Source organism: Vigna umbellata, chromosome 11, assembly GCF_029865625.1.
Source record: "Vigna umbellata cultivar VRB3 chromosome 11, Vumbellata_1.0, whole genome shotgun sequence".
Lineage (NCBI taxonomy): Eukaryota > Viridiplantae > Streptophyta > Magnoliopsida > Fabales > Fabaceae > Vigna > Vigna umbellata.
In genome coordinates this window covers 20,565,279-20,637,367 of record NC_142175.1, presented here as the reverse complement: position 1 = coordinate 20,637,367, position 72,089 = coordinate 20,565,279, and the positions used below count along the sequence as shown (strand labels likewise).

Sequence of the window (72,089 nt, the reverse complement as noted above, 5' to 3'; positions counted from 1 at the left end):
AAATTTGTTATGCTTTGGTTTAATTTTTAAAATCTCTGTTATCAAAATTTAAAGAAATTTTACTCTTTATTTACTTTATTTTACAGATTGCTAGGGTGTTACATCTCTTCTACAGGTTGGTTGTGCAGCCGAATACAGCTAGAGCTCACTCATTTGCAAAAGCATTCCTAGCATGTGGAGGGATAGAAACTCTTCTTGTTCTTCTCCAAAGGGAAGTTAAAGCTGGAGAAAGTGATGCTCTTGAATCGGCACCAAAGAATCCTGAATTTAAAAAAAATGAAAATGATGGTAGCAGTGAAATCACAGAAACATATCAGGATGATGAAGGTTCTCAATCTGCTGATAGTTGCAGTAATATTGGTCCTAGTTCTCCTGATGTGTATATTGAAGGGATGACACGTACCTCAGAAACTCCATCTGTCAAGAATTTGGGAGGCATAAGTCTATCCATCAGTGCTGACAGTGCTAGGAAAAATGTTTATAATGCTGATAAAAGTGATGGCATTGTTGTTGGGATTGTTGGTCTCTTGGGTGCTTTAATAGTTTCTGGGCATCTGGGGCATGGTTCCCGCTCTGGTCTTGATACAGCAAGCAACCTTTTGGGTGTTGGACTGCAAGATGGTGGAAGTACAATGTTTGAAGATAAGGTTTCTTTTCTTTTTTACGCCTTACAAAAGGCATTCCAGGCAGCACCGTGTAGGCTGTTGACAAACAATGTCTATACAACTTTATTGACTGCCTCGGTATGACATACTCTCTCTACCTTATCCCCAGTCCCTAGTCCCTAGTCCATGCCAATTGTAGGATACTATTTTGCCAGTATAAAAATGGAAAATATTGTGTTTATTGAAATGGACATGCTTTATTTAGTATAAGCTTATTTTCTTTGGCCATTTTCATCTTATAGGTTTTTCTTTCTTTCTAAGAGTGTAAATGTATGTTTTTTCTTTCAATATGAGAAAAAATTATAATTCTTCCAACTCAATTCTATATGATATAGTTCTTACATTCTTTGCTTTGTATGTGTACTATCCATGTTATTTGCATTGTATGTCACTTTGAGATAAAATTTGCAAAATATATTTAAGATTTTGTTGAAAGAGAGATAGATGCAAGAGATGTTGAAACTGTGTATATGTTACATGATTGCAAGAAATACATATTAATTGCGACTAAGGCAGATAATTATAGGAAATTTTTTATGAATATACATGATGTGATATGTTTTATTCAGATTCCTATAAATTGATTCTAATTAGACATATCTATAATGATGGTAAAATTGTGACTGTTATTTTTTTGTTCAACTTTCGTAAAACTGCAGTGTTGGGTGTATGTTCCTAGCTTGAGTGTTATAGGATAGTACTTTTCCTATATAAATGCATGTTTGTATATATAATATACATCAACTGAGCACAATAAACGACTGCTTTTATTATCACATCTTAATTCAAGTTGGTATCAAGAGACCCCAACTTAAAGCTATATTTGTGAGGTTAGGTTAAGCTTAAAATTCACATTTTGAGATGGTATGAGAGCTAATCTTAGAAAGGTTTGTTGGGTCTATTTTGTTACTTGCTTTTGGATCACTATAAGACTACCCACAAATATTTATTTCCTTGCTTGAGATGTCCAGTCCTTGATGAGAGCACATTGATTAGAGATTTGATCAAATTATAATTTGTAAATAGGTGTAAACTTCAACTTACTAACTTGTTTTGTGAGAGTGAGTTAGACTCATGAAATAATTTTTAACAATTGGTATTTAATGGAGAAATGAAATGCAAATAAAAGGAAATAAGTCTCATGAAAAAAAGGAAACAAATCTCCATAACTAAAGACTCTAAATTTGAAACAAATCTACGAAATAGACTCCTAATCCCGATCCCTTAAGTTTAGGACTTTCTTGCAAACAAATATATATTTATTATTCAACAATTTTGTAGTTATTGTATAGTAAATGCCCAAATTAACCTTCAAGTCGTCTAAGATAATTTTTAGTCATAATAACTCAGCCCTTGTGCAGGCCTGAACTCTGATTCAGCCGATGATCTTGCCACCACATCCCCCTTTTTTTTCTCCAGTTCACTAATTTCACACTTAGGAAAGTACAATATTCAGTCATTAATCTTCTATCAACAAGCGAACTTGTACCTTTCAATATACGCAGCAGCCTGACATTTTACTGTGAATATCCATTTGCTGCCAGAAATATTCTTTTCTTTGAGTTTGTCAACAATATCCCTTTGTATTGAAAATAAGTATAGGCAGTTTTGTTGAAATAATTTCTAGCATTGTCAAACCTAAATCTTTTTATGTTGACCTCAAATTGATGCTGAGTCGTTGAATGAAAGATGGAAATAACAATAGTCACGTCATATTTTTGTGAAGCAAATGGATCCAAATAACTCTTGTGCAATCATCAATAAAGACTACAAACCAATGGGACCAAGAGATACTAGTTATAGTAGATTGTTCCCATATATCACTACTGATTAATTGGAAAGGTTGTGAACTTCTATTGTTGCTAATGGGAAAAGATACACGCATGTTTATATAATTCACAAGCCTCGCAGTGCAGTAAACAAATCCTAAACCCTTAATTTAGGGATTTCTTATAAACAAATCTATATTTATTATACAGTAAATGTGCAGTATTTATAGCCATATTTCAACAAGACTTAAAATTCACTTTTTAGGAATAGGCTAAGTTTTGTCTTTTCTCATTATATAGGAAGCATATTAATTGAAATAAGAAGGTAATGCTCAATTATAAATGAAAGATTCCGTCTTATATTGTTAAAACATTAATACACCAAAGCCTTGAAGCCACGTTGGATATCTTTTTAAGATAACTCACGTTTTCCTTTGCCACGTTTTTTATGGTATTTTTTTTTTATTTCAGATAAATGCTTCTTCAACAGAGAATGCGCTGGATTTCAATGATCCTGGCCATCGCTTTGAGCATTCACAACTGCTAATAGCGCTTTTGCATTCCCTTCCATTTGCACCTAGGCCTTTGCTGAGCAGAGCACTACAGGTATTGGCTTAACAATTTTTTTCACAATATGCATGCAATAGTTGTGCATCATATCTTATCTTTGCCTAGGTTTTCTTAGTGTCTTCTTTTCTAATGTTCTTGATTTATGCATTTGATTTTCTTATAGCAATTTACTTATTGAAGTACTTCTTAATTTAGGAATTTAGTTTCTTGTTAGACACTTATTCCTTTTTCTTTTGGGTGTTGTAAGGGAATGTTGCCAATATTTTAAGATCAAAAGGATTGTGGTGTAACATAGAAATAATTTCTTTACTTCCTTAAGAGAGTAGCGAAGCTTGATAATAACTTTAAAACTAATAAAAGGAAAGTGACAGGCTCAATTAGGTTTTGTTTTGTTGGATCTATCAAGGAGGAGGTTTGTGGGGAGATACAAACACCAATGACATATGAGCCCACCATATAAGGGATTGACACCACCCTGTACTCAAAACCTTAAGGCAATAGGTTAATGGGTCTTTCATCTTTATATACTGCTCTACTTTATCATTTATCTAATGTGGGACTTAGACTCACCTTTGGATTCCCAACATGTTTAAACAACAATAGGAATTGAATAAGTCTGATAATAAGTTTAAAACTAATCAAAAGAAATATGCTCAACTGGGTTCTGTTTAAATAACAAGAGGAATTGAATCAAGAGAAACAAAAACAATCTACCTCCTGGAGTTTATTACTGAGTGTATTAACAAGGAGAATACAAGTTTATGATTTCAAAGCACCTTGATAGCATATGGAGAGTTTATGATAGAAAGAGAAGATGGAATGAGGATGTTAGGAGAATAAATGAGGTGTAACTGTAATAACAGTTAGTGGCGGGAAAGGAGGTCTTATAAAGAGCTGGTGTACTCTTTTAATAGTTTTAGTTTTGAATATTCATTCTTTGTATAGACAGGAAACATTTATCCTGTGGAGGGGGAACTTGGCTCACTTGGAGGCTTTGGGTGTACAAATTGGAGGAATAATAACAGATTTACTCGGTTTTACTATCTTTTCTTCCCATGTGGTGTGTGTTAGTGAAGTGTCTAGATAGATTTCCTTCCAAGAAACCTATCACACCTTTTCTCTACTACAAAAAAGAAACAGGGTAATTTACCCCCTGTTTACATTGTTTAGTAACTAATTCTGTAACGTAACCCTATTTCCTTTTTTTCTAAATAAGTGTCTGTCACCTCAAGAAGATGTCTATATTTTCTTTTAGCAATGCATTTTGTTGTGGTGTATTCACACAAGTAAATTCATGAATAACACCATTTTCAGAAAGAAATTTAGACATGTCTTGATTTACATATTCCCACTCATTATCAGAACATGAACTTTTAATTGACTTCCCGAATTATGTTTTTACCATATGGAAGAATTTGTCAAATAAAACTTCATATTTTTCTTTCATGAGAAAAATCCATGTAACATGACATGCTTAAGTAAATAATAGGGATTCCTTAGTGGTGAGAACTTTGTCGCCTAAACTATCCCAAACAAACTGAACTAACCCCTCTACTGTAGTATAAGAATCAAGTCAGGTCAGTCCAAGGAGAACTACTGCGGTGAGTTCATTGACTTGTTGAAAGACAGATTTTTAGGGGGTTTCAAAAGTAATAACAGAAAGCAGTAACAACTAAAGACTAGAATAATTAAACAGCACTTAACACCATGAAATACAGGCTGTGAAACTCGAAAACAAAAATTCTACTAAGCCAGAACTGTGAGATGAGATGTGTAACAGGGAGAGGAAGGTGCAATGGAAATTGAAAATAAAACAGTTAAGAGATAAAAACGAGTACTATGCAGTCAACTTAATGAAATCATAGTTGCAAAACAGAATTTAACCAAAAAGAGAAATGTGTAATAGAGAATAAAATAGGTACTACTTTCGCTAAAACAGAGAAAATGAAATTGCAAGATTGGAATGTAAAGTGCAACACATATTACATGAAATGCATGATTAAACTAAATAGTAAAAGTAGATATCAAAAGAAAAGCATCAATAAAATAGTAGGTGCTCCAACTCAGGGCTCAAAAAGATGAAAAAGGCAACAAATAGCATAGTAAAACAATGCATAACCAATGACTGAAATAGTAGTTCAGAAAATCAGAGAAGTTCATTGTGCAAAATCAACCATTCATCTCAGCACTAAGATAAACACATACAAAACTGGAATGTAGCATTAAAAATGGACAAATGCCCGAGAAATACTAATATCACCTTAATCACTAAAATTAGGTGGAAGAGCAATAAAATAAAAGGAAATGGAATAATGAAAAGAAGAACATAAAACATATGGAATAAAAAACTAACCACAAATCAAGACTACAACATTGTTAAACTGGTAAATGAAAAAATGTGACCATAGATGTAGCGGTGGTTGATTGCAAACGGGGTGCTGTAGCGGTGACAAAACCACAAGTTGGGTGGCAACCTTAATATTTGAAGGAAATGGGTACACTTCAACCAATTCTAAAAGGAACCATAAATAAGAGGGTAAAGAATAAATGCCAAAGTAGGGCTCCCAAGATCAGGAGCTTTATATCTAACTTGAAAATATTAATATAAAATAAAGAAGGTCAATGTAGTTAGAATCTATTCAAATTGATTCATTTGAAATCGTAAATTAACCTTTATCTATAGAGAGCTCTAACCCTAAAGTAATAATTACAAAGAGATCTCTTGAATCTTTTAACAACTTCTATCAACTTCTAGTAATACATTTTATTGAATATAGTGAAGAACATTAGGAGAAATCTCCCTTATGTGTTTAGCATACACATAGGGTAGTTTATTTATAATGTAAGATAAGGGTTGAACCCTAAATACAGAATGGGCTAAGCCCAATTAACAGAAACACACAACTTAACATCTAACACTCCCCCTCAAGCTGAAGCATATAAATCATATGTTCCAAGCTTGTTACAAATATAGTCAATTCTAGGTCCTCGTAAGCACTTGGTGAATATGTCTGCCAACTGGTTGCTTGAGTTAACGAACTCAATCTTGATATCTCCTGATATGATTTTTTCTCTAATAAAATGACAATCAACTTCAATGTGCTTGGTTCTCTCATGGAAGACAGGGGTTAGCGCTAATATGAAGAGCAACTTGATTATCACATATAAGTGTCATGTGAGTGGCATCTCCAAATTTCAATTCATTAAGTAATTGTTTAAGCCACACAAGCTTGCAAGTAGCAGATGTCATAGCTCTATATTCTGCTTCTGCGCTGGACCTTGCCACAACACTTTGCTTCTTACTTTTCCAAGATATCAGGTTGCCACCAATAGAGACACGATATACAGAAGTAGACCTCCTATCATAAGGGGAACCAGCCCAATCAGCATCTGAATAGCAAACGATTTTTGTATCATTGTTAGGGCCATATAGCAAACCTTTTCCAGGTGATCCTTTAATATACTTCAGTATGCGAACAACTGCATCCCAATGGTCTTCACATGGGAAGTTTAGAAACTGACTCACCACACTAACTGCGAAGGAAATGTCAGGACGCGTAACAGTAAGATAGTTTAATTTACCAACTAATCTTCTATACCGTTCAGGATCTGAGAAAGGCTCCCCCTGATTTGGTAAGAGTTTGATGTTAGGGTCCATAGGTGTCTCAACAGATTTACAGTTCATTAACCCTGTTTCCTCCAAGATGTCTAACGCATACTTCCTCTGAGATATGACAATACCATCATTGTATTGTGCTACTTCAATACCCAAAAAGTACCGGAGTTTGCCAAGATCTTTGGTTTGAAAATGATGACAAAGGTGTTGTTTCATCTGAGAGATGCCGAGATAGTCACTTCCTGTGAGAACAATATCATCAACATACACTATTAAGTAAATACATCCAGCACTTGAGTGGCGATAGAACACTGAATGATTCGCTTCACTGCGAGACATACCAAATTGTTGAACAACACAGCTGAATTTACCAAACCAGGCCTGAGGAGATTAATTGAATATAGTGAAGAAGATTAGGAGAAATCTCCCTTATGTGTTTAGCATACACATAGGGTAGTTTATTTATAATGTAAGATAAGGGTTAAACCCTAAATACAGAATGGGCTAAGCCCAATTAACAGAAACACACAACTTAACATCTAACACTCCCCCTCAAGCTGGAGCATATAAATCATATGTTCCAAGCTTGTTACAAAGATAGTCAATTCTAGGTCCTCGTAAGCACTTGGTGAATATGTCTGCCAACTGGTTGCTAGAGTTAACGAACTCAGTCTTGATATCTCCGGATATGATTTTTTCTCTAATAAAATGACAATCAACTTCAATGTGCTTGGTTCTCTCATGGAAGACAGGGTTAGAGCTAATATGAAGAGCAGCTTGATTATCACATATAAGTGTCATGTGAGTGGCATCTCCAAATTTCAATTCATTAAGTAATTGTTTAAGCCACACAAGCTCGCAGGTAGCAGATGCCATAGCTCTATATTCTGCTTCTGCGCTAGACCTTGCCACAACACTTTGCTTCTTACTTTTCCAAGATATCAGGTTGCCACCAATAGAGACACCATATCCATAAGTAGACCTCCTATCAGAAGGGAAACCAGCCCAATCAGCATCTGAATAGCAAACGATTTTTGTATCATTGTTAGGGCCATATAGCAAACCTTTTCCAGGTGATCCTTTAATATACTTCAGTATGCGAACAACTGCATCCCAATGGTCTTCACATGGGGAGTTTAGAAACTGACTCACCACACTAACTGCGAAGAAAATGTCAGGACGCGTAACAGTAAGATAGTTTAATTTACCAACTAATCTTCTGTACCGTTCAGGATCTGAGAAAGGCTCCCCCTGATTTGGTAAGAGTTTGATGTTAGGGTCCATAGGTGTCTCAACAGATTTACAGTTCATTAACCCTGTTTCCTCCAAGATGTCTAACGCATACTTCCTCTGAGATATGACAATACCATCATTGTATTGTGCTACTTCAATACCCAAAAAGTACCGGAGTTTGCCAAGATCTTTGGTTTGAAAATGATGACAAAGGTGTTGTTTCATCTGAGAGATGCCGAGATAGTCACTTCCTGTGAGAACAATATCATCAACATACACTATTAAGTAAATACATCCAGCACTTGAGTGGCGATAGAACACTGAATGATCCGCTTCACTGCGAGACATACCAAATTGTTGAACAACACAGCTGAATTTACCAAACCAGGCCCGAGGAGATTGTTTTAGGCCATATAAGGATTTGCGAAGACGACATACTAATCTAGATGACTCCCCCTGAGCAACAAAGCCAGGCGGTTGCTCCATATAAATTTCTTCATGCAAATCACCATTTAGGAAAGCATTTTTGACATCAAGTTGGTAAAGAGGCCATTGTCGAAGAGCGGCCATGGCAATGAATAGCCGAACAGAGGTCACTTTTGCCACTGGAGAAAAAGTATCACCATAATCCAAACCAAAAATCTGTGTGTAGCCTTTGGCAACCAGTCGATCTTTCAGACGATCAATTGTACCATCAGGGCCAACCTTGATAGCATACACCCACCTGCAACCAACAACAGACTTTCCAGATGGTAATTGGACAAGCTCCCAAGTTCCACTTTTCTGTAAAGCACTTAATTCATCCAGCATAGCTTGACGCCAGCCAGGATGAGTTAAGGCATCACCCACAGATTTAGGAATTGACACAGAAGAAATGGATGAGAGACAAGTGTAAAAAGATGGAGATAATCTGTGGTAACTAAGAACAGTATAATGGGGGGAAGGGTTACGGGTAGAGCGTATACCTTTACGGAGGGCAATAGGCAAGTCAGACTCATTTGCTGGAGCCGGAGGAGACACAGGAGGTGGCACTGGAAATGAGTCATGAGGGAGACAATTGCGGCGACTATAAACCTGAAGGGGTGGTGGTGAAGGACGATCATGTGGTGAATGAGAGTCTAAAGAAGGAGGAGACAAAATGGGTGGAGCATCACCAGGAGGATCACAGATAAGAGGAATATCAACAGTAACAGGGAGAGGTACAGAACTAGAAGATAAATGTGTAAAGTAAAAAGAAGATTCATCAAAAGTGACATCAGCAGAGATAAAATGACGATTGAGGGAAGGGGAAAAACACTTATACCCCTTTTGTGACCGTGGAAATCCTAAGAAGACACATTTGTGAGACCTAGGAGATAACTTATCAAGACCAGGACTAAAATCATGAACAAAACATGTAGACCCAAAAACTCTAAGAGGTAATGGATGTAGAGGGTCTTGAGGAAATAAGATAGAATGAGGGATTTTGTTCGCTAGGACGGAAGATGGCATGTGGTTGATAAGATAACATGTCGTGAGAACAGCATCACCCCAAAAACGTGAGGGTACTTGACCATGAATGAGAAGGGTACGAGTTGTTTTAATAAGGTGTCTATTCTTGCGCTCAGCCACCGAGGGGTATAAGCACATGAGGTTTGGTGAAGAATGCCATGAGAAGCCATAAAATGTTTAAACTGTTGAGAAAGGTATTCACGGCCATTATCACTACGTAAAGTGCGAATAGAAACCCCAAATTGAGTTTTTATTTCATTGAAAAAAGTTTGAAAAATAGAAAACAACTCAGAACGATTCTTCATGAGAAACAACCAAGTACATCTGGAATAGTCATCAATAAAGGTAACAAAATACTGAAATCCTAAAGTTGACTTAACACGACTAGGTCCCCAAATATCAGAATGAACCAATGAAAAGGGGGATGACGCTCGTTGTGAAGCACTACGAGGAAAGGAACTACGAGTATGTTTACCTAACTGACAAGACTCACACGACAAACTTGATAATTTGGACAGACTCAGAACAAGTTTCTGCAGTTTGGCAAGACTGGGATGACCTAACTGAGCATGAAGAAGGGATGGTGACTCCATGATTACGCCAGCATGTGGAGAAGGGCTGAGATGATATAGGCCATGAGACTCACATCCTGTGCCAATCATGTGTTTCGAACTCCGGTCCTGCAACCAAACATAATCTTTGGTAAATGAAATAACACAATTAAGGGAACGAGTTAGACGACTTACGGACAATAAGTTAAAAGGAGACCCAGGGACATAAAGTACATTATCAATGGATATGGACGGAAAAATATGAACAGTACCAATACCATGAGATGAGACTCTAGACCCATCAGTCATCGTTACCGAGGGTAAATTAACCCGGACATGACAAGGAAGAAAACAAGGACTTGTTACCAGTGATATGATCGGTGGCACCTGAGTCAAGGACCCAAGATCCGAGAGAGTGAGTCAGACCAACAAAAGGAGTACCTGTGCGTATAACAGAAGCAGATGTAGTGGAACTAGAGTGCTGACGGTCCTCATACCATCTGAGAAATTCCTGAAAGAGTAAAGGGTTATTTATGGTATTTGATGAAGTAGGATGGTCTGCAGACGGTGATCGGTGAGGTGGATCAGAATTAGCCATTACTATAGGTCGAGGAGGACGTCCATGAAGTGCATAACATCTATCAATTTTGTGGCCTAGCTTGCCACAGTGGTCACATTTTGGACGTCCTTTACCTGGTTGGCGAGACTGACTCCGATCATCAAGTTGGGCAGCCATGGAGAGGGAGAAACCCTAAAAATTCAAAGTGCTCCGATTGACGCAACGACCACAGATCCAGAAAGAGGGCGAGGAGGCGATCACAGCGGTGCTGATCGGCGGCGGAAAGCTCCGGCGACGCGTCGGCACGTGCGGCGGCAGCGGTGACTCTTGTGGCGGCGCGTGGGTGGTCCGTTCGCCGCGATCTTCGTACCACGGTGGTCGCCCGGTCGAGACGATTCCAATGGTGTGGTCGCCGGTCGATTCTGGAACTCTGGCGACGGTGGCGGCGGCGACAACAACGGCGACGGCGGCGGCGGCGGTGACGGCAGCGGCGGCGACTGCAACGACAGCGGCAGTGATGAGTGCCGGAGACCGTGGAGTTGACTGGAACTATTCCTGTGTTCTAGATACCATATTGAATATAGTGAAGAAGATTAGGAGAAATCTCCCTTATGTGTTTAGCATACACATAGGGTAGTTTATTTATAATGTAAGATAAGGGTTAAACCCTAAATACAGAATGGGCTAAGCCCAATTAACAGAAACATACAACTTAACATCTAACACATTTAATATTCTACCTACAACTTTCAGTAATGCATTGAATATCCTACTAACAACAAATTCTAAGGAAAAAAACCATTGTAATTATAGGATTGTTTTTAAATACAAAATCCTAGTTTTAAAAGCAAGATACACATGTAATAAATATTAAAAATATAGAAGGATAAAACATAGAACTTCCTAACATACATAATGAGTAGCGTGATTTTGAAAGTTATCAAACATTGTTTTAAGGCTTCCATTCCTGCCTGATAATTTCCAATTACAATTATATGATCTGAATAGACAGTATAACCCCTTGAAGTGAAAGGCTTAATAAATAGTATATGGTCACCTAGGCTTTGCTTGTATCCCATGGTCTTCATTACAGTAGGAGACTGTTTCAATTCATAGAGCTTGAAATCATGCTCTATGAGACTTCCTTAGTTTTCAATCCATAGGTTATTGAAAAAATAGATAAAAAGATTTAAGCTATGTTGGTTATATGTCACATTTAGTTCTATAGTCTCTCCATTTCTTTCTTTATGAGCAATGTTTTGCTTTTCGGCAAGTATTGGCTTTAAGTACATAGTTAAGTATTGCAGTGCATGCAAATGCCGCTGCCATACAGAAAGTCTGTTTATGGAATTGAGTCCGATGGAAAGTTCCAGCAGTGCATGTACTTCCCAATTGAGAACTTGTTTCTCATCCTCTAGTTTTAAGCTCCCTGTTTGTGTATGATTTCAGGATCTTCTATTTTTGGCTTGCAGTCATCCAGAAAATAAAGGGATTCTGACAAATATGGAGGAATGGCCTGAATGGATTCTCGAGGTCCTAATATCAAACTATGAGGTAAAAATTTATGAAGCTCTTATCTTTGCCCTTTTTTACTATCCTTCATTTTTCTTCAATAAAATTTAACAGACACTTATGTCTCCGCTTCAAAACTTCAAGAAAAAAGTCTTAACTTATGATGGATTATTGCAAGGTCATGACTGATTATCACAACATTGTGGCTCAAAAACAATGTCTGAAGCAAATAATTCACAAGGGTATTTATGAATCACTGTAGTATTAATAAATTTGATTTTAAATGGTTTAAGTCTCAAAACTTTTTCTTAGAGTAGAAAAACCTGATTTAATTTATAAATTTTGAAAAATATTATCATGTTGTTTTCGAAACCTTATATATGATCCTAATCCAGGATTGAGATTTTACCTTTTGGATTGTTTTCATTGAAAGTTATCTACCTTGGAAGAAAGAGGAACATCTAAGAGAGAGAGGAAGAGAGAAAATTTCTGATTTTAGATAGAGAATACAAGATCATGGAACTCTATAGAGCTTGAACCCTATAGAGTATGTGCATATGACACGTGTCTGTCAGTTAAAACAGAAATAATATAACAACTAAAAATGCTACAGCTACTGAAAAACACAGCATAATGAACTGCACTAGGTTTATACTACACTAATACAACAAGGGTGCAAGAGGGCTATTTTCAAAGTATTGTGGTTTGAAAATAAATTGATTTGTGTGAATACATGTAAACTTCTTGTGTAATGTTATTATTTATGCAGCATGCTTTTTTCTTTTTGCTTGAACAGTTGGGTCCAGGCAAATCATCTGATTCGACAAGCCTTGGGGACATAGAGGACATAATATATAAATTCCTTGTTATAATGCTAGAACGTTCAATGCGCCAAAAGGACGGATGGAAGGTTCATTTGCATTATATTCGGCTACTGTCTGATCTTGCCATAGTTTATTTTTTAATATTTTTATATTAATTCTTTTTTTATTTGGTGGATCGCTTTATATTTGTAGGATATTGAAGCAACAATTCATTGTGCAGAATGGCTTTCAATTATTGGTGGATCTAGCACAGGAGAGCAGCGAATTAGGTAAGTTTGTATCCATTTGGAGCTCGTTATTATTACTATTCAGCTCCATCATTGTAGTATGTTCCTTTTGCTACTTGATATTGTTCGACATTGGCTATATTTTGAAAAGGTAGCTAAAAAGCTAATTAGCTCATTGGATTTTAAAGTGTTTGATATAATTATCTGTTGACACAAATGATCAATATGGAAATGTTTGATACTTTTGTATAAATTTTATTTTTATTTTATTGGCAGAATATATTTTGAGGTAATTATAGTTTTAGTTTTTATTAATTATAAACTCTTATAAGTGTTTATTTGTAGAGATATTATTTTAATTGTATTTTTTAGTTTCAATTACTTTTTTTTTTGACATATTATGATTTTTACTATTAATTTTATAATATATCTTCATATTTTTCCAACCAAATTTAAAATAAAATCAAGTAGCATACACTTAAGTAGATGACCTACCCTTGTTATGTTGATTAATGTGATAGTTATAATATCTTGAAATACAATACTAAAATATCGTGATAAATACAAAGGGATCACAGGCCTTGGGAGTGACTGCTTTTCTATAAATATTCCGGGCAGAATTTTCGATGCTATTAAATTATCCTATTTCACTGTTTTTAGTGAAATAAAAATTATATTTTCTTGAAGCCTCGATTTGGAATTGAAACACAACATATCATTGCTATATATGTGCCAGGTTGTGAAGCTAGTCCCAAGGTTAACTGAATTAAAGATACTCTCGATCTTTTAAAAATTGTAAGTTTCACTGAAGTTTAAATATTTAATAAAATTCGCAGTCACTCCCAGATATACTCCACATTGATTGACAGGGAACTCAATGAGGAACAAATGATGTCTGAAAGACAGGCATGAATAATAGATTAGTGGCATTCTTGGTAATGGATGAGCAGTTCTTTGATAACACTGATCTATGCTATTATTCTGCTGATATTACTCTATTTTTTTCTTTTCTTACATTTTCCTTCTCTGAATTCAATGCCATAATCCTAGTCTAGCTTTGTGGAAAATTATTAGGAGAATTTTAGGCATATCTTTCACAGGCTCTTTCTATACTGTCATATAATTCCCTTGTCTTGATAAAAAGTTTACACTGAAGAGATGTTCTTTTTACCTTGGTATAATGGTTTATGCGACAATTCTTCCTTGGTTCATGTATTGAAGGCGTGAAGAGTCATTACCTACATTTAAGAGAGGCTCTTTGGTGGCTTGCTGGACTTCGCTTCTAGTGAGTTGCAGATCCAGGTACATATTGTTTCCAACCTTGTTGATTTTTCCTAATGAACAGTTTCATTTTCCCATTACAAGATAATTTGTCCTTTTCATCTTTTGACGTTTTTTCCCTACTTGTTAATTTTGGTTATTAATGTATATGCTCATCTAGAAAACAATTTCTCAACTACTCACATAAATGTGTGAATGTATAAGAACACGGACTATTGGAATTATATATATTCCTTTTGTTGAAAAGAGTAGAAGAAAAACAGAAATAACGTCTACATTCAGACTTTCCTTACTGCAGACTCAAATTATTGCCATGGCTGCTGCTGGTGTTGCTTCTGAGGGCTTGTCTCCAGATGCTGCCAAGGCAGAGGCTGAGAACGCTACTCACCTGTCTGTGGCTTTAGTAGAGAATGTTATTGTGATACTAATGCTTGTTGAGGATCATATAAGGTCTCAATGCAAGCAGTCATCTTCTTCACGTGCTGCAGATGGCTCTCCATCTCCCCTATCTCTCTTTTATCCAGTGCATTATAACTTAACATCATCATTCACAAGCTCAGAATCAACAGATGTTAGGGGTGATCGCACATCAGCATCTAGCAACTCTGGGGGAGTCTCTCTTGACGTATGCATACAGTAATTTAAAAGTAGATGTGCATGCATGCTATGTGTCATAAATACAATAATTTGCATTATCTCTCCACTGTTCTTCGTGTCATTCCTTCAAAATTCATACAATGGTTGCATATCATCCTGTTTTTCTATAAGCCTTTTCTAAAAAAATAATTTGATACATTGCTTATTAAAGTTTCAATTTCTGTTTTATTTTTTTGCAATGCTGTATCTGTTTTCTCCATAAATATCCATCTTTTGTCATAGAGAATTTGAACAGAGAAAAGATAGGGAAAAACTAAACAAGAACAGAATATTTTCATTAATACTATGTATAAGAAGTATTTATAGAGACAGATGGCTTCTGGCTATTATAAACTGACAGCTGTACAATGAAAATGAACACATACAATGAAAGAAACCTACAAGTGTACAAGTTTGACTCTTTATACAAGTTGACTATAATATGTACACTTAACATTTGGCAGGGTCCTTAGGATCAAGTTTTTTCTAGTTTTCCGTTCCCTTCTCTTCCCTACTTCCATTTTATTTGCAGTCTTGTTGATTCAATTTTTATAACCCCCTTCTCTCTCTCTCTCTCACACACACACAGACACACACACTCACTTATGGTCATGCATGTGTTTGTTTTTATAATGGTGTGACTTGTTTTCTCAATTTTTTAGGTACTTTCGTCAATGGCTGATGCAAATGGTCAGATATCTGCTGCAGTTATTGAAAAGCTTGCCGCAGCAGCTGCAGCTGATCCGTATGAGTCTGTTTCTAGTGCTTTTGTATCATATGGATCTTGTGCCAAGGATTTAGCAATTGGGTGGAAATATAGAAGCCGTTTATGGTACGGTGTTGGCCTTTCATCAAATACAGCTTCATTTGGTGGTGGAGGGAGTGGATGGGAATTTTGGAAGTCCTTACTGGACAAAGATGACAATGGCAATTGGCTTGAACTTCCATTGGTGAAGAAGTCTGTAGCAATGCTGCAAGCATTGTTGCTAGATGAGTCCGGGAAAGGTGGTGGTCTTGGTATAGGTGGAGGGTCAGGTACTGGAATGGGAGCAATGACTGCGTTATACCAGCTGTTAGACAGTGACCAGCCATTCTTGTGCATGCTTCGGATGGTTCTTCTATCGATGAGGGAAGATGATGATGGGATTGACAGTAAGATGAGTGAAGAAAGGAAACTGCAGTCAGCACTTTTGTGGAGGTAAAATAACCTCTGTAATCATATTACTTCTAGCTCACTTATTCATTCTTAAATGACATTTTATCATTACCTGGAAAAGTTCCATTAAGGTTGGTACATTGACATTAGCTTTATTTTCTTCTTGGTCACCCGAATACTTTTTTTTGAAGAAAAAAAAATCATGTTAGACATCAGGACGATGAAGCTTTAGCATTCCACCTAAGTTGGCACCCTAAAACTTCAAACATCATTTGTCATCACACAAACATCCATTAAAGAAGAAAAAAAGAGACGATACAAACAAGCAAAAGGAGGCTAAATCGAACCTGTGCCCAAAAAAGAAAACCGACCCAGAATCCTAACAAAAACTAAATTCTGGAAGCTTAGAACAATTCCTAAAAAAGAATCAGTGTTTACCACGGGGTAAACAATCAAACCAAAAGTAGTCCAATTTATTATCAACCCCTATGTTAGCCATAAGATCACCACATTTATCATCTTCATAGTGTTTAAGACGCGCTGTTTTCATTTCTACTTGGTTATTTTTTGTGAAAATTAGAAAAATTATGGAATTTTCTCCATTTCAAAAACAAACAATAAATTGGTATTTAATGGAAAAATGAAACCCTAATGAAAGGAATTAAATCTCCTTAAATAAAGCAAATAAATCTCCAAACATAAAACCTATAAATCAGGAGCTAATCTAAAAAATAAACTCTTAATCCTAGTCTCTTAATTTCAAGGATTTCTTCCAAACAAATCTGAATTTATTACTCAATTAATCTATATTTATTGTATAGAAAATGTGCAATATTTACTAATAGATTTTAATTTAATAAACATAGGAAACAGTCATGTGGCTGTAAAATAATTGCTTAACATTAAGTTTTGGAAAGATTACAATATAATGCAGTTCTGCCTGACAAAACTTAATAGAGAGAAAGACAAAAGTTATGAGCAGTTATGGGTGGTTACAAACTAGTGTAACCTCCGAAAATTACAAAATAAAGAGAAAATAAAAAAACAGAAATAGGGATAAAACTATATTAGAAAACAAGAAAAAAAAAATAACAATCAAATAACAAACATATAAAATAGGCCCCCTCAAACTTGAGGTGAGGCATTGGGACGGATGAAATCCATCACTTTGAGTTTGAAATGGAGGAACCGAAAACGAGCGAAGAAAGTGGTTTGGTGAGAGCATCAACCCACTGATCAAGACCAAAAATTTGAGAGACCACGAGTTGCTGGGATAACACCTATTCATGAACAAAAAAGACACCAGTCTCTATATGCTTAGTCCTGGAGTGAAAAACAGGTTATGGGCAATAACAATAAAACTCTAGAGAACAGGTGTAACTTCAAGGGCGGGGTATTACTTGGTTCAGTGGTAAAATTTATATTAGGAGAAATAAATAAAGGAGGCGATTATAACCTCCTACAGTTGTAACCTTCTAAAACAGACTATTATATATAGTTTGTGTATAGGCCGTTGATTTTTCAGTTTTGGAGTTTATGAGGAAAAGGGTTTGGAAGAGTTAAGGTCCTCTCGAAAAGCTTGGGTTTTATGAGATTCATTGTTGTTGTACTACTCCCACATTGGCATAACAGTTTTATTCATGATAAAATCATTCAGAACCTATCTTGAATATTTTTGTAACTATGGGTTGTCCTATCATTGTTGAGGCTAAAACAATTGAAGGTAGTCTATTAATTAAATAACATACAGTAAGAACAAGGAACCTTATGTTGAAAAAGAAAAGTTCGAGTTTGGTCAAATAAGTGTTCATTTTTCTATTGTTTTGACACAAGATAATACCCTCCTTACTGCAAAAGGAATTAAGTTCTTGATTAAAACAATCTTTAGCATTATCAAATCAAATCCTAACACTAAACTAATTTTTACCACTGTGAAAAAACATTGAACAAAAGGGCTGACTTTTCCGATTTTTTCTTTTAGAAGGAATACCCATGTAACCCCAGTACTATCATCTATGAAGGTAATGAACCAATGAGCAGTAAATACATTTGGGATATTTGAGGGACCCTAGACATCAATCTCTAATAATTGACTTGTAAGGTGAGAATTTCCAAAAGTTTATGAGCTTTCTTTAAGTCATATCTCTAGTTGATGTGAAACTAAAAACTAATGTTGTGATTACACTTCAGAATTAAACTTTAAAATAATTCTAGAGGGCTTGATTGATCCCTCTCATAATCTTCTATTTACAAGAATAAATTGATACAAGAGTACATGATAATTAGAGTAATCCTAGACACAATATAATCATGATAAATAGGGTAACTCTTGGCACAATATAATGATGATAAATAAGATAAATATCCTAACACTCTCCCTCAAGTTGGAGCATACAAATTGTATGTACCAAGCTTGGAACAAATAAACTCAATCCGAGGACCCCTTAATGACTTGTTCAATACATCTGCGAGTTGATCGTTTGACCCAATAAACTCAGTACATATTTTTTTAGTCAACAACTTTTCAATAACAAAATGACAATCAATTTCTATATGTTTAGTCCTCTCGTGAAACACTGGATTTGATGTAATGTGGAGAGCGGCTTGATTGTCGCAATACATCTTCATAGTATGGATGTCACAAAATTTAAGCTCTTGAAGGAATTAGATCACCCATATAAGTTCACATGTTAGTGATGCCATTGCCCTATACTCGACTTCAGTTGTTGATCGAGCTACTACATTTTGTTTTTTACTTTTCCATGAAATAATGTTTCCTCCCAGAAAAACACAATGTCCTGTAGTAGACCGTCTATCATTAGGCGAAGCTGCCCAATCTACATCACAATACCCAGAGACCTGAATGGTTCCTTTATCTTCATATAACAATCCTTTCCTGGGAGCCTTTTTGACATACCTTAGAATACGAATGAGAGCATTCCAATGGTCAACACATGGAGCCTACATGAACTGACTAACCACTCTAACTGCAAAGGATAGATCTAGCCTTGTAATAGTGAGATAAATCCGTTTTCCAACCAGCTTCCTATACCTCTCTAGATCGAAGAATAATTCACCTTCTTCTATCCTTAATTTCTGGTTTGGGTCCATGGGACTGTCTATAGGTCTGCAATCAATCATGAATGTTTCTTGTAATATATCAAGAGCATACTTCCTTTGGGAGATTACAACTCCATCTTTTGATTGCGCTACTTCAATGCCTAAGAAGTATTTGACACTTCCAAGATCCTTGGTTTGAAAATGTTTACAGGAAGTACTCTTTTAGTTGAGATATTCCAATTAAATCATTTCTTGTAATCACAATATCACAATATATACTGTTAGATATATTATATCTTTTTAGTTAGTTTAGTTATTATTTCTCATTTGTTTTGGGCTTAGCCCATATTTCTTTTATTATAAATAGATAACCCTATGTGTGTATTTAACACAAGGGGATATTCTCTCCCAATCTTCTCTATTTCTCATATGGTATCAGAGCCAGGAATAGTTCCAGTCAACTCCACGGTCTCCGGCACCCATCACTGCCGCTGTCGCTGCCATCGCCGCTGCCGCTGCCGCCGTCGCCGTCGCCGCCGCCGCCGCCGTCGCCGCCGCCGGAGTTCCAGTGGTGTTGTTCAACAATTTGGTATGTCTCGCAGTGAAGCGGATCATTCAGTGTTCTATCGCCACTCGAGTGCTGGATGTATCTACTTAATAGTGTATGTCGATGATATTGTTCTCACAGGAAGCGACTATCTTGGCATCTCTCAGATGAAACAACACCTTTGTCATCATTTTCAAACCAAAGATCTTGGCAAACTCAGGTATTTTTTGGGTATTGAAGTAGCACAATCCAATGATGGTATTGTCATATCTCAGAGGAAGTATGCGTTAGACATCTTGGAAGAAACAGGGTTAATGAATTGTAAATCTGTTGAGACACCTATGGACCCTAACATCAAACTCCTACCAAATCAGGGGGAGCCTTTCTCAGATCCTGAACGGTACAGAAGACTAGTTGGTAAATTAAACTATCTTACTGTTACGCGTCCTGACATTTCCTTCGCAGTTAGTGTGGTGAGTCAATTTCTAAACTCCCCATGTGAAGACCATTGGGATGCAGTTGTTCGCATACTGAAGTATATTAAAAGATCACCTGGAAAAGGTTTGCTATATGGCCCTAACAAAGATACAAAAATTGTTTGTTATTCAGATGCTGATTGGGCTGGTTCCCCTTCTGATAGGAGGTCTACTTCTGGGTATTGTGTCTCTATTGGTAGCAACCTGATATCTTGGAAAAGTAAGAAGCAAAGTGTTGTGGCAAGGTCCAGTGCAGAAGCAGAATATAGAGCTATGGCATCAGCTACTTGCGAGCTTGTGTGGCTTAAACAATTGCTTAGTGAATTGAAATTTGGAGATGTCACTCACATGACACTTATATGTGATAATCAAGCTGCTCTCCATATTAGCTCTAACCCTGTCTTCCATGAGAGAACCAAACACATTGAAGTTGATTGTCATTTCATTCGAGAAAAAATCATATCCGGAGATATCAAGACTGAGTTTGTTAACTCAAGCAACCAGTTGGCAGACATATTCACTAAGTCCTTACGAGGACCTAGAATTGATTATCTTTGTAACAAGCTTGGAACATATGATTTATATGCTCCAGCTTGAGGGGGAGTGTTAGATATATTATATCTTTTAGTTAGTTAGTTATTATTTTCTCATTTGTATTTTGGGCTTAGCCCATATTTCTTTTATTATAAATAGATAACCCTATGTGTGTATTTAACACAAGGGGATATTCTCTCCCAATCTTCTCTATTTCTCATATATACTATTAAGTAAACACATTTCCCAAGAGAAGAATGACAGTAAAAATCTGAATGCTTGAGGCCATATAGAGATCGATGCAGTTTGCATACCATACCAGACTCCCCCGGAGCAACAAACCTTGGAGGTTGCTCCATATAAACTTCTTCCTCAAGATCACCATGTAGGAAGGCATTCTTGATATCCAATTGATGAAGTGGCCAGTGACGAATGACTGCCATGGCAAAGAAGAGGCAAATAGTAGTCATCTTGGCTACAGGAGAGAAAATGTCACAATAATCAAGACCATAAACCTGAGTGTAACCTTTTGCAACAAGTCGGGCTTTGAGCCGATCAATTTCACCATCAAGACCGACTTTAACTGCGTACACCCATCGACAACCAACCGCCTTTTTGCCCGGGAGAAGGGGCACCAGCTTCCAAGTATTACTTTGGTCAAGAGCCCGCATTTCTGCAATCATAGCTTGTCGCTATCCAGGATGATCGAGTGCTTCTTTCACATTCTTGGGTATAACAACAAAAGACACTGAAGGTAAAAGAGAAAAATAGGAGGGCGACAATCGATGATAGCTAAGAAAATTATAAGTGGGATGAGGGTTTCGAGTGGAACGAGTACCTTTTCTGAGGGCAATAGGTCATGCTGAATCATTTTCACCAGGTGGCGTGGGAGGAGGTGACGAGGGAGAAGAATCTGAAGAAGGAGATTCACCATTGTCTTGGGGAGGTGGACTATCCATTAGGGCCCTGTGTGGGATGATCTCAGTATGTGGAGAAATGGGTGCAGGAGGATTGTGATCAAGACTTCGAATGACAGAGACAGTGGAGCTATATGACTCAGCCATTGGAATAGGAAGGACCTGCTGGAGGATAGAAACATCCTGAACAGATGGAGAGAAGTAAGGAGTCTATTCAAAGAATGTGACATTTGGCAGACATGTAATACTTTTTAGTTTCAGGAGAGTAACATTGATATCCTTTTTGAAGTCAAGAATAGCCTAAGAAGACACATTTGAGAGCTTGAGCGAAGAGTTTGTCTAGACCTAGAGACATGTCATGAACAAAACATACACAACAAAACACTCAGGGAGATGTATGAAAGAAAGGATCATTAGGAAACAAAATGGAGAAAGGGACTTTATTATCAAGAGAGGAGGAGGGCATCCTATTAATAAGATAACATGCAGTTAAGATGGCATCCCGCAGTTATGGACAGGAATATGGGCACCAAGCAAAAGGGTACACGCAGTTTCAACCAAGTGTCTATTTTTTCGTTCTGATATAGCATTTTGTTGTGGTGTATGAGGACAATTAGACTAATGTAAGATACCATGGGAACTCAAGATGGCAGAATAGGAGGATGAGAAATACTCTTTTGCATTACCACTTCTTAATATTTTGATTACTTGACCAAATTGATTCTGGATTTCATTCAAAAAGGATGTAAAGATAGCTAACAATTCAGAATGATTTTTCATAAGATAAACCCATGTACATCTTGAATATTCATCAACAAAGGTAACAAAATATCTAAAACCAAAGGAGGAGATACGACTAGGTCCCCATATATCTGGATGATGGAAAAACTAGAATTACATATTGATTGAGACCTTTTAGGAAAGGAAGATCTAACATGTTTTCCTAATTGACATAACTCACATTCTAAGGTTTGGAGACCACTAAGTTCAGGACACATCTTTTTTAATTTCGACAAATGGCCAAATCGATCATGTAGCACTTTAGGATTAGGAGCAACAACACAGGACACCCTTGGACGAGATCCAAAATGGTATAATTCGCCAGCTTCATATCCTTCTCCAATCTGTCTCCCTAAACCATGATCCTGTATAACAAAAGATTTATGATCAAAGGTTATTGAACAATTTAACATTTTGGTCAAATGGCTTAGGGAAATTAAATTAAAAGGACAATTAGGGACAAAAAGGACATAATTGAGATTGAGAGAGGGAGAGAAGGAAACATGACCGACTCCTTTGAAGGAAGTTTTAGATTCATTTGCAACGGTTATGAAATGAGGTTTTTCCCGAAAAGAAATAGATGAGAACAAAGAGATATTACCAGAAATGTGATCAGAAGCACCTGAGTCAACTATCCATGAATTTTGACCTTCCATGGATTGAAAAATGAAGGTTGTTGATGTATTGGGAGATTGAGATGGTTGTGCCAAGCTGTTAGACTTTAACCTTAAATACTCTTGATATTCATCCTCGGTGAACTTAAGAGTACTGTCAGACACCATCTCTGAAGAAGACAAATCGTACCATCGAGAAACAAGAAAACCCTAAGGGTTTAGACAGACATAACTGTGACGGCGGGCGGCGAGCAGCGCCGGACTATGGCGCCGGATAAATGCTACGAGACAGAAACCAAAACGGAATCGACCCGTTCTGGTAGCAACTTCAAAATTAAATTGTAAAATAATTCTAGAGGGCTTGATTGATCCCTCTCATAATCTTCTATTTATAAGAATAAATTGATACAATAATACATGATAATTAGAGTAACCCTAGACACAATATAATCATGATAAATAGGGTAACCCTTGACACAATATAATGATGATAAATAAGATAAATATCCTAACAATTACAATTAAGGCAAGATTTGAAAAGGTCACAACAAATGCAAATGACCGGTTTTTACAAGTGAGGTGGCTTTTCAACACTCTCCTTCTCACCTTAAGCTACTAATTTGGAGCGTGGAAATGTAGATGATGCAAGAGTTCAAGAATAGACAATAACACCATTTTGGAATTTAGGCTTAGGACCAAACTGACTCTTACAAAACTAACTTGGATGTTGATGATTGACCAAAATTTATAAGCCTTATTCAAGTCATATAGCTAGTTAATTGGAGACGATGGGTTTGTTTGGACAAACTTCTCCATAATAACTTCTAAAGTGGAAAAATATGAAGAAAAAAAATGAAAAGAATTTCTTCATAAATTAAAGTTCGCATATGCATAAGCTAATTTATTAAAGCTCTCTCCCATAACTTCTTCAAACTTTAATTTTTTTAATTTGTGCACAAGGTAATTTCAACTTAGGTAAAAAACTCTAGTAATTTTTTCTTTTTCTTCTAGACGTTGTTTTGTTATGTAGAAGTTTGTCTAAGAAAACCCTAAGGCACACCCTCGAGACTACAATTAAGGCAACCCAAAGAGGCCATCACTAACTCAAGCTAGGTGTCACTGCAATTAAGAAAGGTTTAATAATTTTCGAAGTCCCTATTTATGCAGAAGCGTCTCAAATAGGTCCTTCTATTATTTTTTATCTTAATTAGATCCCTATTTGTGTAAAATTGACTCAATTACACCCTTGTCGTTAATTTGAGTGAACGACATTAACATTTGAGTCGTGGCATGCTGAGTTTGCAAATGTTAATCACGTGACACATTGAAGTCGCATTACGTGGTAAAATATGTTTTACCTAGTGGCATTATTTTAAGCTTTACAAAAGTAAAACTTTATTAAAAAAGAGGTCTTATGCTAAATTGGAGATTATTTAGAAAAAATTGTCACACATTATGTTGATTGTGGGAAAGTAGTGAAATTAGGGATTTAGTGGTTTTTGGTTTTCGTTTAAAATTGGGGATCATTCAATCAAAGTAGTTGTCGATCTACAACATTAGGGTTTCATTGTAGATCGAAATTGTTCTTTTGTGACATGGGTGCCTGGGTTGTAAAATCCCTTTCTCACCCAAAAATTAGGGTTTTCGAATTGGGGAAAACTTGATCCTATGCCTTTTCTCTCTTTAGATTGCTAACGCAAATAGGGTTTCACCCCTTTCATCTGCGGCGGCACATGGCAGCGTAATGGTGTTCGTGGTCTGATGATGGCTTTCCCTGTTGCGCAAAATTGGAGGTTCATGGCTCAAAGAAATTACAGGTTCATTCCTGCAAGTTCGACTCGCGGAGAAGAGAACTCGGGAACTGAGTTGTGTTTTCTGATTGCAGGTTTTGAACAACGATTTGGGTGCTTGAAGATGATGGAGGATACAAATCTAGTTTGTGAGACGCAATTAGGGTTCACGGCAATGGCGGTTTGCGTTTGATGTTTCTGGTTGGGGATTTTTTTGGGTTCGTAGGTGAAGACGTAAAGATGACGATTTGTGGTTGGAGGTGTGGTTGCTTGCACAATTCACGCAATTTGATGAAGGTCGGGCGAATCGCAGCGATGCTCTGTGGCAGCATAAGCATGTACGAGACTCAATCAGAGCAAATCGTGTTTCCTTTAATCACGCCGTCAATTTGCTTCCACCAACAAAATCCTAATTTTTTTGATGAACAACTAATTTGATTTAATGAACCACAATTTGGAACCAAAAGAAATAATCCACTCAAACCCTACTTTCGTTACTTGATTTTGTGCAAATAATCCCTAATTTAGCATAACATGTTTTATTTTAATTAAATTTTAGTTTTGTAAAACTTAAAATAACTAAATTCCAGGTAATGCGATCTAACTCTGCCACATGGTTAAGATTTGCAAAGTCAGCATGCCACGTGACTACAATCTTAACGTCGTTTAGTGAAATTATCGTCAATGGTGCAATTGAATCAATTTTACATGAATAGGGACCTAATTAAGATAACGAATAATAGAAGGACTTATTTCAAACTATTCTGCATAAAGAGAGATTTCGAAAATGATTAAACCAATAAGAAAATTTTGCAATTAAGAAAATTTTTCAATAAACAACGATGTTTGGAACTCATGAGGAGCAATAGGAGTATTTAGTTATGCCATTTGGATTAATAAATGCTGTCTCTACTTGCAAATCCTTAATGAAATAAGGAAGTATTCTCTCCAAGAAATTCTAATTATTCCCTACGGTAATACTTATCTTATTCTAATGGATTTTGTCTGATCTTTGGTAAGTTAATTGTTTCCTGGCTTGATTGACTTTGGAGTATAGTATTTAGATTTATTTGTAGTGTAAAAATAAACGTTAGTGAATTGTCCGTTATATCATCACACGGTGTGCCATATTAATGTATTATCCTTCTATTTTGAGTCTATACTATTCTTTGCTCCTTGCTTACCTAAATTCTACAATTTCAACCCGTTAATGCTGTCGTCTTATTTATTTAATTACTTATTCTTATATGACAGTGTTCTCTCACCTATTCTCAACATGCCGATTTCTGATGCTAAGAAACAAAGAGTCTTGGTAGCATGTTGTGTGATTTATTCAGAGGTTAGAATTGACTCCCTTTAACATTTATATTCTTGGTTACTATGTTATCCAAAATATTTATCATTGTCTTTCTTTTGCCTACAATCGTTGTAATCACCATAATATACAATATTTGGGTAGGTATACCATGCTGTTAGCATAGACCGAAAGCTTCTTCGCAAAAAGTATGTTGAGGCTATCATACCACCATTTATTGCTGTCCTAAGGAGATGGCGCCCTCTTTTGGCTGGAATTCATGAACTTGCGGCTGCTGATGGTTTGAACCCTCTTACAGTGGAGGATCATGAACTAGCTGCTTATGCTGAGTCAGTTGAGGTAATTCAATTCACGTAGTTTATATGTGATCAAACTTAAACAGTCACAGATATGTTTGCACTCATTATGCATAAACAATTTTACATGTAAACTACGTTTCTGAAATTATTTTTTAGTATGTAGAGTACAAGTACTAATTTAATCGTATAAATTAACCTATACTTATTGTGGTTAGTAGCTTTAGAATCATTGGTACATGAGCTTTGGAATTTTATTTGGTACTAAGAAGACCAGTAGCAACAGAAATACTTTTTTGAGCTACAAGAGAATGATGTACAATTTAAGAATATATATCAAAGTTGAAGCTCTAGTATCATATAATTTTAGGAGAAGAATTTTTTTTTTCTTCAATCATCAAAATTTTGTAAGAGTTTGTTTACGCAGAAATGGCTAAAAAGATTCCAACCACCTGGATTACAAAATAAATACGAAGATAAGAAGAATAAGAACAAATCAGATTTGAAAGAAGTGCAGCTTTCCGGATTGGTCATTCAGGAACACTTTTCTAAAATGTCCATTCAAGAATTGCCAACTTCAACCAATTGATTCCGCATTTTTAAGGATCTGGAATGTTGTTCGTCCCACTTGTTCTGGGGTTTTCTGGAGTAGTAAATCCAGAGTACTTTCACTGTTCTGGAATGCACTATCCATAAATTGAAAATCACGTTCTGGATCTGGAATATACTATCTTTTTAATTGATTAGGTTAATAATGTAAAATTGAGATTACATTATTAAACTAATCAATTAAAAAGATAATTATTACAGTTATATATTTAAAAATGATTCAATTCATGTCATACCTAATCTTAATCGATTATATTAAGATTAAAATGGGTTTTTAGAATTTCTATCTTGGTCTATAATAATTCAAGAGACAACTCATCCTAAAACCAACTATCAATAGCTTTTTAAAGTCTTTACCATGCTAAGCTTGGACATCATCAAAAACTTAACTTAGGCCAATGGAGCAACACACATCATTGATGCGGAAGAGTGGCTCGCTAACCATATCTTTAAAATGTTGTTTTTAATTTTCTTTTAAATTTGTTATATATATATATATATATATATATATATATATATATATATATATATATATATATATATATATATATATATATATATATATATATATATTAGTTATTCACAACGTAGAGCTTAGATTTGCTATTATTCATTGTCTAACCACAGATCTTTCCATACATATGCAAAACATCCATAATGGTTGGTCTATGTTTCATTGTATTTCTTTGTTGTCACTCCAGTAAAACCTCCTGTACAAATTTCAAGTGATGTATTAATCAAGAACTCTCGCATGGCTCTAGTATTATATTCATCTATACCAATTTTGGTGCATTAACTTAATTATGCATCTGAATTTCTTTCAGGCTTCTCTTGATTTGATATCTCCAGCCTGGGCTGCAGCTTTTGCATCTCCACCTGCTGCATTGGCATTATCTATGATTGCAGCTGGTACTTCGGATAGCGAAAATCACGCTCCTTCAACAAATCCCCAGCTTAGGCGTGAAACCTCATTACTGGAAAGGAAACAAGCTAGGCTTCAAACATTTTCAAGCTTTCAAAAACCTTCAACGATTCCTAACAAAACACCACCCATACCAAAGAACAAAGCAGCAGCAAAAGATGCTGCTTTGGCCGCTGCTCGTGATGTCCAACGTTTTTCAAGAATTGGTTCTGGAAGAGGTCTGAGTGCCGTTGCAATGGCTACATCTACACAGCGAAGGACTGCTGGTGATATGGAGCGGGTTCAGAGGTGGAATATTACTGAAGCAATGGGAGTTGCTTGGATGGAATGTCTGCAGCCAGTTGATACAAAGTCGATATACGAGAAAGATTTCAATGCTCTGTCGTATAAATTTATAGCTGTTCTTGTTGCCAGTTTTGCCCTAGCAAGGAATATGCAACGATCTGAGGTCTGTCTGCTAATTGTTACTATGGTTTTCAGATTACATTGAGATGTATGTGTTAAAGATTTCTTTGTTGCCAGATGGACAGGCATGTCCGTGCATGTATAATATCTCGGCATCGTATCAGCATTGGAATTCATGCATGGCGCAAACTTATTCGACAATTAATCGAGATGAGAAGCCTTTTTGGGCCTTTTGCAGATTATTTGTACAACCCATATCGAGTATGTTATGATACAATGTTCCACGTTGTTGCCACCAACTGGCAGTCTTGGTTGCCACTCATTTTTTTTCTGACCATATATTATCTTTTACAGAGTATATGAAAATCCTTTAGAAAGATCTATATTGCTTGTGTTCTTAGGTCTACCTGCTTAAAAAATAAAATCCTAGAATTCGAAAAGAACTAGTGTGGGGGCTTTGGACTTTAAAAAAGAGCTCGATAGCTCTTTTCAGCTGATGCTCATATTTTTGTGTACGATTTTTTAATGGTTCAGTCACGATGGTGATTATTTTATATTTTTTTCTAGGTTTTCTGGAAGCTAGATTTTATGGAAAGTTCTTCTAGGATGAGAAGATGTATGAGAAGAAACTATCGAGGATCTGATCATTTAGGTTCTGCCGCCAATTATGAGGATTATTCAAGGGAGAATAATGATCCGAGCACTCGAGTTTTATCTGCGGAAGCAATTACAGTAGAAGGTATAAATGAAGAGGAAGAACATATAGAAACTGAAAATTTGGATCTTACAGTTGATGATATAGGAGATGAAATAGAGAATCAGCCGAAATTTTCGAAAGGAGCTGAGAAAACTCTACAAAAGTCTTCAGATTCCAATGGAATTCAACCTGAAAGTGACGAGGGTATTGTTCAGAGTTCTTCAGCCTTTGCACCTGGTTATGTTCCAAGTGAGCTTGATGAAAGAATTGTTATTGAGTTACCCTCAACAATGGTCCAGCCACTTCGGGTTGTACAGGGAACCTTCCAAGTAAGTTTCATGATCTAATTTTAAAGTAATTTTATAACGATCCTGATGATATAGCAGATACGAAAAGATAATTTTGAGAGAACTGTGCCTGTTACATTTTGTAGCCATTTTGAGATTATTTGTGGAATGAAGAGCGGTATCGGTAGATAAGAAGCATATAGTAAAATCTAGAAAAAGAAAATATAGTCGGGAAAAATAACATTAGTATAAAATAAGTTGGTTTTCTTAATTAAGTAAATAAATTCTTGAAAAATTATTTTTCTAAATGGCTGTTGATATTTATTTACATTGATGCGAAAAAAAATCAAGAACCTACAAAGTGGGTTCATGAGTTTTAAACTAGCTTCGTGTGTGCCCAACATATTTTGCAATTGATAGTAGTTACTAATATGGGCGTAAATATTGCGCCTTTACTATACAATAAATATAGATTGATTGAATAATAAATATAGATTTGATTGTAAGAAATCTTTAAAATTAAGGGATTCAAATTCAAAGTTTATTTGGTATTATATTTGTTCCTGAGTTAATGTCTTTATGTCAGGAAACGTATTTTCTTTTATTAGGATTTGTTTTTCCTTTAAATTCCAATATATTGTTTCTTTCTCAAATCAAGAAAAGTAATTCAACAATTATTGCTTACTTCCTACACATTTTTTCACATGGTACCTAGAGGTTTAGGTTTTTCCTGGAGCCTTGGCTTCTCTATGTGCCTTCATTGTCATTTTATCTTGAAGAGGGTAATGCATTCATATTTTAATTTGCCACTTATCCGTGTCCAATACGTATCTATGTCTGATACGTATCTGTCTCCAATACTTTAGAATATATTATATATACTTATCAAATCTATAATGCAGTAATATTTTCCTGATGACAATAATTTGTAATTTTTTATTTTGAAAATGTTTAATACATTTGATTTTAATTTTGATTTAGATAATAGCAATCATATATTTATCATATTTTTAAGAACTTTTGTACACTTTTCAATATGCATATATCATGTATAATTCTTATTATTTTCAAAATAAGCATATTGACATATTAAATATGTTTCTTATCAAATACAAGTGCTTCATAGGGGGTTTTTGTTGTTTTTCCCTTTGTAAAATCACACATTATTGCTGATTTGCATCTCCCTGTTGTCTGATCTAAAATCTCAACAAGACTATATTCTAGTTTTTCACAAAGGACTGGTGATCTCCAAGGCATTAGAGTTTCATACAGATTAAGTGGAAAAACTTTCTCAAGTGGTCCCAACTTGTGCGGACCTATCTCAAGGTAAAGGGGTGCCTTTCTCATATCCTTAAAAAGTGGCAAGTAAGGAGAATCTAACGTTTTCTAAGCATGAAAAATATTCCATGATAATGTCATGGTTTTGGGGTTCCATGGAGCTCAACATTAGTCACACGTGCATGTTTCTGAATACAATGAAGAATATATGGGATTTCATCAATCACATGCATTTGAAGGCAAATGATGCAGCTCAATTGTTTGTCAAAAGACACAAAGTGTGACAATGGGTACCTTGGCTTTTGAGTACATGCTCTAACATCTTTCCTTACTACAGTTGGAAGATCCAAACTTAAATGGCTGCCATATTTTGTTCTTTATTAATGTCAGGTATTTCAAGTATGGGTTCAAATTCATAGACTTGTGGTGATTTTACAATAGACCTTCTCCTTCTTGACTATACTTGCAATGGATAGATAGCACTTTGAGTTTTACAATAGACCTTCTCCTTCGTGGCACAAGAGGAGAATGATTAGGAGAAGGAACTTGACTAGACTTAGTAGATGATCAATTAGTAGGAATTGGTCTAGACTTAGTAGATGGTGAACTATTACATTGAATAGATGGTGGAGTATTATTGTGACTTAATTTTGCAAAAATGAGATTTTTTTGTCAAGAATGAATTGTCCTTATCTTCAATCCATGAGCTTTCCCCCTTAAAGACAAGAATGGAAACATTGTGTATTTTCATCAAATGTGACTGATAGGCACAGAGAGATAGTGATAGGAAATGGAATGTATATGTTAAGAGAAAACTTATTAATAAAAGGTAGTTAGAGGGGCTTTTGTGTCAAGGAGTGAGGCTTTGTGAGAAAGTCTTTTTATATAGGGTGAAGGGTTGTTGTGTAAGGTGGATTTTGAGTTTTGTGTAGTTGACAGGAATTGTTGTCCTATGGGAAGAGAACATTATCCCTTGTAAACAAATACTTTGGTTTCTCTGTTTCTGACTCACTCTGAAGGTAATAACATGAGGAATATTCAGGAAAGATTGGTGTGTGGTCTTGTTTCCTGGATCCCATAATCGAGGAAAGTAAGATTTTGGTCTGACCTCCCAGATCTGTGAAAGGGATTATGGAGAATAGAATGAATGCTATACAGAGATAGGGCAGCAATCAAGAGAAAGCAATGGTGGAGGTAAAGATGAACATAGCTATCATGAAAGATAGTATGCAAGAAATCAGAGAACTGCTGCGACATTCCAAGAAAAATGAGAAAAGGTCGGAAGGGGGTGAAAACACTATTAATGATTAAGGAAGGAGGAAAGAAAGATCTAGACACTATAACAAATCCAACGAGGAAGGGGATGAAGTGCAGACATTCGATGAAACGGGTGGAATTACCTACATTTGAAGGGAGTGATCCATTAGGATACATTTCAAGGGCAGAAAAATTCTGAGGTGCAAAATGTCACGGCAAGAGAAAATTTACGCTTGGCCTTCATCACTATGGAGGAGAATTCATGTCACTGGTTTAAATTTTGGAAACAAAAAACCAAGAACCCATGTTGGGAAGAACTGGCAGTAGGGTTGAATAGGTGTTAGAATCCTTTTATCTATATTATTTCTATTAAAGTCTTTGCTTTTATTAATTATATTTGTTCCTTATTTAGGAGATTATAATTATCAGGTATGATTAGGATATCCTTGAAATATAGGGATTCTTTCTTTAGGAGCTATTATTATACTGCCTAAAATAGTTTTCTAGCATTGTATATATGGATTTGTAATCTCAGCATAATGATATATATGTTTTACCCTAAATTATGAGATGGTGACCTGGCTCAGTCGAGTACATCCCTCCATGTTCAGGTGAAGCTCTGGCAGGTGACAATGGCAGCTAGCCAGATGAATCATGAGAGGTGGAGAGCAAGAGATGCTCAGTGTTGTGACCAAGGAGGTGGAGAACCATAGTCCTTTGTTTGAGGGGAGGATGTTGGTACAAACAAAGTCCCACATCAGATAAAAGAAGAGAAGGACATGGGTTTATATACACATAAGATACCTTCATTGGTAAGAGGCCTTTTGGAGTGCTACCAAAAGCAAATCCATGAGGGTTTGATCCAAAGCAGACAATATCTTACTAGTGTGGAGATTTATGTGTATGTGTGTGTGTCGAACCTCCCTACAAATGGTAGAATCCCCAACCATGGAAAACTCAACCATGGTAGCAACCGGATCGGCCAAAGATGGTTGATCCCCAAAAGGTAGGACTCACCAATATGGAAAAGAAAAATAAAGGAGTGTGGTGTACCTTCTATAAAAAACCTCGCCACACTCGTGATAAATTTTGGAAGCTACATGGAAAGCCTCCTAATCGAGATTGGGGATCCCAAAATCGTGAAAAGGAGTGGGGAAAAAGAGGCGACAACAGTAGAAAGGGCGGACAAGCACACCTAGGTGCTGCAAAACATGAAGAAAACAGCAGCAGACCAATTCCACTTAACCAGGATGAAGTTCAACAGATGCACTCCTTCCTTAACAAGTTGGATAAATCACCATGTAGTTGTTCTCTAGCACATTTGGGTATGTTTGACGAGTTTCCTTCTTTTGGATTTAATGCCTCAGATAAACAACCTAACCGATATTGGATACTAGATTCTGCGGCTACCGACCATATGACACCCTTATCTAACATTTTCTCCTCTTACACCCCTTGTCGTGCAACTCTTTTTTCTCTGATTCAATAAAGACCAGCAGGGAGAAGGTCTTCCTCCATCATTGTCGTCTTGGACATCCTTCTTTTAGGGTCATAAAATTATTATTCCCTTCCCTTTTTAGCAAATTGGATGTGGCAAGTCTCAATTGTGAAGTGTGTGAACTTGCTAAACGCAAACGTGTTTCTTTCCCGGTTAGTAATAATAAGAGCACTTTTCCCTTCTATTTAATTCATATTGATGTATGGGGTCCCTCAAATGTCACAAATGTTTCTGCTGCTCGTTGGTTTATTACCTTTATAGATGATTGCACTCATGTCACATGGGTTTTCTTACTAAAACAGAAATCTGAAGTAAGCTCTGTGGTTCAAAATTTTTTCTCAATGGTAAAAAATCAATTTGGTGTTAGCATTAAGAGGATTAGATCTGATAATGCCAAAGATTACTTCAATCATGGGCTTATTTCTTTTTGTCAAAAGGAAGGTATTATTCACGAGTCCTGTTGTGTCAAAACTCCTCAACAAAATGGGATTGCAGAGAGGAAAAATGGTCACCTTCTTGACCAAACTAGAGCTCTCCGTTGTCAACATAAGGTTCCTAAAAGTTTTTGGGGGGAGGCTGTTCTCATTGCTTGTTATCTAATTAATAGACTACCTTCTAGAACAAAACATTTAGAAATTCATAGACACTTCATTAAGAAAAAATTAGAAGAAGATTTAATTTGCATGCATACATTCCGCCAAAGAAATTGGTGTATGATGTTTCAATAAAAGGACTTGATACCTCAGACTTCCATAATCTCATAACCAACCTGGTAATGGAGGACATTTATCCTTAGCTTTAGAGGGAGTGTTGAAATATGGGTATATGTATTGCACATTAATTGGACAAATCTATATTCTGATTCCACAATTATTGCTTATTGCCTACACATATTTTCACATTCCGATAATTTAGAAGTATGTGGTTCATGTATTACATGCTAAAATAAATTAATGATCATGGGAGTAGTTATGAAGTTGCATTGCTGATTCTAGTCCTAGGAAATAGTCTCCTTAAAATATTCACAAAAAACAAAATATCAAAGAAAGCATAGATGGAGTAGGGTTCCACAATCCTTCAACAATTCTGTTAAGGAAACCGATTAAAAAATCATGCTATATAGACTAAGTAGAAGTCAAATACCTAATCCTACCATTATTTGTACCCAAGTGTTGTGATATACTTTGATACATGAGAATTGCACCAAACCAAATGTACCAAAGTGTAATACAAGACTCATGCCACAAGACTCACGCCACATTTTTTCCTTTTCTACTTCTTTCGAAGGGATGAGAGCTATCTTAAAGATTTGGTCCATGGGTTGAGGACACACTTAACAGCAAAAGGGTTGTAGAAAAGAAGTATCACAATAGTGTAAGGATATTGTAGAATTGATGGTTTTGAGCAGTGCATGGGGAGTGTGGGACACATGATAAGATCACGATGAATGTACTCTGGCCGATGATACTTATCTCTCAGTTACTCTTATTATTATCATTATTCTTGGTTTTGTAGCTTTTGGTTACTTTCTACCATCAAATACATGAAAAATTATAGATGAGTTAGTTAAGATTTGGGCTGCTATTTTCATTGTCAGAAAAATGGATGAAGAATATACAAATTATTCTCTTGCCTTAAATATAGTTCAACTGCATTAGTTTGAAATGCCATTGTCTTGTTGTAGGTTACCAGTAGGAGAATCAATTTTATAGTTGACAATAATGAGATGAGCACTATGATGGATGGTTTGAAATTTGGTTATGAGACACGAGACCAAGAAAAGAATCACAGCTGGTTAATATCTACTCTTCATCAAATTTATAGTCGAAGGTGAATTTATTTTGTTGAATATTTTTATTTTATTGTTCTATTATATGCACTTGCAATCATTTTTATTTTAATATACATACACACACACACACACACACATATATATATATATATATATATATATATATTAAATATTTTAGGATATGAGAAAAACTCTTAGTATGTTAAATGTCATTGTTGTTTTTATCTTAAATGGTGGAACATGGCAAAGCCAAAAACATAACTATGCACTAAATAAAATTGGGGGCAAAGGAAACACTAGAAAGTGTATTTTTATTCAATTGATTCATTTGAAATAGTACATTATCCTCTATATATAGCGAACTCTGACCTGAAGTAATAATTACAAGGATATCTCTATAGTCTTCTAACAACTTGTATTAGCTTCTAGTAATACATTTAATATTCTACCAACTTCTAGTAATGCATTTAATATTCTACTTACAACTCTCCCCCATAAGTTGTGAATGGATATCTATCATTTCCAGCCAGCTTGCATATGAGATCATGAAATCACTAGGTGGGAAGACCTTTTGTAAATGTTAGGATATTTATCCTATTTTATCATCATTATAGTGTGTCAAGGCTTACCCTATTTATCATGATTATATTGTGTCTAGGATTACCCTATTTATCATGATTATATTGTGTCTAGGGTTACTGTATTTATCATGTACTTGTGTATCAATTTATTCTTATAAATAGAAGATTGTGAGAGGGATCAATTAAGCCCTCTAGAATTATTTTATAGTTTCAATCTTAAGTTGGTATCAGAGCAGGTCGATCCCGCTCTGGTTTCTGTCTCATAATATATGTGGGAAATCAAATAGTATTTTAGGAAAGAATAAATTAGGAAATTTGTGTATTTCATAACAAGTATATATTTTATTGTAATCGGTACAGATTTGAATAAATAGGGACAATCCCATAAATCAAGGGATTCTAGAATAGAATATAGTTATTATATTTCCTAAAATAGCTTAGGTCTCCCGTATATATCTTGTATGATCTCTTTGTAATAAACATATCAATTTCCATTTAACCTAATTTCCAAATGGTATCAGAGCTATGGTTAGAGCCTATCCTAGCATTATTGGTTGTTTGTTGGGCATATTGTTCCACCCATTATCGGGTCGCTATTGGACCGCCCATTAATGTCTAATCTCACGCTCGAGATGTATATACCTCGGCGTGAGGGGGGTGTGTTGGAAGTCCCACATCGACTAGAGATAAGGCCAAATTAAAGTATATAAGTGGGTGCAGACCTCACCTTACAAGCCGGTTTTGTGGGGATGAGTTAGGCCTCAAGTCCACTTCTAACATGGTATCAGAGCTTCCGATCTAGGAAGCTCTGTCTGCGCATTGTAAACCCTAAGACGGCAGCCTGCATTGCTGCTGCATTTTTCTTAACCCTAAGACGGCAGCCTGCATTGCTGCTGCATCTCTCTTAACCCTAAGACGGCAGCCTGCATTGCTGCTACATCTTTTCCTATATTCATTACATTTTTTTTCCCTTGCTATTGCAACCTTCTCTATCGCTCAATCTTCTGTTGCTGCTGTCTTCTCTGTGCCTTAATTGCACAGCCTTTCCTTTTTTCCGCTCAGCCATCTTCTTGCTATGATGTCAAGGGAAGAGGAAGTTGTGAACCCAACCCCAGAAACAGGGAATTCCCATTCCCAGCTTCCTGGAGAACTGCAGAATATCCATTCTGCATATCGACTCAATGGAAGAAATTATTTGAAGTGGGCCCAACTTGTTCGTACAGTGCTGAAGGGAAAGGGGAAGTTGAGTCACCTGATGGAGTCTGGACCCAAACAGGAGGATCCCAAGTTTACTACATGGGATGAGGAAGATTCAATGATCATGGCGTGGCTGTGGAATTCAATGATTCCAGAAATCAGCGACACATGCATGTTCCTTAATTCGGCAAAAGAGATTTGGGATGCTGTAGAGCAAACCTACTCTAAAGCCAAAGATGCTGCTCAAGTATATGACGTAAAGGTGAAAACTTTGGCAGCAAAACAAGGGAACAAGACTGTTACAGAATATGCCAATCAGTTGAAATCATTATGGATGGAGCTAGACCATTATAGAGTCATAAAAGCCAAATGTACTGAAGATTCAGCACTTCTCAAGGAATATATCGAACAAGACAGAGTTTATGATTTCCTTGTTGGTTTGAATCCTGAATTTGATCAAGTTAGGATTCAAATATTGGGGAAGCAAAAGGTACCATGCTTCAATGAAGTGGTGGCTATTGTGAAGTGAAGAAAGCAGAAGGGGTCTCATGTTGGAGAGTCCAGCAGTAGTAGAGAACTCAGCAATGGTGGCTGACCATAAAGGAGAACAGACGTTGGCCATGGTAGCCGAACAGAAGAAAGGAGGATCAGCAAATGTGGAGAAAAAAGGTGATGGTCTCTGGTGTACCTACTGCAATAAGCCTCGTCATACCCGAGAGAAGTGCTGGAAGTTGCATGGGAAGCCTTTAAATCGAGATCGAGAAGGGGGACACAGAGGAGGCCCCTCAAGGAAAGGAGGACAAGTTTATGTTGCTGCTGGAACAAATGAAGGAAATAATCCAGAAGCTGCTGCCCATCTTAATCAAGAGGAGATAGAAAGGGTGAGAACCTTTCTTAGTAAGCTGGAAAAACCTACAGGTGTGTGTTCTTTGGCATATTCAGGTAAGTTTCCACTTTCTTTTGGATTAAATGTCTCAGATACACCCTTTAACAATTACTGGATATTGGACTCTGGAGCCACAGACCACATGACACCATTAGCCAAACACTTCTCCACATATTCCCCATGTCCCAGCAACAAGAAAATTGCCACAGCAGATGGAACCCTTATAACTGCAGCTGGTCAAGGAAATATCCAAATCAATTCTTTAATAACCTTAAAAGATGTTCTCCATGTCCCAAAGCTGTCCACCAACCTAGTCTCTATACGAAAACTTATAAAGGATTTGTCATGTAAGGTTGTTTTTTACAACGATCATTGTGTATTTCAGGACAAGGATTCGGGGAGGATGATTGGACATGCTAGAGAATGGAATGGCCTTTATTATCTTGAAGATCCAAATCTGTCCAACAAAAACAGAATCTCTCATTCCTTCATATCTGAATCTTTGATGACCAACAGAGAAAAAATCATGCTTTATCATTGTCGGTTGGGACATCCCTCCTTTGGAGTGATCAAAATTATGTTTCCCTCTCTGTTTACAAAGTTAGATGTTGAGAGTCTTCATTGTGAGGTGTGTGAACTTGCTAAGCACAAGCGTGTATCTTTTCCAATAAGTAATAAAATTAGCAATTTCCCCTTTTATCTTGTTCATACTGATGTATGGGGACCTTCTAATGTTTCAAATGTGTCTGGTGCTCGATGGTTTGTCACCTTTATAGATGATTGTACAAGGGTCACTTGGGTTTTCCTACTTAAACAAAAATCAGAAGTCAGTTCTGTCTTCCTAAACTTCCACTCCCTGATAAAAGGTCAGTTTGGTGTTAATATTAAGAGGCTTAGGTCAGATAATGCCAAAGATTACTTCAATCATGTCCTTAATTCTTTTTGTCAAAAAGAAGGTATAATTCATGAGTCCTCTTGTGTCAAAACACCACAGCAGAATGGGGTCGCAGAAAGAAAAAATGGGCATCTATTAAATCAGACTCGGGCATTGTTGTTCCAAATAGTGTTCCAAAAAATCTCTGGGGGGAAGCTGTTCTTACAGCAACACACCTTATCAATAGACTACCCTCTAGAGTCTTAGGATCAAAAAGCCCTATGGAAGCTTTGTCGTCTTTCTATCCAAACCTATCCACTACAAATAATCTTAAACCAAGAGTTTTTGGGTGCATCTCATATGTCCATATTCATAATACAGACAGGGGGAAACTTGATCCTAGAGCCTTAAAGTGTGTCTTTGTTGGTTACTCACTCACTCAGAAAGGGTATAAATGCTACCACCCCCCATCCAAAAAATTCTTTGTGTCTAGGGATGTTACCTTCAATGAACAAGAGGGCTATTTCCATCAACCTTATCTTCCGGGGGAGAGTTTCAGGGAAGATAAGGAAAGTAGTAATTCTGGTTTTCCCATTCTTCCAGACCTGATATTTGAACCTAAACTAGATCAAATTGAAGCAAGTGTAGGTCAAGTGAAATTAATTGTGAAGCTGATCAAGGAGATGTTGAAGCTGGAAAATTTGGTAAGAAGCTGGTATACTCAAGAAAGACTAAGGCCATTCCAGGATCAAGCAATGTTCAAGAATCCAACTCAAATCCACAAAAAGAGGTAACAATTTTTTCTCCAGCTGTGCAGGCTGAAATTGAAACCCAAAATGATCTTGAAATTGAAACCCAAAATGATCTTGACCTCCCAATTGCCATTAGAAAAGGGCCAAGAAAATGCACCAAACAGCCAATCTACCCTCTCTCAAATTACCTGTCCTTTGAAAATTTCTCTCCTACCCATAAAGCCTTCCTAGTAAACCTAAACACTACACTCCTACCTAATACCCTATCTGAGGCATTGTCTGACAGAAAATGGAGGCAAGCCATGGATGTAGAGATGGAGGCGTTAGAGAAGAACAACACCTGGGAGTTAGTCACCTTACCAATAGGAAAGAGGCCAGTTGGATGTAAGTGGGTTTATACAGTGAAATACAAGGCTGATGGATCAATTGAGAGATATAAGGCAAGACTAGTTGCCAAAGGGTTCACCCAAACCTATGGAGTTGATTATTTGGAGACCTTTGCTCCGGTTGCCAAAATGAACACAGTTAGGGTGATATTGTCTCTTGCTGCCAATTATGGCTGGAACTTGGAACAATTTGATGTTAAGAATGCTTTCCTACATGGAGACCTTGAAGAAGAAATTTATATGGAGATACCTCCGGGATACGGTAGAGACGTTGTACCAACACTGTTTGCAAGCTGAAAAAGGCATTATATGGGCTAAAACAGTCCCCCCGTGCATGGTTTGGCAGGTTTACTAAAGTTATGACAGGTCTAGGTTACAAACAAAGTCAAGGGGACCATACTTTGTTCTTTAAACATTCCAAGTCAGGGGGAGTAACAATATTATTGGTGTATGTGGATGACATAATATTAACTGGAGATGATAAAGAAGAGCAGCGATTGTTGAGCCAATGCTTGGGCAAGGAATTTGAGATCAAGACCTTGGGAAAACTAAAATATTTTTTGGGAATTGAAGTTGCCCACTCCAAGAAGGGATATTTATATCCCAGCAGAAGTATATCACTGATTTGCTCAAGGAAACTGGCAAGGCAGCGTGCAAACCTGCTAGTACCCCATTAGAACCAAACATAAAGCTTGGAAATGCAGAAGAAGACGTTGCTGTTGAAAAAGAGATGTACCAGCGATTAGTGGGCAGACTTATATATTTGTCTCATACCAGGCCAGATATTGCCTATGCAGTGAGTTTAATTAGCCAATTTATGCATAGCCCAAAGGAGACCCATTTACAAGCTGCCCACAGAATTTCACAGTACCTTAAAGGAACTCCAGGAAGAGGGATTCTATTCAAAAGGAATGGTAATGTGAAGCTTGAAGCCTATACTGATGCTGATTATGCAGGGTCAATTGTGGATAGGAGGTCAACTACAGGATATTGCACCTTTCTTGGAGGAAATCTTGTGACTTGGAGAAGCAAAAAGCAGGGTGTAGTGGCTCGGTCCAGTGCTGAAGCGGAATTCCGAGCCATGGCACAAGGTATATGTGAGTTGCTATGGCTTAAAATCATCTTAGAAGACTTGAGGATAAAATGGGAAGAACCTATGAAGCTCTATTGTGATAATAAGTCAGCAATCAGCATAGCCCACAACCCAGTGCAGCATGATAGAACAAAGCATATTGAAGTAGACAGACACTTCATCAAAGAAAAGCTTGATAGTGGCTTGATATGCACTCCATATGTGTCCTCTCAAGATCAAATTGCAGACATTCTTACCAAGGGGCTGGGCTGCCACAATTTTGAGAAGATTGTATCCAAGCTGGGAATGGAAAACATCTATTCACCAGCTTGAGGGGGAGTGTGGGAAATCAAATAGTATTTTAGGAAAGAATAAATTAGGAAATTTGTGTATTTCATAACAAGTATATATTTTATTGTAATCGGTACAAATTTGAATAAATAGGGACAATCCCATAAATCAAGGGATTCTAGAATAGAATATAGTTATTATATTTCCTAAAATAGCTTAGGTCTCCCGTATATATCTTGTATGATCTCTTTGTAATAAACATATCAATTTCCATTTAACCTAATTTCCAGAATATATATCTGTCCGGCGCCACAGTTCTTCGTCGCCCGCCACCGTCCGTCGCTGCCCGCCGCCGGCCACCATCCACCGTCCACCGCCGGCCATCGTCATCCATCACTGTCACAGTTTCCTTCATCAACCCTTAGGGTTTTCTTGTTCCTCGCTAGTACTATTCGTCTTCTTCAGAAATGGCATCTGGCAGTACTCTTTCCTTCTCCGGAAGTCCATCAATTACCTCCGAGGAGCTAAATGGAAAAAATTATCTATCATGGTCTGCTGCCGTTGAAATGTGGTTCCTTGGCCAAGGACATTATGACCACCTTGAGCAAGATGGAAGCCATGTGCCTACTGAAAAAGTTGATCAGTGGAAACAAGCAGAATTCCAGTTGTGTGCCCTGTTATGGCAATCAGTGGAACCCAAACTTCTTGTATCTTTGAGGGCTTTCAAAACTTGTCACTCCTTTTGGAAGAAAGCCCAAAGCATTTATGCCAACGATATTCAACGTCTCTATGACACTACGAACAAGCTTGCATCTCTTAAAATGGCAGACCATGATATGGTGTCCTTCCTGGCTGAAGCCCAATCTGCTGTCGAAGAACTTAGGATGTTTTTGGAAGTAGATCCATTAGAGGATATCAAAAAGGAACTAGACAAATTTTACATGGTGTTGATCCTTCGTGCCCTACATCCTGATTTTGATCATCTCAGAGATCAACTTCTAACTAGTCGTGAGGTCCCCTCTATGGAAATATTGACCACTCGCCTTCTGCGTGTCCCGGTACCTCAAACTCAAGAAGCGCATGAACTAGTGGAACCATCTGTCATGGTTGCCACACGAGGAAGAGGAGGACGTGGCACTAGAGGAGGAGGACGAGGAGGTCGGGGACGTCCTCAATGCACATACTGTAAAAGGATGGGTCATACTCAAGAGAATTGCTACTCCTTACATGGTTTCCTTTCCAAAACCGCCAATATTTCGAAGACTGAAACTTCCACTTCTATGTTTTCTGAGGATGAATATCAAAAGTATTTAAGGTTAAAGTCTAACAGCTTGGCACAACCATTTCAATCTCCCAATACATCAACAGCTTGCGTTTCTCAATCTATGGAAGGTCAAAATTCATGGGTAATTGACTTAGGTGCTTCTGATCACATTTCTGGTAATACCTCTTTGTTCTCATCTATTTCCTTTCGAGAAAAACCTCATTTCATAACCCTTGCAAATGGATCTAAAACTTCCTCCAAAGGAGTCGGTCATGCTTCTTTGTCTCCCTCCCTCAATCTCAACTCAGTCCTTTTTGTCCCTAATTGTCCTTTAAATTTAATTTCCTTAAGCCAGTTGACTAAAATGTTAAATTGTTCAATAACCTTTGATCATAAATCTTTTGTTATACAGGACCGTGGTTCGGGGAGACAGATTGGAGAAGGATATGAAGCTGGCGGACTATACCATTTTGGATCTCGTCCAAGGGTGTCCTGTGTTGCTGCTCTTAATCCTAAAGTGCTACATGATCGACTTGGCCATCCTCTCATTTGTCCAAATTAAAAAAGATGTGTCCTAAACTTAGTGGTCTCCAAACCTTAGAATGTGAGTCATGTTAATTAGGAAAACATGTTACATCTTCCTTTCCTAAAAGGTCTCAATCAATACGTAATTCTAGTGTTTCATCATCCATTCTGATATATGGGGACCTAGTCGTATCTCCTCCTTTGGTTTTAGATATTTTGTTACCTTTATTGATGAATATTCAAGATGTACTTGGGTTTATCTTATGAAAAATCGTTCTGAATTGTTAGCTATCTTTACATCCTTTTTGAATGAAATCAAGAATCAATTTGGTCAAGTAATCAAAATATTAAGAAGTGATAATGCAAAAGAGTATTTCTCATCCTCCTTTTCTGCCATCTTGAGTTCCCATGATATCTTACATCAGTCTACTTGTCCTCATACACCACAGCAAAATGGTATAGCAAAACGAAAAAATAGACACTTGGTTGAAACTGCTCGTACCCTTTTGCTTGGTGCCCATATTCCTGTCCATCACTAGGGAGATGCCATCTTAATTGCATGTTATCTTATTAATAGGATGCCCTCCTCCTCTCTTGATAATAAAGTCCCTTTCTCCATTTTGTTTCCTAATGATCCTCTCTTTCATACATCTCCCCGAGTGTTTGGCTGTGTATGTTTTGTTCACGACATGTCTCCAGGTCTAGACAAACACTCCGCTCGCGCTCTTAAATGTGTCTTCTTAGGCTATTCTCGACTTCAAAAAGGATATCGGTGTTACTCTCCTGAAACTAAGAAGTATTACATGTCTGCCAATGTCACATTCTTTGAACAGACTCCTTACTTCTCTCCATCTGTTCAGGATGTTTCTATCCTCCAGCAGGTCCTTCCTATTCCAATGGCTGAGTCAAATAGCTCCACTGTCTCTGTCATTCCAAGTCTTGATCACAATCCTGCTACACCTGTTTCTCCACATATTGAGATCACCCCACACAGGGCCCCAATGGATAGTCCACCTCCCCAAGACAATGGTGAATCTCCTACTTCAGATTCTTCTCCCTCGTCACCTCGTCCCACGACTCCTGCTGCAAATGATTCAGCATGGCCTATTGCCCTCAGAAAAGGTACTCGTTCCACTCGAAACCCTCATACCATTTATAATTTTCTAAGCTATCATCGATTGTCGCCCTCCTATTTTTTCTCTTTTATCCTCAATGTCCTCTGTTGTTATACCCAAGAATGTGCATTGTTCAAAAATTTGGGCTAAAATGCAGTGAAGCAGACCATTCAGTTTTTTATTGTCATTCTTCTCTCGGGAAATGTGTTTACTTAATAGTATATGTTGATGATATTGTCATTACAGGAAATGATGCTGTTGGAATATCTCAACTAAAAGAGTACTTGTGTAGACATTTTCAAACCAAGGATCTTGGAAGTCTCAAATACTTCTTAGGCATTGAAGTAGCACAATCAAAAGATGGAGTTGTAATCTCCCAAAGGAAGTATGCTCTTGATATATTACAAGAAACAAGCATGATTGATTGTAGACCGGTAGACAGTCCCATGGACCCAAACCAGAAATTAAGGACAGAAGAAGGTGAATTATTCTCCGATCCAGATAGGTATAGGAGGCTGGTTGGAAAACTGATTTATCTCACTGTTACAAGGCCAGATCTATCCTTTGCAGTTGGAGTAGTTAGTCAGTTCATGCAGGCTCCATGTGTTGACCATTGGAATGCTCTCATTCGCATTCTAAGGTATGTAAAGAAGGCTCACGGGCAAGGATTGTTATATGAAGATAAAGGAAGCATTCAGGTCTCTGGGTATTGTGATACAGATTGGGTAGGTTCACCTATTGATAGACGGTCTACTACAAGATATTTTGTTTTTCTGGGAGGAAACATTATTTCATGGAAAAGTAAGAAAAAGAATGTAGTAGCTCGATCAACCGAGGAAGCCAAGTATAGGGCAATGGCATCACTAACATGTGAACTTATATGGGTGAAACAATTCCTTCAAGAGGTTAAATTTTGTGACATCCATACTATGAAAATGTATTGCGACAATCAAGCTTCTCTCCATATTGCATCAAATCGAGTGTTTCACGAGAGGACTAAACATATAGAAATTAATTGTCATTTTGTTCGTGAAAAGTTGTTGACCAAAGAAATATGTACTGAGTTTATTGGGTCAAACGATCAACTCGCAGATGTATTGATCAAGTCATTAAGGGGTCCTCGGATTGAGTTTATTTGTTCCACGCTTGGTACATACAATTTGTATGCTCCAGCTTGAGGGGGAGTGTTAGGATATTTATCCTATTTTATCATCATTATAGTGTGTCAAGGGTTACCCTATTTATCATGATTATATTGTGTCTAGGATTACCCTATTTATCATGATTATATTGTGTCTAGGGTTACCCTATTTATCATGTACTTGTGTATCAATTTATTCTTATAAATAGAAGATTGTGAGAGGGATCAATTAGCCCTCTAGAATTATTTTACAGTTTCAATCTTAAGTGTAAACAACTCTACAAGTTGAAGCGTAGATGGGACGTAGGAAGTAGTTATAAGACCACGATCCAGTTTCTCTATCCCAAGGAAGTACGTTAACTTTCCTAGATCCTTCACTTCAAATTAAGCAACAAGTTTTTCTTTCACGACTTGTTTTTCATATTCATCATCTCTTGCAACAATCATATCATCACCATAGACTAAGAGTAGTGTAAGTTTACCTTTTGGGGAATGCTTGATGAACAAGGTATGATCACCTTGACTATGTCATTACCCCATGGAGATCATGAGTAGTATGAGAAATTTAATTTCATCAAGAGTGACACTCATGGAGATAAAAAACTTTCAAATTGGAGGATGATAGAAACGATATCCCTTCTTATTAGATGCATAGCCAACAAATATACATTTAATAGCTCTAGTGTCGAGAACCCAAGAGTCCTTACATAAAGTCTTAGAAACATTAAAAGATAAAGTGAAGTTTTTACCAGAGAGCAAGTACCAGAAGGTGACTTACTGGTAGACTCCATCCAAGATTTCAAACATTCAATTTCAGCATGTAGTGCATGTATCTTTGAAGTTAGAAGCTCAACATTGCTTAGTGGGGCTGTCATGCTAAATAAATAATAGAATCCCCTCAATTAAAAGAGAGCCATAAGACAGAGAAAAGCTCTAGATATGGTGCGGCGGCGACAACGACAATTTTGATGATGGCAATGGCGGATGCTCTAACAAGAAAGCCCGATGATGACTCTAACAACAACACCAACGAGGTTCCGACAACAAATCCAACGAAGGTCCAACGATGGCTCTTGCAAAGGTCTGGTAGCAACTCCGATGGACAACAGAGTGTAAGAAAGGACAAAACCACAAGTTGTGAGCACTTTAGGAAATCCCAATATTTAAAGGAAATGGGGGGACTTTAGAAAACCCTAAAAGGAACCTTAACTAAGACGATAAAGAAGAAATACGGAAGGAGGGCTCCTGAGATCGAGAGCTTTGATACCAACTAGAAAGAATTAATATAAAAGAAAGAAGATTTTTATTCAATTGATTCATTTGAAACATTACATTAGTCTCTATATATAGAGAACTCTAACCCTAAAGTAATAATTACAAGGAGATCTCTATAATCTTCTAAAAACTTATATTAGCTTCTAGTAATAAATTTGACATTCTACCAATTTCTAGTAATGCATTAATATCCTACATACAATAGAAACACTTAAAAACGCTTCATCCACACACACCAAAAGTGATGAGAGACAAGAAAGAAGTGGTGGGCCTGAAGAAATGATAGTCCAAGAGGTAGCCACAAAGCCAATAGAGTGGATTCTCTTGAAAAGAAAAGGGAAAACAAGGGAGATAACAAGAGGAAAGGCTGAATTGGGAGAATTAGTTAGAGAGAGTACAATCCCATTACTTTGGAGATAGCAAAAGGGTAGGCTGAGCTGGTAGAATTAGGCATAGAGAGAGAGAGTACAATCCCATAACTTTAGTAGGATGAGAGTGTGAGGTGGAAAGGGTGAATTTGTTATGGTGGGATAGAGTAGCTTTCATGCTTCCTTGTAAGGAGTCATTGCTTTGGGATATTAGAAAGGTCTATCATTTCTAGTGCATGTTTTGCTTTCCTCTTTTAGGGATATTTCTAAATTTGTTATTCAAATTGAGGGAAGGTATAGTGCAATAATAAATAATCTAATGAAGTAGGTGCCTGAAAACAATAGCAATCCATTGAGGAAATATCTCCCTATCTAATTGCACCTTCTTCAGTTTTGCTTAGCTACTTGATGTTTTCTTTTTGACAGTTTATATTGCAAAGTTGTTGTCCATATGGAGTGAAACTTAATGTTGTATGCATGTCACTAATTGATGCCTTTTACAGATATCTTCTTAGGAGAAGTGCACTAGAGATATTTATGGTGGACCGTTCCAACTTCTTCTTTGACTTTGGGGTACTAATTCTAGAATATGCTACCTTTTTTCCTTTCATATTTTCGAAATATAATATTTTGAGACTTTTAACCACAATTAATCTTAATATATTTTTGAACATCATACTGATGAGCGAATGATTGGTAATTGATGCAACCTTACATTCCAGAACAGAATGATTCTCCCAACCAAAATTTCCTTTGCAGAGTAGAGATGGGCGAAGGAATGCATATCAAGCAATTGTTCATGCACGACCTCTGTATTTAAACAATATATATTTAGCTACCCAGGTATTATTTTGTTTCTGAATTTTCGTCTTCATAAATTTCTTTGCATGTGATTAGGATAAATTAATTTATTTTTCAGAGGCCTGGACTACTTTTGAAAAGAACCCAGCTTATGGAGCGTTGGGCAAGGTGGGAGGTGAGAAGCTACTTATCTCTAAAGACCTTAGTGTTTGGATTTGCATTTTCACATATTAAGTTGGTTTATTCAAAAGAAATTATGTTTAAATTCAAGCATAAACGTTGATGATTTGTTTTGTACTAACCATTTATTCCTTACTAGATATAACATGTGTAACACTTGTATCACATCCAATTGGATTACATCGCATGTAACATATACTTGAATAGTGAAAGTTAGAAAAGAAATATTTTACTAAATACATTCTCCTATAAAAAGGAAATAAAATATATTGGAATGATTACATAGATTCTAGGGGTCTTATGGTTTGTCGCACCAGAGTTTGGAACCCAAGAGTCTTTACATAAAGTTTTAGAAACATGAAAAGAGGAATTGGAGTTCTTACCAATCACGACTACCAAGCACGTACCAAAGATGACTTATTGATAGACTCCATGAGAGATTTCAAATGTTCAATTTCAGCATGTAGTGTATGTGTATATTTACTGTTGGAAGTCCCACATCGACTAGAGATAAGGCCAATTTATAATATATAAGTGAGGTTTAAACCTCACCTTACAAGCCGGTTTTGTGGGGTTGAGTTAGGCTTAAAAACCCACTTTCTAATATGGTATCAGAGCCATGGTTAGTGCCTATCCTAGCGAGTTCTAAGTGGGCATTCTATTCTTCTATTCCACCCGCAATCGGGCCGCTATTGGACCACCCAATTTCTACTATCACGCACGAGATGTCTATACCTCGGCGTGAAGGGGGTGTGTTGGAAGTCCCACATCGACTAGAGATAAGGCCAAATTATAATATATAAGTGAGGTTTAAACCTCACCTTACAAGCCGGTTTTGTGGGGTTGAGTTAGGCTTAAAAACCCACTTTCTAATATTTACCTATGAAGTTAAAAGATCAACATTGCTTAGTGGAGTCTTCATGCTTAATTAAAACAGAACAATAAGACACAAAAGCCTCGACGATGGTTGTGGCAATGACAAGTCTGACGGTGGCACTAGCAATGACAACAAGTCTGACGGAGGTTTGCCAGAGGTCCAATGATAGCTTCGGCTACGGTACAGAAACAATTATGGTACAAAAACCATTTTAAGAGATGCAAGCTTGTTCGTAGTGTCATAGAGACGTTGAATATCGTTGGCATAAATGCTTTGGGCTTTCTTCCAAAAGGAGTGACAAGTTTTGAAAGCCCTCAAAGATACAAGAAGTTTGGGTTCCACTGATTGCCATAACAGGGCACACAACTGGAAATCTGCTTGTTTCCACTGATCAGCTTTTTCAGTAGGCACATGGCTTCCATCTCGCTCAAGGTGGTCATAATGCCCTTGGCCAAGGAACCACATTTCAACGGCAGCAGACCATGATAGATAATGTTTTTCATTTAGCTTCTCAGAGGTAATTGATGGACTTCCAGAGAAGGAAAGAGTACTGCCAGACACCATTTCTGAAAAAGACGAATAGTACTAGCGAGGAACAAGAAAATCCTAAGGGTTTAGACGAAGGAAACTGTGACAGTGATGAACGACAATGGCCGGCAACGGCGGGCAGTGGCCGGCGGCGACGGTGGCCGGACGAGGCCGGACGGTGGCCTGACGGTGGCCGGCGACGACGACGGTGGACGGTGGCCGGCGGCGGGCAGCGGCGGACGGTGGCGGGCGACGACGAACTGTGGCGGGCAACGACGAACTGTGGCGCCGGACAGATGTATATTACGAGACAAAAGCCAGAGTGGAATCGACCCGCTCTGATACCAACTTAAGATTGAAAAGAAATAATTCTTGAGGGCTTAATTGATCCCTCTCACAATCTTTTATTTATAAGAATAAATTGATACACAAGTAGATGATAAATAGCGTAACCCTAGACACAATATAATCATGATAAATAGGGTAATCCTAGACACAATATAATCATGATAAATAGGGTAACCCTTGACACACTATAATGATGATAAAATAGGATAAATATCCTAACAAAAACCAATAAGAATAAAATTTGAAACTTGCTAAAATATCTTGAAAGGAAAGGACTAAACACAATGAGAACATAGTTGAAGAATTAAGACTATTAAAAACTTTCTAGGGACTAAAACTGAATTTTTGTGACAATATGAAGGACTAATAATATACGGTACCAAAATAATTATACATGAATGTCAAATCAAACTAGATTATGACATGGCTACTCACTTGGCTATCACATCATTAACTATGATTAAAACCAGTTAATGTTTAGGGACTAAAAGGGAAATTTGAAAGAGTTTAGTGTTAAGTGGAGTTTAAGCTTAACTCAACCCCAAAAAACCGGCTTGTAAGGTGATGTTGGCAACTACTTATTGCACCCACTTATATATTATAAATTGACCTTATCTTTAGTCGATGTGAGACTTCCAACACCCCCTCACGTCGAGGTATAGACATCATCTCAAGCGTGAGACTAGACATTAATGGATGGTCCGATATTGGTCCGATAGTAGGTGGAACAACATACCCAACAAACAACAAATATCGCTAGGATAAGCTCTAACTTGGCTCTGATACCAACTTGAGAATTAAACTGTAAAATAATTCTAGAGGTCTTGATTGATCCCTCTCATAATCTTCTATTTATAAGAATAAATTCATACAAGAGTACATGATAAATAGGGTAACTCTAGACACAATATAATGATGATAAGATAGGATAAATATCCTAACATTTAGGAAACAGATACATATTAAACGCTAAATATTATTTCAACTTCAGCCAAATTGTTTGGTAATTTAGTATAATAAAGTGATATTTTCTACAATAAAAAACATTTTCTTATTATTGAATTTAGTGAAAAACTAGGTATAGGGTTAATCTATGTTGTATTGAAAATATACATAGGGAAATGTATTTATAATAATGAGAATGTGGGATAAGCCCAAATACAAATTCCTTTGTAAAAGTAACATAATTAGCATGGTCTATGTTTTCCTAATTTACATAAAACGCAATATATCCAACACTCCCCCTCAAGCTGGTGCATATAAATCGTATGTACTAACCTGGTGCAATATATCCAAAGACCTAGTGAACATGTATGCTAACTGATCATTTGAGTTAACAAACTTAGTCTTGATGATAGATATAAGGTAATAGGATATAATGGGTTTAGGATAAAAGGAACAGGAAATGAGAGGGCGGTTTGGAGGGAAGAGTTGTTTGACAGTTGGTTAGTTAGCGGGAAGGGGAAGGGAGACTTTATAAATAGTGTGTGTGTTGTACAGGGAGTATTATTGATGGTTGTATTCATTTGGGTATAGACTGGATATTTGTTCCATGGGAGGAAGAATTTGGCTCCTTTAGAGGTGTGGGTGTATTGTACAGTTGAGAGGAATACAATACATATTCTTTCTTTGTCACTCTGTGTTCCTGCTTGGGTGTGTGCGTGTGGCGTTTTCTATAGGTTTCATATCCAGAAACCTGACACTTGATGTTTCCAGATACTATCTTCTCTTGAATGAAATGACAGTCAATCTCAATATGTTTGGTTCTCTTATGAAAGACAAGATTATGACTGATATGAAGAACAGTTTGATTGTCACATATAAGTGTCATTTGAGTGACATCACCAAATTGTAACTCTTTGTTGGGTTATTGGGCTCCCTTCCTATGTGGAGAATAGACCCAAATAATGTGGCCTTTATGTCTCACTAGGTTAAATTAAGATGGGTCAGATTAGTAGGGCACATTAGAGTCATTTGAAGAGAGGCAAAAGCAAAGTGAGATAAAAAGGAAGAGAGAAAGCTATTCCCGCATAACCCTACACCTGCATTGGTGTTTTCGTCGCTGTGAAGTCGTTCACCGTTGCAGTGAGCTGATTTTTAGACAGTAGGTTCCCGACATATGGTTCTTCATTCTGACCGTTCGGATCGTCAATCGGAGGTCTAGATTGAGAGAAATCGGTCTCACACCAGAAGCCTTGTTTTGAAGAATTTTCATCTTCTTTGTTCTCATTTGTAAGCATTTTTGCTTATTTAAATTGGCTTATTGAACACATCATTTGGTGTTATTATTGGAGACTCTTTTGTACCCTATTATTGATCATAGTGTATTTTTCTTTAGTCTGGACGACTCGTGGTTTTTACCCTTGCATTGAGGGTTTTTCATGTTAAAAATTGTTGGTGTCTCTTTGTGCTTTAGATTCTATTTTTGTTCTATTTGTTTGGTGCTCCTCACAGATTCTCACAAGAAGAGGGATTGAATTTCCGCTGCATTATTACTCTTTGCCAAGTTGTTATATTTTTTGGCCCTTTCCCCATCATTCTCTAAGCAATTGCTTAAGCCAAACGAAACTAACTGAACTAAAATAGCAATACTGTGTATGTCATTGTATTGATTAGCAGCAGAGGTGCTCTGGTATCTCTAACACAAACATATGAAATTTGGCATAAGTTGTTGAAAATTTTATCATACTTTTTAGTAACAGCTACCCAGACAAGCAATTAGTTTCGAATGTAATTTGCTTACTAACTTTGATTTTGCGGTGCCCTTATGCAGATCAGTAATTTTGAGTATCTAATGCAACTCAATACATTGGCTGGGCGTAGTTATAATGATATAACCCAGGTGATCTTCGCTACTAACTTATTGCATTCTATAATTAAACTCTTTAACTCTATCTTCATGTTATATATTTTATCATTATGAATTTTTTGCAGTATCCAGTTTTCCCCTGGATTCTTTCTGATTACAGTTCAAAGAGCTTGGATCTTTCTAATCCTTCTTCTTACCGGGATCTTTCAAAGGTTATCATGAATGTTGCTTTGATGAAATCAAGGGAAATTACTTCATATTTTAAATTTGTAATTTTTTATATCATGCAGCCAATTGGAGCACTGAACCCAGATCGTCTTAAAAAATTTCAAGAGAGATACTCCAGCTTTGATGACCCCGTAATACCAAAATTCCACTATGGATCACACTACTCAAGTGCAGGAACAGTAGGTCCCACTCTCCACCTCCTTTGAATTTTCCTCTGGTAATTTAGTACGTAGACTGTTGACGCTAGTCTTTGGTTTATTCTCTTACTTGTGAGTTCTATCAAGAAATTAGTGTCCTCTACATGGTTGATTCAGATGGAGCTTAAGTGATTAACTTTGAGTTGATGTCAAGTTTAATATTTTGCATGAACTCCCAATTTGAAATATACGAAGTTTCACCTATCCTGAATTACACTCAATAAAATTTGGATCATTTTTGGCTGCATTATGTGAGTATCTTAGAAGTATCAAATGTACAATCATCTGAACCTATGGCGCTCACAAAAAAGGGAGATAGAGAATATTTATTGATTTTGGGCTAGATGATTTTTAAAGGGAATAAGATGTAGATTTTTTGCCAGGATGCTTTAAATGGTCAATCATGTTAAGATCAAACAAAATGGCTTCCATGTGATACCAATCAAATTATGAATGCTTAGGATATTAAAGTAAGGTTGGTTTGCGTTCAGTATTGTCAACAAAGTCCTGATGCAGAAAGACACCTCACAAAATGTGATTAGTGTAAACTTGGGCACTTTAATGTTATGCTATTTTATTTATTTTTATTTCTTGTATGTTGGCATGCTACTAACATACCCCAGCGTTAAAAGGCTTCTTGCATGAGAAAGTACAGGAAAGGGTCATTGTATGTGGCCCTACCCTTACACACACACACACACATATATATATATATATACATATATACATATATATAATATATATATATATACATATATATATATATATACATACATATATATATATATACATACATACATATATATATAATACATACATATATATATATATATATACATACATATATATATACATATCTATATGTATATATACACACACATGTAAAGAGGCTGTTTCGGAAGGGTCTTGTTAGCATCTGTAGTTATTTTTGGCTTCTGCATTAAATTTCCCATTTCCTTTCTAAGTCATACAATAAATCCAAATCACGATGCTTTTTCTCAGTTCTTCTGAAGTTGCAACAGAAGCTATCACCCAGTATGCAAATGACAGCATTTAATATGGTTGCATTTTAGTTGCTCATTTTGCATTAGTTAATCGTTATTATCTTTTACAGGTTTTGTATTATCTTATTAGGGTTGAACCATTCACTACTCTTGCAATCAAACTTCAAGGTGGAAAATTTGATCATGCAGATCGAATGTTTTCTGATATTTTTGCTACTTGGAATGGAGTTCTTGAGGACATGAGTGATGTGAAGGAATTGGTATATCTTTACTAACTTATGACAGCATGATTGGTTTTCTTGAATGCTTTTAATTAAATTTTTTTGTACTTGCATACCAAAGACTTGTAGTTGTTCTTGGAGGACTTCAATGTGTTTAGTACTTATATTTTTAAATGCTTCCCATGGTTTTCTTCAAACTTATATTTCATTCTTTTTTTTTCCTATTTCAATCTCAACTTAGGTTCCTGAGCTATTTTACCTCCCTGAGGTCCTCACAAATGAAAATTCAATTGATTTTGGCACAACACAATTGGGAGGAAAGCTTGGTATACTCATTGAGATTTTCTCCATTTCCTTTTTAAGAAGAAATTGTGACTACATATATATGCATATTAAAGTTATTACCCCTTCATGAGAATTACTTTTGTCATACCAGATACTGTAAAACTTCCTGCTTGGGCAGAGAATCCAGTTGATTTTGTGCACAAGCATAGGATGGCTCTGGAGAGTGAATATGTATCTTCTCATTTGCATGAGTGGATTGATCTCATATTTGGGTAGGTTTTCTTCTTGCTTTTCGTTTTCTCCATATTCTTTTGGCTTGAAAGCCTGGTTCAAAGCTGTTGAGATATTTTTACTAGGATAGACTGAGGATATTCACCACCTTCGAAGTATGAGCTGCCCATATAAAAGATTTGACACCACTTTCCACAACAAGACATGCTTGTACCAGCCATTTATCTCAACAACTTCCCCTTACCCTTACTATTGTTGGGTTTCTACCACAACGGGACTTGTCTCCATTTGAGTCAGACACCAAGATAAACCTACCATTTTTCTTTACTGGGATAAACTGAGCATATTTACAACCTATGAGCCATAAGTTACACATATAAAAGACCTGACACCACCTTTAACATAAAACCTTAAGGGTTCATGTTTGTGGGTCTTTATTTTCTTATATGTCACTCAACTTTCTCATTTCTATTCAAGGTGAGACATTCAAATCATACTTGAATTCCTAACAACCTTTTGTTTATTCATGAGTTTTATTTTTCTATCATTTTTTATGTACATATCTATAGCATTCCTTTTTAAATTTTCACTTTATTTTAGTCCCTTGAAAATTTGCATATGGTTACATTAAATGGATTTAACCATGCAGGTATAAGCAACGGGGAAAAGAAGCTATTGCCGCAAATAATGTTTTCTTTTACATTACTTATGAAGGGACAGTGGATATTGATAAAATATCTGACCCAGTATGTCTCCGTTGCCTCTTTATATTTTCCACATTAATTGTTGTATGAGAACTACCTTCTTTGGTTAAAGGACTAAAGTACATGTTAGCTATAGTTATGTTTGTCACTTATATATGTGTTTGTTTCCATAATTTTATTAGTAAGGAAATTAACTGCTTAAGCTTGATAAACAATGCAATCCTTTTTTTGTTGGTTAGCTTTCTTGTTTGTCATGATAAATTTCCCTTGTGACCAATACAAGATGTAGAGAAACTGAGGAAAATATAACAGATGTGATGGAGAAAAAATCGCTTTCATCTTTTTTGTTAAAATTAGAGCTAGAAAAAGAATCCCTTGTGGCATTACTATCTCTTTTTTAATCAAAAGCAATTAATGTGATTGCATAACTTTTAGAAAAAGTTCTAAGGAGGCATTTCGCCCAACTATGTTTGCGTCACAAACAACATCAATCATATGCAACACCTCTGAATATTATAAAAGCATCAGACCTCAACAAATAACTTATCCAGAGTGAAAAGAGAGGAAGAGAACTGAATATGAAATGAATCTTTATTATGTATATTGCATCAGAAAGTATGTGTACAAGATGCATTTATTGGCATTGCTTACTAAAAGCTGTAAAATAACTGACAGCTGTACAAAGTAGATTACAAGTAAACCTACAGCTGTACAAAGAAAACTTACATGTAATACATCTACAAACTATACAAACTGACTTGGTTCTACTAACATCCCCTCACAAACTCAAGGACAAGATTTTTCAGAAGAAAATTCCTCACATTGAGTTTGCCCTAAACCCTAAATGCGTTTAACTACAACCCAATGAGAATCCAATGGGTTAGCAATAAACTGACAAACTTTGTTTGCAACAAAGCTAACTTTTGGCCGAGTAAGAGTGACATATTTCAAAGCACCAAGCACTTAACGAAATAAAATAGGATCTGGAAAAAGATCAATACCATGTTTAGACAACTTGCAATTGGAGATCATAGGGGATGAAATTGAATGATGTTATATGAAGCAAGTCTCTTACATACTTTGTCTGAGTCATGAGAATAGACAAATCAGAGAAATATTATATCTCAAAGCCAAGAAAATAGTCTAGTTGACCTAGTTGTTTTAAGGAAAAAGGTGCATGAAGTCAAGTTGTAATATTCTGAATGAGAGTAATAGAGCTTCCAGTTATGATTATATCATCATAAACCACAACTTTTAATTCCTTTTATGTAGATGAAGAGAGAGGCATCACAAGTGTGGTTAACAAAACCATAGACTGCTTTATTCAACTCACAAACAAGAGCCTGATCACTTGCTTCAAAACCAGGTGGTTGTTGCATATAAACTGTTTCATCAAGATAATCATTCAAAAAGGATATATTGACATCAAGTTGTATTAGAGGCCCCGCATCGACTAGTGATAAGGCCAGTTTAGAGTATATAGTGAGTGCAAATCTCATCTTACAAGCTGGTTTTATAGGGTTGAGTTAGGCTTAAAGTTCACTTCTTAACATGGTATCAGAGTCAGGTTTAGAGTCATCTTACAATCAAAACTTTTGAGGAAATGAAAATTTGGATGTTTATTAAACAAAGCAGAATACGACATGGAAAAGTCTAGAGATGTTGTAGGCAGCCTATTGATAAGATATACTGCAATAATAAATGCTTGATCCCAAATTTGTAAAGGAGGAGAAGCATGACGCAACAATGTAAGGTAAATTAATAATGTGCCTAAGTTTACATTTAACAACACCATTTTGACAATGAGTATGAGGACTAATAAGTCTATGAACTATACCATGATGAGCTAAAACTTTGGTAAAGGGACTATATTCACCACCCCAATCAGACTGAGCCAAACACTTTTGATTTTGTAATTCAGTTGTGATTCAACCATTGTCTTAAAGGTTTGAAATACAATTAACATGTCAAATTTAGACTTTATTTGAAATATCCAGGTGTATCTAGAGTAAGTAACAACAAAAAAACATAATATTTGAATTCTGCATGAGAAATAAGATGTACAGGTCCCCAAAGATCAACGAAATTAAGTTCTAAGGGAGAATATACAGATCTAGGGACATGAGAAGGCAATCTATGTGATTTTCCAACACAACAAGATGAACAAAATTGACAATCGGCTTTATTAGACACTGGAATTTTACAATGTTTGAGTACAGTTTGCATTACATGATTATTTCGATGACCAAGTCAATTGTGCCACATATGTACACTATTATCTACAAGATTGGCCTTATTGACATTGTTGAAAAGAGTTTACTAAAAAAGAATGTTGAGCATAATAGCCAGTGGACTTAGAAGAGGAATGCCGCTGAAAAGATTGACTGTGAAGCTAATCATTGTTGAACGAATAAAGTCCATGAACACCAACAATTCCTTAAAAAAGAACTTTATTCGTCCCTATGATTTGACAAGAAATTTGTTAGAATGGAACTCAAAGAAAACTAAATTATCTTTTTCAAATTAACTAACAATTAACACATTTTTAGTAATGGAAGTGTTAGATATATTATATCTTTTATCTTTTAGTTAGTTTGTTATTATTTCTCATTTGTATTTTGGGCTTAGCCCATATTTCTTCTATTATAAATAGAGAACCCTATGTGTGTATTTTACACAAGGGAGATTAATTCAAATATAGTTTTTCACTATATTTAACATGGTATCAGAGCAGGTTCTCTGATCTTCTTCTGGTGTCTCTGCTGTCTGCCGGCGGCTGGCCGCCATGGCCGCCGGCAGCCCCCTAAAATTTCAGTGGGCAACCCTTCTCTCTTTCTTTTTCTCTTAAATCTGTGCCACAGTCAGCACCGTGCAGTCAGATCTCTCCACCGTCGCTGCCGCTTCTTTCCGGCAAGTCCGTCGCCGCCTCCGGCCACCGCCGCCGCCGCCGGAGTTCCAGAATCGACCGGCGACCACACCATCGGAATCGTCTCGACCGGGCGACCACCGTGGTATGAAGATCGCGGCGAACGGACCTCTCACGCGCCTTCACGCGCCGCCGCAAGAGTCACCGCTGCCGCCGCTGCCGGCGCGCGTGCCGGCGCGTCGCCGGAGCTTTCCGCCGCCGATCAGCACTGCCGTAATCGCCTCTTCGCCCTCTTTCTGGATCTGTGGTCGTTGCATCAATCGGAGTACTTTGAATTTTTTAGGGTTTCTCCCTCTCCATGGCTGCCCAACTTGATGATCGGAGTCGGTCTCGCCAACCAGACCATCGCCGCTGTCCCCGCGCCGTTTGCTGCTGTCCACGCGCCGTTTCCCGCTGTCCGCGCCGTTTGACCACTGTCCAGCCACTATTGATCGTTGTCCAGGTGCCGTTTCCGCTGTCCGGCGCCGTTTAGTTTGCCGCTGTTCGGCACTGTTTGCCACTTTTCGGTGCTAGAGTTAGCCCGATGTTTGGCCCTGTTTGCCGCTGTTCAGTGCTAGAGTTAGCACTGTTTGCTGCTGTTTGGTGCTAGAGTTAGCACTGTTTGCCGTTGTTCGATGCTAGAGTTTAGCCCGATCTTCTTGTGATACACGGCTGAGTATCACCACTTGGGAGTTGTCCAGCAAAGAATCTTGGACCTCCAACATATCTTGATGTCTTTGTTTCAGCATTGTAGCTTAATATTTTGTTTTGTTTTAGTGGTTCAGCAACTGTGATCTTTCACATTTCCACCTTCACACTAAGGGGGAGTACGTTTCCAAGACACTGCAAGTCACATAAATATGGGTGTAGTCCCTGCAGTTTTGTAGATTTCAGCTACTACTGTTGATCCGTCACCCATCCATCATTGATGAGGATTTAGTGTAGTCCCTGCAGTTTTGTAGCTCTTAGCTTTCAGCTACTACTGTTGATCCCGTCACTCATCCATCATTGATTGGGAATCAGTCCTTGCAGTTTATCATTGTCCACACGGCTCTCCTTCATCCACTTTTGAAGTTGAAGTTTCACAAGCTGCTGTTAGTCCATCTATGTTTGCCTCACACTCTTGAAGACAAATCATCTAGTTCAACACTGAGTTCATCTATTCCAAGCTTAGTTCATACAATTTGTATGCTCCAGCTTGAGGGGGAGTGTTAGATATATTATATCTTTTATCTTTTAGTTAGTTTGTTATTATTTCTCATTTGTATTTTGGGCTTAGCCCATATTTCTTCTATTATAAATAGAGAACCCTATGTGTGTATTTTACACAAGGGAGATTAATTCAAATATAGTTTTTCACTATATTCAACAGGAAGGAACATCCAACAAATTATTTAGTTGAAAAGTGACTCATAAGGTGACAAAAGAGGAGGAACCACCACCATAAATACTCAAACCTGCACCACTATTACATGTTTTGTGGTTCACCAGTAACATGGAAGCTTGCACCAAAATCTGGTATCCAAGAACTATTGGCATTACCTTGAGAAGTAGACTTCATCATCATTGCACTCGGTTGAGCATTGTTCTTACGCTTGGTATTAGGATTCTCCCAAGTATTTGATGTTTTATATGAACCAGCCAAATAAGGAATGGACTGTTGTGTAACACGATAAATGAAAAACAGTGATTCATGAGGCTGATAGGATGCATCAGATATGAAATAACAAACGTTGGTTGTATGTCCAAATTTGAGACATATTTGGCACTGAAAATTGGCTAATTTTCCACCACATGCTGTGCTAGAACTACCACCACGAGAGGATACTCTAGTGAGAAAGCCTCCACATTGGCTGTCACAATAAGTGTAAGGAGCTTGAGTGTAATGCAGTGTGGTGGGACTAAAGTTGGTGTCTCTTAAGCATAACAATTAAGGCATGTTTCATGTCCATACAAAAGAACTTCAATTTCAGTAATTAAAGGTGTGCATTTCTTACTCTCAATAACAAATACAACTGGAGCATAGTCAAATGAAACACCTTCTAAAATAGCATGAACATATTCTTCATGTCGCACAAGAACACCAACCCCAGCAAGCTCACAACATAATATTTAATCTTGAGCAAATACTCTTCCATTGATTTGGAACCAAGTTGATAGAATGCATTGTAGTACGCAGCTGTCATGTACAAGACTTGTTTGAAGACTGAAATACTCATGAATTTTCTCCCAAACTTCATATGAATGAGTACAAAACCAGTAACGTTGGATACCAAACTTCCCAAGCTTCATGCTCACGATCGATACTGTTAGCAACACAATCAGTTAGAAAGCAAGGTGGAACCATTGGATTCACAACAAATCGTTGTAACTTGTGCGATTTGATTACTGGTTCAACATATTGAAGCCAGTGCCACTAATTACAATCATCAAGTTTCTCAACAATAGTTGTTGGAAACGATTGTGAAGCGAAATTCACCTTGTCCAAAGTGAAATTCACCTTGTGCAAAGCAAAACTCACTATTGCCAAGTGCAATTGAAAAGAAGAAAAGTGGATATAAGAACAAAGTCATTGTTCAAAAAGCTCAATTCACTATCACCAAAAGAAAAAGTAGCTATGAGGACAATTCACTGATTGCAACTTCCAATTAACTTCACAGAGCTCAATTACAATAAAACAGAAAATTATGAACTGATAATGAACCAGCAGCAGAATGCATAATTCACCACTGCAAAATGGGAATGAAGAAAATTATGAACAGCATCAAAGAGACTAAGATAATCTCAAAATCAGGAACCTATAACAATTCACCAATAGAAAGTACTAAATTGACTGAACAGAAGCAACAGCGAGCTGAATCATGAAGAACTCAGTGAAGAAGCTTGAGTGGAGAAGCTTGATCGTAAAAAAAATGTTTTGGATGCCGTCTTAGATGAATTGAACTGAGGGTTAAAAGAGAGAAAGAGAACTGAACATGAACTGAATTTTTATTACGTATATCACATTTGAAAGTATGAGTACGCAAATATTTATAGATATTACTTACTAGGCTGTTTCTTCTTGCACCCCATTAAATTTCTGCCTGCACTTCATCATTTTGGATTTTATTTCCGGAACACACTAAACCAATTCTGGAAACATTTTTCAACAAGGCAGTCACCCGCATTTCCAGAAAATACTCACCCACTTGGAAAAATTTTCCAGTAACTAGGATGGGGAGCTGGAAGAAAATTGATAGGGTACTGGAAGCAACAGTCTACATACTAACAACTGCATAAGAACTGACATCTGTATAAAGTAATTTACTAATAAATCTACAGATGTACAAAGAAAACTATAAGTAATACATCTACAAACTATCCAAACTGACTTATTTCTGTTAACACTCGTACTTTCTACTGTGCATGACATGCAAAGGTGCAACAGCATGCCACACAAGATCAGATTGCTTATTTTGGACAAACACCATCCCAACTTTTGACTATTCCACACTTGAAGAAGAAGCCACTATCAGAAGTTCTTCATTTGCAGGTAACTTTGATATTGATTACTTCTTTCTGAGTAAGCATGCATGTGTGCTCCCTGTCTTGTTACCCATATTTTATTTTGGCTTTCTGTAATGTGTCTAGATTTACATACAAAAGTCATCAAGCAAACTAATAATTCATGATTAGCCATTAGCCATGCATGGATAATGGCTGTTTTTCTTTATTTCGGTTCCTATATGAAGAGAAAAATGTCTATTTCTTTTTACTAAATTACTCACTAATTCTAAACTCTTACAGGAAAAAACCCCAAACATGACCAAAACCCATACTCGTCCCCATTTCTTATATTTTACTTACCATTGACTTTGATTCCCTTAAGTATTTCAATACAAAAAGGGTTTTATTTTTATTTGTTAAATATTCCATCTGTTTCATTATTTGTCTCGTAAGAAAATCTTTTACTAAGTAAGTTACTATGATTAAATGATTTAAGGTAGCTACTACAAATCATGTATTATGTGCATAACTAAGTTTCATTAAGCAGATTTTAGTAAAAATTGTATCCAACTAACAGACCAAAGTATTCTAATATACTCCAGCCATATGCTCCACCTATAAAAAAAACAAATTAAAAAAAAAAAACTTGTACATGAGATCAGTATCTCCATCCTATTTGTGGAGAACATTAGGGTCAAGAAAGATTTAGATTTTATTCCTATTGACTTTAATTCTGTATATTTGTTGTATCTCAGTTTTATTACTAGTATAATAATCCTGCAATCTCTGGAATTTATTTCCTAGAATAGACTGTACTTGTTTTCTAAATTGTCTAATCAATTTATATATATATATATATATATATATATATATATATATATATATATATATATATATATATATATATAATCTCGAATGTATGTAATGGGAAATAATAAGAGAAATTATTTTGTTCTAACTTAAGAATTATGAATCCTTCCTCTCTCCTTCCTACTAGTAGAAAGAGAGAAAAAATAAATTGATCCTGGATTAGACACTACCTACCCAGTCATAAAGAAAGCCCAATTTATCTGTTTCGAGTACCTCTGACTACTTTTTTCATTACTATGTTATGTTACTCCTCAGTAGATTTTATGTATATATAAGGTGTCTCCTTTGTTTTAAGAATTGTTTAAAACCTGTGGTGAAATGCTTCGAAGTGCTCTCCTATTGTTCCATGCTTGCTCAACTGCCAATGATCAATGCATGTGATTATAATGATAAATTTGTAATGTATATATTTATGTCTACCAGACAATATTCCGCAACCCAAAAGCAATCAAGTCATATGCCATTCCATCCCTGAACAGTGCAATCTACCAGCTGCTGCCATCCATGCGTCTTCAGATACGGTTGTGGTTGTTGATTTAAATGCACCAGCAGCTCATGTTGCACAGCACAAGTGGCAACCCAATACACCTGATGGTCAGGGTACACCATTCCTCTTTCATCATGGAAAGGCTACATCAGGTTCCGCTGGTGGGATTATACGCATGTTAAAAGGTCCTGCTGGGACTGGTGAAGAGTGGCAATATCCCCAAGCATTGGCTTTCCTGTTTCTGGAATTAGAAGCCAAGCTATTGTCTCTATAACATGTGACAAAGAAATTATTACTGGTATAAATCTAGACGAGCTAGTATTATTAAAATATCCTGCCACTAGTAGTATGTGAAAAGGTTATTTCTGGTAATTAACCTCTTATATGAGAAGTTAGCTTAAAATAATAACCATTGCCATTAGCATGGATTTATATTTTTCCTGGAAATACAGATAATACAATTAATCAATTTCAAGGAATTTTTCTCAAGGGGATTAACAAAGGGGGAACGTTAACAGTACTTATATAGCCATTTGGTATACCCTATGTTCTAGTATTTCTTAGAAAAGACAAAATTGTATGTGGCGTTGCAGCTATGAATTAACACCAAGGGAAAATTTGTTATTTGGAAAAGATTTAGGTATAAGAACAAGGAGAATAAACTATATAGATGTAAAAAGTAAATAGTTCCAACTTCTTCTGTTATTTGCTCAAAATAATCACTAGTTGAAGCAGTAGCGAAACAATGTAGAGAAATCATAGCAGCGACCTGTTATTTGATTTAGCCAGATTTTAAATATATACTTCAATTAAGCAGGCCTTCTAGTAATATACTTCAATTAAGCCAGATCTTTTTGAGTGGGACTGGTCTTCAACATATGGTTATAATATCCAAAACCATTATAAACTCTAGGCTGAAGAAGAGAAGTATTATTTCTAGAATGCAGTTCTTTTTGTGTTTTTCAAAATACTCTCTCTTCCCCCTCTCAGATCTTAAAATTCATCTAAGAAACTTGACCTATATTTGTAGTAGCAACTTTTTAAACTGTCTGAGTCTTTCACATCTAACTTGCCAATTGGACTTCTGATTAGGTGGGCATGCTGATAATAGTATCAGTTAATATCCTCAGATGGAGCTAAAACCTTGGAAACAGCCTATGCTCACTGTGCTCCTGTAACTTGCCTTGGTCTCTCACCGAATAGTGACTACCTGGTGACAGGATCCCGAGATACAACAGTATTACTCTGGAGAATACATAGGGCCCTTGCATCTCATTCAAGTGTCACATCAGAATCTTCTACTGGGAATGGCACTGGCATGAGGCCTTCAACTGGCAGTAGTTCTTCATCACATTTGTTGATGGAAAAGAATCGTAGACGCCGTATTGAGGGCCCTATACAGGTACTTAGGGGGCACCACAGTGAAATACTCAGTTGTTGTGTTAACTCAGGTCTTCGAATGGTTGTTTCATGCTCCCACTCATCAGATGTTCTCCTACACTCTATAAGAGAGGGACGTTTAGTCAGAAGACTGGATGGTGTGTTGGCTCACGCTGTCTCCCTTTCCTCTGAAGGGATTGTCGTGGTGTGGAATGAATCAAAGCATATTATCAGTACCTTTACTCTTAATGGTGTTCTGATTGCAAAATCAGAATTACCTTTCTCTAGCAGCATTTGTTGCATGGAAATTTCTCTTGATGGATGGAGTGCTTTGATTGGAATTAATTCTCAAGAAATGGTATAGCCTACAATAGCAGTTGGAATTCGCAATCCAGTAAGTCAGGTAATGAAGATTTTTATTCAGACTCAGAAGAAACTCACGATACCAACAGAATAAATGCTCCATCACCTTCAATTTGCTTCCTGGATTTGCACACTTTGGAGGTACAATATTAAGATGTTTAAATTGAGCTGTCAAAAAAACATCATATCTTTCATTTCTCATCAAACTGTTTCTTTATGTGCCTTCAAACTTCCTCAATATTTGCATATTATAGGAAAATACTCAGTAAGAACGGCATTCTGATTCTCTCAAACATCAGGAGTCCTGTTTCCTTCCTGCTATGCATATCCTTGGGACTGTTTTTCAATACTAACCACTCTACCATACTAACTTGTGTAGGTGTTTCATGTGTTGAAGCTGAGAGAAGGACAGGATATCACAGCTCTTGCCCTAAATAAAGATAACACAAATCTTTTGGTTTCAACTTGGGATAAACAGTTGATTGTCTTCACTGATCCGACTGTAAGTTAGATCACTCTTAATAAGGATCATTGTCAAATATCAATCATTGCTTACGATTTACTAGTGAATCCTGTTTCTAAATATTCCACGATCCCAAGCAATGATTTTTTTTTATGATCCTTGTAAATTGGATAAAAGCATAAAAGTTGATGTTTCACCTGCAATCTAGTTTCATAAAAATAATTAGATTTGCACATTATTTGGAGTTTTACAATTTACACCTGTTCGGTATGATAGTTTTTGATATTTTTATGTGCCTGTTGGACTGAATGCACCCAAATGGTTGGTAATTCTCGCTGCTCATTGCTTCTTGCAGTTGAGCTTGAAGGTGGTCGATCAAATGCTCAAGCTTGGTTGGGAAGGTGATGGCCTTAAGCATCTCATAAAATGATAAGCTTCTAAGGCATACAAATATGGATTACATGATCTTTTATATGTAATAACTATTATGAAAATAGAATGGAGTTATAATACTCCTGTTTGTTAGTGTTATCGTTGCATGTTCTCAGAGACATATTGTAACATATGTAAAGACTACCTCTGACCGGTTACCACCATAGTGGTTAGGTTACTAGTTTTAGCAGTGCTCTTTTGCTGTCCCATTTGAACTCAAATATTAGTATCTGATAAGCTTTGACTGAGGTTAGGGTCATTACAGTTTTGTTCTCTTCTTTTTATTATGGTCAATGAAAATATGGTAAACCTTTTTTCGACTAATACTTTTCGCTTGTAACAACCTGCCATAAATATTTTTGTTTATATTAATAAAAATATAACAGTGGTTAGTTAATAAGTTTTCCTTGATTTTGATTGTGATAGCAAAGCAGTTGGAAGGCAAACAATATAGTGATGTCTTATCACTCTCATTTCTATTAAAAAATATTGTTCATTTTCCTTTTGTTGTTTTAGATTTATATACAACAAAAGTCAAATTATATACCATGTATTAATTTCAATGGCTAAGGAGGGTAGTCTTTGAAATGTGACAAATCGAAATTCAAATACATATTATGAAGGGTGCCCACAATTATGATTTCATTATGTCTCAAATATTGCTGCTACTCATGACGAATCTGTGGTGCCTTGAATTTTTCTTGATCTGGGTTGTGAATACAACTTCTCATTCTTCCACGAAATCATCCGTTCCGCAGTATCACAAGTAAACGTTCACTCAAGAGCTCCACAACGTTTGTGATATCCCTTTAATTCTTGAAGACATTGCCCCAACATTTTATAATGTCATTACAAATGAAAAATAATCTCACCTTTCATTTACAAACGCACTTCTACAAAATGCATTCCAAAGGAAAAGAATTTACCACGTAAAGTTAAATGAACACATAGTACTAGGCAATAATTATGTTCTTTGGTCTAGGACGCCTCAATTTTTCGTTCCGAACACAAGCCCTCTCATGCTTGAGGTACAGTGGTCATAAAGAGTTTTCTCCTTTCTCTAGTGAACGTCATCTTGGTTGCATTTGTACATTAGTCCTTCATAACCTTGAGGTGACATGGGACAAAGACTCTTCGAAAAATAAAATAAAACTTTTCTTGAGTGCTCTAGTGATTGAGTTCAATCTCTTAATTTTTGGTCTATTAATTTAAATAAAATACACAGATTACAAAACTGCAACAATGTTAACACATTGGTAAGTGTATCAAATTGTATCAAGTAATATAAAATGGTAAGACCAAATATCATTTTCCAAGAGACTCGTGTTTACTTAACAGTTGTGTAATACCTTAATTAATCAAGACTTAAAAGCTATTTTGTTGGTGTTTAAATGCAAATGCAACAAAAGTAAATATGAACGCAAATTGATCAATTAAGGCTTGACACAAGAATGAATGGATGAGGTTGATATTATGAGATGATGATTGTTGAGATTGTTGATAGGGGGAGCACTGGTTTAGTTGACCCACAATCTCAGTAATATCTGAGTTTTTGATGATGACAACACATAATTAATAACACATGTGTTTTATGTGTTACATGTTCTATGCTTACATGTTATATGTGTATATGAGAACATGATTGCGTTGTTTGATTGAATCAGTATCACTACGTTATTACTGTGATATATCTGATCTGATACAATGTTATTAAATGTTGATAAATGCTCTGACATATTTTGATTACTACATTGTGCATATGTATTTTGAGATTGAAATATGCATAATAGCAGGGGGAGCATTGCATATTATTGATATATTTCAAATGTCTTCATTTAAGGGGGAGAATATCTTAATTTCATGTGAATATCTTTGACAGGGGAGCATCATTACTTGTTTTATGATTATCTGATGCATCTCTATATCTTGATTATCTGTATATCACCCAAAGGGGGATAATTATGTTAGTTGGTAATTGATTAATAATCTTTATTGAGTTGTGAAACATGGTTGATTATTAATCATGATTATGCATCATCAAAAAAGGGGGAGATTTTTGAGATTGTTGATAGGGGAAACACTAGTTTAGCTGAACCCACAATCTCAGTAATATCTGAGTTTTTTATGATGACAACACATAATTAATAACACATGTGTTTTATGTGTTACATGTTATGCTTACATGCTATATGCGTATATAAGAACATGATTGTGTTGTTGTTGTGTTGTTCATTGCATTTCACTGTGTTATATATGTGATTTTATATGAATGTTGAACTTTAATTGTATGGCAAAACAACAGTTTGAAATCAATTACATTATGAGGTGAATCGATTAAAACTCGTTTATTTGCACAAACTTTTTCAAGTGTGTTGTGAGAGTTTTTCAAAGAGAAAGGTTTTCAAAACTTTTCATAATACTACTGCATAATTGATTGCATGCGATATGTATTCGATTAAGTTTGTCACTGTTTTGAAATATGTTAATGCTTGATATAACTATTACAATGGCTATATTTTTAAATGTGTTGACCAAGAATTAAATGTTATTCGACTACATTAATTATGAATTCAATTAATTGCTTTGACTGTTACTATCTGTTATAACTGAATTGCTTTCACCTACTTCACTTTCATGCATATTAGAATTCATCTTCTTCATTGGAATGTTAATGTCACTTTCTAAATTACTTAGAACTCGATGTCTCGGCATAAAAAGCCTAGTCTTTATTATTTGACAACAATCCCTTGAAAACCCTAACAATCAATTCCACATTAAGAAAAGAAGCTTAAGACAACCAAACGTCATATCCCTATCCCTAGGCAATATTCCCTTTGGGTGAAATCCTTCAGATCATGATTCATAAGATATTTCCCAATACTCAAATAAATCAAACATCAAGTCATGAGTGGCAAAAACATAACAAGCATTAACAATAGGAGAAACTCACTAACATTCAATGAAAGAAGCCTAAAATTTTTAAATCATATTTAAAATACATGAAAGTTTAGAGGTTACATCATCCCCAACTACAAATGAGTTTAGTTCTCCATTGTCATGGAGAACCTCGACTTACAATGGAAGAATGAATGAATGGAAACCCTAGAAAGTGAGAAGGAAAGCTCCTGCATCCCAATCTCCCTCCAAAAGGTCGAAAATAGTGTTTCCTTGCTTTAGTCGTCCAAAGATGTGAACCCTAGGATGTAAAAGCCTTTAAATATTTCAACATTGGATCATGGGTCAATGTCGCTAGCGCTCAACGCCCTAGCTAAGGGCGCCCAGGCGTGACTACGGAGAGACTGGCCCTCAGCGCCCTGGCTGAGGGCAACCAGGCGTCCTACGGTGTGGTTGGATGGTGCTCAACACCCCTGGAGGGGGCGCCCAGGCGTGCTTACGAGGAGAGTGGCGCTCAGTGCCCCAAAAGGGGAAAACCAGGCCCCCTTACGAGACTTTTGACGCTGAGGGCCCCTAAAAGGGGCAACTAGGCGCCCTACGTTCCTTCTTCAGCCTTCTTTCATCCTTCTTTCCGAATGCTTATGTTATCCCTCCTCGGTTCCAACTCCTTGACACTTTTCCTCCTCTTCCAATCATACCAATAACCTACAAAATTGAGGGAATTAGTGATAAAATTTATAAAGTATAACCTCTCTTCACTTATTTACCAAATTCAACTAAAACAAGAGTTTAAGCAAGCTTCAAAGTCAAAAAGGGTTATTTTAATATCAAAATAACATCACAAATAACTATAAATTCAACTGTTATTAAACAACTAAATTATTAAATCTTCAATGTATCTTTTGAATCCAAGAGTTTTTTAATTCTTCAACACTTCTCCATAAAATATCATCATCAAAATATTTTATTGAAGCAAGATGTTAATCTTCTTATCTTGTTGACATACCCAACTCATCACATGTGGTAATTTAGTCTCTTTGATAAGTGATGTGAAAGAAAAAACTAGAGCCTAACATTTACATATTAGATGTTTTTTGTCATGATACGAAAGTCAACACTAACTCATCTTCAGAGACTTCTACTGTTGAACTATAGTTATTATGTGTATTGTATGACCGGACGACCTAGCTATGGAAGAAGGGTGGTTGGTCACATATGCTAGAACTCTCAAATTTGGAAGAGGCATATGATAAACAAATTTTTAATCCCCAAAAACGGAGTCAAAAACTTGTTAAGACCTCGGCAAGTGTACAGAATCGTATCAAGTAATAATAAATGGTAAGACCAAGTATCGTTTCCCAAGAGACTCACGACACTAAACAGTTATGTGATTACTCAACTAATTAAGACTCTAAAGAACAAATTTTGGGGTTTTTAAATGCAAATGCAATAAAATAAACATGAATACAATTTTATCAATTGAGGCTAAACACAAGAATGAATGGATGAAGTTGATGATATTGTTGTTGGGTTTGGATTTCACCTAATTTACTTTCATGCATATATGAATTCATCTTGTTCATTAATGTTAATGCCACTTTCTAATTTACCTTAAACCCGATGTCTCGGTGAAGAAAGCATACTCCTAATTACTAGTTCACAATGTCTTGTCTCCCTAGCAATTAATCATGCATTACATTCGCACAGAAGCTTAAACGCAACCGATCCTCCTAGATTTCCCCATTTCTAGATTTCCCCGTATGTGTCCATATCGAAAAAATCAAAGATCATGCAATGGAATGAGTTAAACAAAGCATGCAAAGAGTAAAGAGGAAAAACCCTAACAATTAATGAAGTAAAGCATATATAATCAAGAATCAATTCAATACATGAGAGTTTAAGAGGTTACATCTTTCCTAACAATAAATAAGGTTTAGTTCTCTATCGTCATGGAAGAACTAGATGAACAATGGAATGAAAGAATGGAAGAGATAGAAAAACTCTAGAAAGAGAAGAGGAGAGTCATCACCATCTCCAAATCTACCCCCAAGGGGTGAAAAATGTGTTTCTCTACTCAAGCCATCAAAAGATCCTAACCCTAGGACTCAAGTCTTTAAATAGGGCAGAAAATAACAGAAAACGAGTCCAAGCCCAAAATATATCAGAAAAATAACAGAAAACGGGTCCAAGCCCACGTTGACGATGCTTAGCGCCCCAAAACGGTGATCAGCGGTAGCTGCGGCACACAAATGATGCATGATCGTTCGGTTTCACTTTTTACCGATCGATCTTACACTGTTGATTGTTCGGCATGTCTTCTACCACTTCATTCAACTCCTCTCACAAACTGTTCGATTTGTCTATGTTTTTCTGCAGTCGTTCGGTCCTCAGTTACACTGTTCGACAGTTGTCTTTCTTGCTCACACCGTTCGGCCTAGGTCCACCACCTTAACACTGTTTAGTCTCTGTTATGAACCGTTCGTTCTCTGTCTTCTCCTCTATCTGACCATTCCGTCAGTCTCAGTAATCGTACGGTCTGGGTTCTTAACCGTTCGGTTTGGATTCTCCCACATCCTACCTGTTCGGTCTGGTATTGTTTCTGTCCTTTCTAGGTTCCAACTCCTTGTTACTTTTGCTCTTCTTCCAAATTATATCAATAACCTACAAAATTAAGAGAATTTAGTGATAAAATCATTAAGTATATCCTCTACTTACTTATTCACAAAACTAAAGCAAAAACATGAGTTCAAGCAAGCTTCTAAGTCAAAAAGGGTGTGTTTAGTATCAAAATTAAGTATAAAAATAACGGTTGGCTGATATTGAGCCATGATTAGGATTCCACTAATCTTAGGCCTATCTAAAAAATTAAAAATAGAGATCAAAGGTAAGAGGTAGTTCATCCTATTTATTATGAATTTAAGACTTTGCTCTAACCACCGTTTAGACTAATTAACTAACTTAAGCATCAGAGTGCTTTGGCAGATATTCTTATTCGGTTTGGAGCTTTGGCAAGAAAGGAGTTGGATTAAAGACGAGCTGAATTACTTGAGCGGAAGAGGAGTAAATTGTGAAGACGTGTTTTGTGAAGTCTCTTATTCTTTTTATCAATATTTTCCTTCTTAAAAGTGAAGGCTTTATCAATGTTTTCGTAATGATTTTAAGTGAAGGTTTCAAGTATAAAGGCCTGACCTAAGTTCCTCTAGCTCAATATAATTATTTCCTAAAGTCAATGGTCTTTGATAGTTATTGTTTGATAATGTTAATTTTTACGGTTAATTTAGTTATCTTATACTAACAAAATCAACTATTATGTAACTTTTAACTTATCTTTTGTAAATAATTACACTTTAGGTTACTCTAATATAACTACACTACTAATCCCCATACCTTTTTGTCCAATTTTGAATAGGAAGCTTTCATTTCAAGACATACAAGTTTGTAATCTAGAAAGCATTTAGTGAAAGTCAAGCACTAGAATCAATCTGAAGCAATGTTGCACCACAA

At 36.5% G+C, this 72,089-nt stretch overlaps 4 protein-coding genes, 1 long non-coding RNA gene and 1 pseudogene across 6 annotated transcripts; 5 read left to right on the top strand and 1 right to left on the bottom strand.

Moving 5' to 3' along the window:
• Positions 1-41: 41 nt before the first annotated feature.
• Positions 42-3,182, top strand: LOC148191140 (BEACH domain-containing protein C2 pseudogene; annotated as a pseudogene). Its single transcript, XR_015782766.1, has 3 exons — positions 42-743; positions 2,906-3,040; positions 3,168-3,182. The product of XR_015782766.1 is annotated as a BEACH domain-containing protein C2 pseudogene (transcript).
• Positions 3,183-9,884: 6,702 nt separating this feature from the next.
• Positions 9,885-10,631, bottom strand: LOC148191139 (uncharacterized). The gene is made up of 2 exons (XM_088101681.1): positions 10,262-10,631; positions 9,885-10,024 (listed from the first exon to the last, which is right to left on the bottom strand). The coding sequence occupies exons 1-2, from the start codon at positions 10,629-10,631 to the stop codon at positions 9,987-9,989; spliced, it is 408 nt and encodes a 135-aa protein (XP_087957807.1). The 3' UTR covers positions 9,885-9,986.
• Positions 10,632-11,903: 1,272 nt separating this feature from the next.
• Positions 11,904-13,053, top strand: LOC148191138 (uncharacterized). The gene is made up of 3 exons (XR_015783110.1): positions 11,904-12,008; positions 12,763-12,876; positions 12,983-13,053. It is a non-coding gene; the product is annotated as an uncharacterized LOC148191138 (long non-coding RNA).
• Positions 13,054-14,599: 1,546 nt separating this feature from the next.
• On the top strand, positions 14,600-16,222 carry LOC148191137 (BEACH domain-containing protein C1-like). The gene is made up of 2 exons (XM_088102582.1): positions 14,600-14,923; positions 15,597-16,222. The coding sequence occupies exons 1-2, from the start codon at positions 14,612-14,614 to the stop codon at positions 16,134-16,136; spliced, it is 852 nt and encodes a 283-aa protein (XP_087958708.1). The 5' UTR covers positions 14,600-14,611; the 3' UTR covers positions 16,137-16,222.
• Positions 16,223-24,506: 8,284 nt separating this feature from the next.
• On the top strand, positions 24,507-64,767 carry LOC124826163 (BEACH domain-containing protein C2-like). The gene is made up of 23 exons (XM_088101305.1): positions 24,507-24,835; positions 24,904-25,146; positions 26,063-26,147; positions 26,268-26,462; positions 27,853-28,398; positions 28,473-28,616; positions 28,923-29,381; positions 35,057-35,202; positions 47,395-47,464; positions 47,651-47,734; positions 47,811-47,867; positions 52,399-52,467; positions 52,560-52,646; positions 52,725-52,841; positions 53,974-54,123; positions 54,326-54,410; positions 54,521-54,641; positions 55,250-55,346; positions 61,628-61,741; positions 62,989-63,043; positions 63,115-63,252; positions 64,183-64,454; positions 64,705-64,767. Exons 2-23 carry the CDS (start codon positions 25,001-25,003, stop codon positions 64,765-64,767), a joined length of 3,300 nt encoding a protein of 1,099 aa, XP_087957431.1. The 5' UTR covers positions 24,507-24,835; positions 24,904-25,000.
• On the top strand, positions 37,472-38,525 carry LOC148191136 (uncharacterized). The gene is made up of 2 exons (XM_088102584.1): positions 37,472-37,884; positions 38,214-38,525. The coding sequence occupies exons 1-2, from the start codon at positions 37,491-37,493 to the stop codon at positions 38,246-38,248; spliced, it is 429 nt and encodes a 142-aa protein (XP_087958710.1). The 5' UTR covers positions 37,472-37,490; the 3' UTR covers positions 38,249-38,525.
• Positions 64,768-72,089: the final 7,322 nt, after the last annotated feature.

Coding starts and splice junctions, on each gene's coding strand:
- LOC148191139 (XM_088101681.1), bottom strand. CDS start 10,631: ATGGCTGCCCAACTTGATGATCGGAGTCAGTCTCGCCAACCAGGTAAA. Junction 10,025..10,261: donor TGCCACCGATCATATCACTG/GTAACAAGTCCT, acceptor GTTTGGTTGCAG/GACCGGAGTTCGAAACACAT.
- LOC148191136 (XM_088102584.1), top strand. CDS start 37,491: ATGTTGGAGAGTCCAGCAGTAGTAGAGAACTCAGCAATGGTGGCTGAC. Junction 37,885..38,213: donor GTGTTCTTTGGCATATTCAG/GTAAGTTTCCAC, acceptor TGTGTATTTCAG/GACAAGGATTCGGGGAGGAT.
- LOC124826163 (XM_088101305.1), top strand. CDS start 25,001: ATGTTTCTGGTTGGGGATTTTTTTGGGTTCGTAGGTGAAGACGTAAAG. Junction 47,465..47,650: donor ACTTCTTCTTTGACTTTGGG/GTACTAATTCTA, acceptor TTTCCTTTGCAG/AGTAGAGATGGGCGAAGGAA. Junction 63,044..63,114: donor TGCCATTCCATCCCTGAACA/GTGCAATCTACC, acceptor TAAATGCACCAG/CAGCTCATGTTGCACAGCAC.
- LOC148191137 (XM_088102582.1), top strand. CDS start 14,612: ATGGCTGCTGCTGGTGTTGCTTCTGAGGGCTTGTCTCCAGATGCTGCC. Junction 14,924..15,596: donor CTGGGGGAGTCTCTCTTGAC/GTATGCATACAG, acceptor TCAATTTTTTAG/GTACTTTCGTCAATGGCTGA.